This window comes from Notolepis coatsorum (assembly GCF_963971535.1).
Source record: "Notolepis coatsorum genome assembly, chromosome: 6".
Lineage (NCBI taxonomy): Eukaryota > Metazoa > Chordata > Actinopteri > Aulopiformes > Paralepididae > Notolepis > Notolepis coatsorum.
In genome coordinates this window covers 9,017,725-9,089,813 of record NC_140170.1, presented here as the reverse complement: position 1 = coordinate 9,089,813, position 72,089 = coordinate 9,017,725, and positions in this window count along the sequence as shown.

Genomic DNA, 72,089 nt, shown 5'->3' with positions numbered 1-72,089 from the left:
AAGAAAGGCTGTGTTGGAGAATGCGGGCATCGATCCCGCTACCTCTCGCATGCTAAGCGAGCTCTCTACCATTTGAGCTAATTCCCCTGCTCCATTGCCTGCTCTCAAAGACACCTCAAGAGGCTGCACCACCCATGTCTGCCACAGGACAACACATAAATCTCAGAAGCCATACTTAATATTGGCCCAGTGGGTGAAAGCAGCAGCCTGCTGCCGTAGCGAAGCCGAAATAGCTCAGTTGGGAGAGCGTTAGACTGAAGATCTAAAGGTCCCTGGTTCGATCCCTGGTTTCGGCAAATAGCATGTCCTCCCCTCGGCTGATACATGTTCTTTTTGCTGTCAAGTTTGAACTTTCATTAAGGAGAAGCTAAACACATGTTCTCTTTGCTTCCCTAGTGGTTGATATTTTCACATGTTAAGCGAGCGTTGTATAGAAATTCTATCCTTAAAAAATACTGCCCCGTGTGAGGCTCGAACTCACGACCTTCAGATTATGAGACTGACGCGCTGACTACTGCGCCAACGAGGCGCTGCACATATGGCTCAACTGTACATGAGCTGATGCGTATCCTTATTCAAAGCGTACCTGTCATTTTCTAAAGACCATAGACATTTGGCTTTTTCTGAAGCATTCTCCTGAAGCAGATTTAACTGAGTCTTATTGCATTGTGCAGGGAGAATACACTTTGTATCTCCAGAGCAGCCTGCAGTTTCGGTAGTCTAGCTGCTATCACCTTCGCCTCGCACACTGAAGGTCCCGGTTGGAAAGTGGGCAGAAACAATTGCACTTTTGCCTGATTTATTCATCTTTAAACACTTAAAAGACCATAGCAGTCTTTTTGACACGTGGGTTCTAAAAGCAGTTGTGAAGCAATACGTCTTTCTTGGCTGAAGGGCACTATAGAGTAGTTGTCAATTTACCCAGAGAGCTTGGAAGAAAGGCTGTGTTGGATAATGCGGGCATCGATCCGGCTACCTCTCGCATGCTAAGCGAGCGCTCTACCATTTGAGCTAATTCCCCTGCTCCATTGCCTGCTCTCAAAGACACCTCAAGAGGCTGCACCACCCATGTCTGCCACAGGACAACACATAATTCTCAGAAGCCATACTTAATACTGGCCCAGTGGGTGAAAACAGCAGCCTGCTGCCATAGCGATGCCGAAATAGCTCAGTTGGGAGAGCGTTAGACTGAAGATCTAAAGGTCCCTGGTTCGATCCCTGGTTTCGGCAAATAGCATGTCCTCCCCTCGGCTGATGCATGTTCTTTTTGCTGTCAAGTTTGAAGTTTCATTAAGGAGAAGCTAAACACATGTTGTGAAGCAATAAGTCTTTCTTGGCTGAAGGTCACTATAGAGTAGTTGTCAATTTACCCAGAGAGCTTGGAAGAAAGGCTGTGTTGGAGAATGCGGGCATCGATCCCGCTACCTCTCGCATGCTAAGCGAGCTCTCTACCATTTGAGCTAATTCCCCTGCTCCATTGCCTGCTCTCAAAGACACCTCAAGAGGCTGCACCACCCATGTCTGCCACAGGACAACACATAAATCTCAGAAGCCATACTTAATATTGGCCCAGTGGGTGAAAGCAGCAGCCTGCTGCCGTAGCGAAGCCGAAATAGCTCAGTTGGGAGGCGTGTAGCTTTATGCCAAGCAAGCAGTGCAAAAATTTACCGTAGTGGCGTGCAGTAATGCGCCTTTCATTTTCCGCCGCCCAGCGCCCAGGTCGCGCGGAAATAGGCTGTCTATTGCCATTCTCTTTGACAAACTCTAACCTTAACCAGCTCCTTAACAGCGCCTAAACTTAACCGTTCTAACCTTAACCAACTCCGAAACAATGCCTAACCTTAACCTTAACCTTAACCATGCCTAACCTTAACCATAGAAATTATATTGCCATTCTCTTTGACAAACTCTAACCTTAACCAGCTCCTTAACAGCGCCTAAACTTAACCGTTCTAACCTTAACCAACTCCGAAACAATGCCTAACCTTAACCTTAACCTTAACCATGCCTAACCTTAACCATAGAAATTATATTGCCATTCTCTTTGACAAACTCTAACCTTAACCAGCTCCTTAACAGCGCCTAAACTTAACCGTTCTAACCTTAACCAACTCCGAAACAATGCCTAACCTTAACCTTAACCTTAACCATGCCTAACCTTAACCGGCGAAAGAATACACGTTAAAAAAAAATCACGTTAAAAAATATTTTCGATGGGATTCGAACTCGCCAGCAAACGAGCCATAGGATCCACAGCCATGTGGCCTTGCCAATTGAGCTATTTCTAGATACTGAATAAGGGGCGGTGACTTATATATATTGAGCTCCGCTCGTGTCGAACCAAGGCGGGATCTCATGCGCATGCGCGGGCACCTCGCGCGAGCACGCCGGCGCACGCACGCACCTGAGCGAGCACGCCGCCGCCGGTGCACGCACGGTAGCATTTGTCTAAGCGGGGCCTGAAAAGAAGGGCGCTTTACCGCACTGGCGTGCGGTGACGAATGCGGAAGCATTTTTGCACTGCTTGCTTGGCATAAAGGAAAACGCAGTTGGGAGAGCGTTAGACTGAAGATCTAAAGGTCCCTGGTTCGATCCCTGGTTTCGGCAAATAGCATGTCCTCCCCTCGGCTGATACATGTTCTTTTTGCTGTCAAGTTTGAACTTTCATTAAGGAGAAGCTAAACACATGTTCTCTTTGCTTCCCTAGTGGTTGATATTTTCACATGTTAAGCGAGCGTTGTATAGAAATTCTATCCTTAAAAAATACTGCCCCGTGTGAGGCTCGAACTCACGACCTTCAGATTATGAGACTGACGCGCTGCCTACTGCGCCAACGAGGCGCTGCACATATGGCTCAACTGTACATGAGCTGATGCGTATCCTTATTCAAAGCGTACCTGTCATTTTCTAAAGACCATAGACATTTGGCTTTTTCTGAAGCATTCTCCTGAAGCAGATTTAACTGAGTCTTATTGCATTGTGCAAGGAGAATACACTTTGTATCTCCAGAGCAGCCTGCAGTTTCGGTAGTCTAGCTGCTATCACCTTCGCCTCGCACACTGAAGGTCCCGGTTGGAAAGTGGGCAGAAACAATTGCACTTTTGCCTGATTTATTCATCTTTAAACACCTAAAAAACCATAGCAGTCTTTTTGACACGTGGGTTCTAAAAGCAGTTGTGAAGCAATAAGTCTTTCTTGGCTGAAGGTCACTATAGAGTAGTTGTCAATTTACCCAGAGAGCTTGGAAGAAAGGCTGTGTTGGATAATGCGGGCATCGATCCCACTACCTCTTGCATGCTAAGCGAGCGCTCTACCATTTGAGCTAATTCCCCTGCTCCATTGCCTGCTCTCAAAGACACCTCAAGAGGCTGCACCACCCATGTCTGCCACAGGACAACACATAATTCTCAGAAGCCATACTTAATACTGGCCCAGTGGGTGAAAACAGCAGCCTGCTGCCATAGCGATGCCGAAATAGCTCAGTTGGGAGAGCGTTAGACTGAAGATCTAAAGGTCCCTGGTTCGATCCCTGGTTTTGGCAAATAGCATGTCCTCCCCTCGGCTGATGCATGTTCTTTTTGCTGTCAAGTTTGAACTTTCATTAAGGAGAAGCTAAACACATGTTGTGAAGCAATAAGTCTTTCTTGGCTGAAGGTCACTATAGAGTAGTTGTCAATTTACCCAGAGAGCTTGGAAGAAAGGCTGTGTTGGAGAATGCGGGCATCGATCACGCTACCTCTTGCATGCTAAGCGAGCGCTCTACCATTTGAGCTAATTCCCCTGCTCCATTGCCTGCTCTCAAAGACACCTCAAGAGGCTGCACCACCCATGTCTGCCACAGGACAACACATAATTCTCAGAAGCCATACTTAATACTGGCCCAGTGGGTGAAAGCAGCAGCCTGCTGCCGTAGCGAAGCCGAAATAGCTCAGTTGGGAGAGCGTTAGACTGAAGATCTAAAGGTCCCTGGTTCGATCCCTGGTTTCGGCAAATAGCATGTCCTCCCCTCGGCTGATACATGTTCTTTTTGCTGTCAAGTTTGAACTTTCATTAAGGAGAAGCTAAACACATGTTCTCTTTGCTTCCCTAGTGGTTGATATTTTCACATGTTAAGCGAGCGTTGTATAGAAATTCTATCCTTAAAAAATACTGCCCTGTGTGATGCTCGAACTCACGACCTTCAGATTATGAGACTGACGCGCTGCCTACTGCGCCAACGAGGCGCTGGACATATGGCTCAACTGTACATGAGCTGATGCGTATCCTTATTCAAAGCGTACCTGTCATTTTCTAAAGACCATAGACATTTGGATTTTTCTGAAGCATTCTCCTGAAGCAGATTTAACTGAGTCTTATTGCATAGTGCAAGGAGAATACACTTTGTATCTCCAGAGCAGCCTGCAGTTTCGGTAGTCTACTGTAGCTGCTATCACCTTCGCCTCGCACACTGAAGGTCCCGGTTGGAAAGTGGGCAGAAACAATTGCACTTTTGCCTGATTTATTCATCTTTAAACACTTAAAAGACGATAGCAGTCTTTTTGACACGTGGGTTCTAAAAGCAGTTGTGAAGCAATAAGTCTTTCTTGGCTGAAGGTCACTATAGAGTAGTTGTCAATTTACCCAGAGTGCTTGGAAGAAAGGCTGTGTTGGATAATGCGGGCATCGATCCCGCTACCTCTCGCATGCTAAGCGAGCGCTCTACCATTTGAGCTAATTCCCCTGCTCCATTGCCTGCTCTCAAAGACACCTCAAGAGGCTGCACCACCCATGTCTGCCACAGGACAACACATAATGCTCAGAAGCCATACTTAATACTGGCCCAGTGGGTGAAAGCAGCAGCCTGCTGCCATAGCGATGCCGAAATAGCTCAGTTGGGAGAGCGTTAGACTGAAGATCTAAAGGTCCCTGGTTCGATCCCTGGTTTCGGCAAATAGCATGTCCTCCCCTCGGCTGATACATGTTCTTTTTGCTGTCAAGTTTGAACTTTCATTAAGGAGAAGCTAAACACATGTTCTCTTTGCTTCCCTAGTGGTTGATATTTTCACATGTTAAGCGAGCGTTGTATAGAAATTCTATCCTTAAAAAATACTGCCCCGTGTGATGCTCGAACTCATGACCTTCAGATTATGAGACTGACGCGCTGCCTACTGCGCCAACGAGGCGCTGGACATATGGCTCAACTGTACATGAGCTGATGCGTATCCTTATTCAAAGCGTACCTGTCATTTTCTAAAGACCATAGACATTTGGATTTTTCTGAAGCATTCTCCTGAAGCAGATTTAACTGAGTCTTATTGCATAGTGCAAGGAGAATACACTTTGTATCTCCAGAGCAGCCTGCAGTTTCGGTAGTCTAGCTGCTATCACCTTCGCCTCGCACACTGAAGGTCCCGGTTGGAAAGTGGGCAGAAACAATTGCACTTTTGCCTGATTTATTCATCTTTAAACACTTAAAAGACGATAGCAGTCTTTTTGACACGTGGGTTCTAAAAGCAGTTGTGAAGCAATAAGTCTTTCTTGGCTGAAGGTCACTATAGAGTAGTTGTCAATTTACCCAGAGAGCTTGGAAGAAAGGCTGTGTTGGATAATGCGGGCATCGATCCCGCTACCTCTCGCATGCTAAGCAAGCGCTCTACCATTTGAGCTAATTCCCCTGCTCCATTGCCTGCTCTCAAAGACACCTCAAGAGGCTGCACCACCCATGTCTGCCACAGGACAACACATAATTCTCAGAAGCCATACTTAATACTGGCCCAGTGGGTGAAAACAGCAGCCTGCTGCCATAGCGATGCCGAAATAGCTCAGTTGGGAGAGCGTTAGACTGAAGATCTAAAGGTCCCTGGTTCGATCCCTGGTTTCGGCAAATAGCATGTCCTCCCCTCGGCTTATGCATGTTCTTTTTGCTGTCAAGTTTGAACTTTCATTAAGGAGAAGCTAAACACATGTTGTGAAGCAATAAGTCTTTCTTGGCTGAAGGTCACTATAGAGTAGTTGTCAATTTACCCAGAGAGCTTGGAAGAAAGGCTGTGTTGGAGAATGCGGGCATCGATCCCGCTACCTCTCGCATGCTAAGCGGGCGCTCTACCATTTGAGCTAATTCCCCTGCTCCATTGCCTGCTCTCAAAGACACCTCAAGAGGCTGCACCACCCATGTCTGCCACAGGACAACACATAATTCTCAGAAGCCATACTTAATACTGGCCCAGTGGGTGAAAGCAGCAGCCTGCTGCCGTAGCGAAGCCGAAATAGCTCAGTTGGGAGAGCGTTAGACTGAAGATCTAAAGGTCCCTGGTTCGATTCCTGGTTTCGGCAAATAGCATGTCCTCCCCTCGGCTGATACATGTTCTTTTTGCTGTCAAGTTTGAACTTTCATTAAGGAGAAGCTAAACACATGTTCTCTTTGCTTCCCTAGTGGTTGATATTTTCACATTTTAAGCGAGCGTTGTATAGAAATTCTATCCTTAAAAAATACTGCCCCGTGTGAGGCTCGAACTCACAACCTTCAGATTATGAGACTGACGCGCTGCCTACTGCGCCAACGAGGCGCTGGACATATGGCTCAACTGTACATGAGCTGATGCGTATCCTTATTTAAAGCGTACCTGTCATTTTCTAAAGACCATAGACATTTGGATTTTTCTGAAGCATTCTCCTGAAGCAGATTTAACTGAGTCTTATTGCATTGTGCAAGGAGAATACACTTTGTATCTCCAGAGCAGCCTGCAGTTTCGGTAGTCTAGCTGCTATCACCTTCGCCTCGCACACTGAAGGTCCCGGTTGGAAAGTGGGCAGAAACAATTGCACTTTTGCCTGATTTATTCATCTTTAAACACTTAAAAGACCATAGCAGTCTTTTTGACACGTGGGTTCTAAAAGCAGTTGTGAAGCAATAAGTCTTTCTTGGCTGAAGGTCACTATAGAGTAGTTGTCAATTTACCCAGAGTGCTTGGAAGAAAGGCTGTGTTGGATAATGCGGGCATCGATCCCGCTACCTCTCGCATGCTAAGCGAGCGCTCTACCATTTGAGCTAATTCCCCTGCTCCATTGCCTGCTCTCAAAGACACCTCAAGAGGCTGCACCACCCATGTCTGCCACAGGACAACACATAATTCTCAGAAGCCATACTTAATACTGGCCCAGTGGGTGAAAGCAGCAGCCTGCTGCCATAGCGATGCCGAAATAGCTCAGTTGGGAGAGCGTTAGACTGAAGATCTAAAGGTCCCTGGTTCGATCCCTGGTTTTGGCAAATAGCATGTCCTCCCCTCGGCTGATGCATGTTCTTTTTGCTGTCAAGTTTGACCTTTCATTAAGGAGAAGCTAAAGACATGTTGTGAAGCAATAAGTCTTTCTTGGCTGAAGGTCACTAAAGAGTAGTTGTCAATTTACCCAGAGAGCTTGGAAGAAAGGCTGTGTTGGAGAATGCGGGCATCGATCCCGCTACCTCTCGCATGCTAAGCAAGCGCTCTACCATTTGAGCTAATTCCCCTGCTCCATTGCCCCCTCTCAAAGACACCTCAAGAGGCTGCACCACCCATGTCTGCCACAGGACAACACATAATTCTCAGAAGCCATACTTAATACTGGCCCAGTGGGTGAAAGCAGCAGCCTGCTGGCATAGCGAAGCCGAAATAGCTCAGTTGGGAGAGCGTTAGACTGAAGATCTAAAGGTCCCTGGTTCGATCCCTGGTTTCGGCAAATAGCATCTCCTACCCTCGGCTGATGCATGTTCTTTTTGCTGTCAAGTTTGAACTTTCATTAAGGAGAAGCTAAACACATGTTGTGAAGCAATAAGTCTTTCTTGGCTGAAGGTCACTAAAGAGTAGTTGTCAATTTACCCAGAGAGCTTGGAAGAAAGGCTGTGTTTGAGAATGCGGGCATCGATCCCGCTACCTCTCGCATGCTAAGCGAGCGCTCTACCATTTGAGCTAATTCCCCTGCTCCATTGCCTGCTCTCAAAGACACCTCAAGAGGCTGCACCACCCATGTCTGCCACAGGACAACATATAATTCTCAGAAGCCATACTTAATACTGGCCCAGTGGGTGAAAGCAGCAGCCTGCTGCCATAGCGAAGCCGAAATAGCTCAGTTGGGAGAGCGTTAGACTGAAGATCTAAAGGTCCCTGGTTCGATCCCTGGTTTCGGCAAATAGCATGTCCTACCCTCGGCTGATGCATGTTCTTTTTGCTGTCAAGTTTGAACTTTCATTAAGGAGAAGCTAAACACATGTTCTCTTTGCTTCCCTAGTGGTTGATATTTTCACATGTTAAGCGAGCGTTGTATAGAAATTCTATCCTTAAAAAATACTGCCTCATGTGAGGCTCGAACTCACGGCCTTCAGATTATGAGACTGACGCGCTGCCTACTGCGCCAACGAGGCGCTGGACATATGGCTCAACTGTACATGAGCTGATGCATATCCTTATTCAAAGCGTACCTGTCATTTTCTAAAGACCATAGACATTTGGCTTTTTCTGAAGCATTCTCCTGAAGCAGATTTAACTGAGTCTTATTGCATTGTGCAAGGAGAATACACTTTGTATCTCCAGAGCAGCCTGCAGTTTCGGTAGTCTAGCTGCTATCACCTTCGCCTCGCACACTGAAGGTCCCGGTTGGAAAGTGGGCAGAAACAATTGCACTTTTGCCTGATTTATTCATCTTTAAACACTTAAAAGACCATAGCAGTCTTTTTGACACGTGGGTTCTAAAAGCAGTTGTGAAGCAATAAGTCTTTCTTGGCTGAAGGTCACTATAGAGTAGTTGTCAATTTACCCAGAGAGCTTGGAAGAAAGGCTGTGTTGGATAATGCGGGCATCGATCCCGCTACCTCTCGCATGCTAAGCGAGCGCTCTACCATTTGAGCTAATTCCCTTGCTCCATTGCATGCTCTCAAAGACACCTCAAGAGGCTGCACCACCCATGTCTGCCACAGGACAACACATAATTCTCAGAAGCCATACTTAATACTGGCCCAGTGGGTGAAAGCAGCAGCCTGCTGCCATAGCGATGCCGAAATAGCTCAGTTGGGAGAGCGTTAGACTGAAGATCTAAAGGTCCCTGGTTCGATCCCTGGTTTCGGCAAATAGCATGTCCTCCCCTCGGCTGATGCATGTTCTTTTTGCTGTCAAGTTTGAACTTTCATTAAGGAGAAGCTAAACACATGTTGTGAAGCAATAAGTCTTTCTTGGCTGAAGGTCACTAAAGAGTAGATGTCAATTTACCCAGAGAGCTTGGAAGAAAGGCTGTGTTGGAGAATGCGGGCATGGATCCCGCTACCTCTCGCATGCTAAGTGAGCGCTCTACCATTTGAGCTAATTCCCCTGCTCCATTGCCTGCTCTCAAAGACACCTCAAGAGGCTGCACCACCCATGTCTGCCACAGGACAACACATAATTCTCAGAAGCCATACTTAATACTGGCCCAGTGGGTGAAAGCAGCAGCCTGCTGCCATAGCGAAGCCGAAATAGCTCAGTTGGGAGACCGTTAGACTGAAGATCTAAAGGTCCCTAGTTCGATCCCTGGTTTCGGCAAATAGCATGTCCTACCCTCGGCTGATGCATGTTCTTTTTGCTGTCAAGTTTGAACTTTCATTAAGGAGAAGCTAAACACATGTTCTCTTTGCTTCCCTAGTGGTTGATATTTTCACATGTTAAGCGAGCGTTGTATAGAAATTCTATCCTTAAAAAATACTGCCTCGTGTGAGGCTCGAACTCACGACCTTCAGATTATGAGACTGACGCGCTGCCTACTGCGCCAACGAGGCTCTGGACATATGGCTCAACTGTACATGAGCTGATGCGTATCCTTATTCAAAGCGTACCTGTCATTTTCTAAAGACCATAGACATTTGGCTTTTTCTGAAGCATTCTCCTGAAGCAGATTTAACTGAGTCTTATTGCATTGTGCAAGGAGAATACACTTTGTATCTCCAGAGCAGCCTGCAGTTTCGGTAGTCTAGCTGCTATCACCTTCGCCTCGCACACTGAAGGTCCCGGTTGGAAAGTGGGCAGAAACAATTGCACTTTTGCCTGATTTATTCATCTTTAAACACTTAAAAGACCATAGCAGTCTTTTTGACACGTGGGTTCTAAAAGCAGTTGTGAAGCAATAAGGCTTTCTTGGCTGAAGGTCAATATAGAGTAGTTGTCAATTTACCCAGAGAGCTTGGAAGAAAGGCTGTGTTGGAGAATGCGGGCATCGATCACGCTACCTCTCGCATGCTAAGCGAGCGCTCTACCATTTGAGCTAATTCCCCTGCTCCATTGCCTGCTCTCAAAGACACCTCAAGAGGCTGCACCACCCATGTCTGCCACAGGACAACACATAATTCTCAGAAGCCATACTTAATACTGGCCCATTGGGTGAAAACAGCAGCCTGCTGCCATAGCGATGCCGAAATAGCTCAGTTGGGAGAGCGTTAGACTGAAGATCTAAAGGTCCCTGGTTCGATCCCTGGTTTTGGCAAATAGCATGTCCTCCCCTCGGCTGATGCATGTTCTTTTTGCTGTCAAGTTTGAACTTTCATTAAGGAGAAGCTAAACACATGTTGTGAAGCAATAAGTCTTTCTTGGCTGAAGGTCACTAAAGGGTAGTTGTCAATTTACCCAGAGAGCTTGGAAGAAAGGCTGTGTTTGAGAATGCGGGCATCGAACCCGCTACCTCTCGCATGCTAAGCGAGCGCTCTACCATTTGAGCTAATTCCCCTGCTCCATTGCCTGCTCTCAAAGACACCTCAAGAGGCTGCACCACCCATGTCTGCCACAGGACAACACATAATTCTCAGAAGCCATACTTAATACTGGCCCAGTGGGTGAAAGCAGCAGCCTGCTGCCATAGCGAAGCCGAAATAGCTCAGTTGGGAGAGCGTTAGACTGAAGATCTAAAGGTCCCTGGTTCGATCCCTGGTTTCGGCAAATAGCATGTCCTACCCTCGGCTGATGCATGTTCTTTTTGCTGTCAAGTTTGAACTTTCATTAAGGAGAAGCTAAACACATGTTCTCTTTGCTTCCCTAGTGGTTGATATTTTCACATGTTAAGCGAGCGTTGTATAGAAATTCTATCCTTAAAAAATACTGCCTCATGTGAGGCTCAAACTCACGGCCTTCAGATTATGAGACTGACGCGCTGCCTACTGCGCCAACGAGGCGCTGGACATATGGCTCAACTGTACATGAGCTGATGCATATCCTTATTCAAAGCGTACCTGTCATTTTCTAAAGACCATAGACATTTGGCTTTTTCTGAAGCATTCTCCTGAAGCAGATTTAACTGAGTCTTATTGCATTGTGCAAGGAGAATACACTTTGTATCTCCAGAGCAGCCTGCAGTTTCGGTAGTCTAGCTGCTATCACCTTCGCCTCGCACACTGAAGGTCCCGGTTGGAAAGTGGGCAGAAACAATTGCACTTTTGCCTGATTTATTCATCTTTAAACACTTAAAAGACCATAGCAGTCTTTTTGACACGTGGGTTCTAAAAGCAGTTGTGAAGCAATAAGTCTTTCTTGGCTGAAGGTCACTATAGAGTAGTTGTCCATTTACCCAGAGAGCTTGGAAGAAAGGCTGTGTTGGATAATGCAGGCATCGATCCCGCTACCTCTCGCATGCTAAGCGAGCGCTCTACCATTTGAGCTAATTCCCTTGCTCCATTGCATGCTCTCAAAGACACCTCAAGAGGCTGCACCACCCATGTCTGCCACAGGACAACACATAATTCTCAGAAGCCATACTTAATACTGGCCCAGTGGGTGAAAGCAGCACCCTGCTGCCATAGCGAAACCGAAATAGCTCAGTTGGGAGACCGTTAGACTGAAGATCTAAAGGTCCCTGGTTCGATCCCTGGTTTTGGCAAATAGCATGTCCTCCCCTCGGCTGATGCATGTTCTTTTTGCTGTCAAGTTTGAACTTTCATTAAGGAGAAGCTAAACACATGTTGTGAAGCAATAAGTCTTTCTTGGCTGAAGGTCACTATAGAGTAGTTGTCAATTTACCCAGAGAGCTTGGAAGAAAGGCTGTGTTGGAGAATGCGGGCATCGATCCCGCTACCTCTCGCATGCTAAGCGGGCGCTCTACCATTTGAGCTAATTCCCCTGCTCCATTGCCTGCTCTCAAAGACACCTCAAGAGGCTGCACCACCCATGTCTGCCACAGGACAACACATAATTCTCAGAAGCCATACTTAATACTGGCCCAGTGGGTGAAAGCAGCAGCCTGCTGCCGTAGCGAAGCCGAAATAGCTCAGTTGGGAGAGCGTTAGACTGAAGATCTAAAGGTCCCTGGTTTGATCCCTGGTTTCGGCAAATAGCATGTCCTCCCCTCGGCTGATACATGTTCTTTTTGCTGTCAAGTTTGAACTTTCATTAAGGAGAAGCTAAACACATGTTCTCTTTGCTTCCCTAGTGGTTGATATTTTCACATTTTAAGCGAGCGTTGTATAGAAATTCTATCCTTAAAAAATACTGCCCCGTGTGAGGCTCGAACTCACGACCTTCAGATTATGAGACTGACGCGCTGCCTACTGCGCCAACGAGGCGCTGGACATATGGCTCAACTGTACATGAGCTGATGCGTATCCTTATTCAAAGCGTACCTGTCATTTTCTAAAGACCATAGACATTTGGATTTTTCTGAAGCATTCTCCTGAAGCAGATTTAACTGAGTCTTATTGCATTGTGCAAGGAGAATACACTTTGTATCTCCAGAGCAGCCTGCAGTTTCGGTAGTCTAGCTGCTATCACCTTCGCCTCGCACACTGAAGGTCCCGGTTGGAAAGTGGGCAGAAACAATTGCACTTTTGCCTGATTTATTCATCTTTAAACACTTAAAAGACCATAGCAGTCTTTTTGACACGTGGGTTCTAAAAGCAGTTGTGAAGCAATAAGTCTTTCTTGGCTGAAGGTCACTATAGAGTAGTTGTCAATTTACCCAGAGTGCTTGGAAGAAAGGCTGTGTTGGATAATGCGGGCATCGATCCCGCTACCTCTCGCATGCTAAGCGAGCGCTCTACCATTTGAGCTAATTCCCCTGCTCCATTGCCTGCTCTCAAAGACACCTCAAGAGGCTGCACCACCCATGTCTGCCACAGGACAACACATAATTCTCAGAAGCCATACTTAATACTGGCCCAGTGGGTGAAAGCAGCAGCCTGCTGCCATAGCGATGCCGAAATAGCTCAGTTGGGAGAGCGTTAGACTGAAGATCTAAAGGTCCCTGGTTCGATCCCTGGTTTTGGCAAATAGCATGTCCTCCCCTCGGCTGATGCATGTTCTTTTTGCTGTCAAGTTTGACCTTTCATTAAGGAGACGCTAAAGACATGTTGTGAAGCAATAAGTCTTTCTTGGCTGAAGGTCACTAAAGAGTAGTTGTCAATTTACCCAGAGAGCTTGGAAGAAAGGCTGTGTTGGAGAATGCGGGCATCGATCCCGCTACCTCTCGCATGCTAAGCAAGCGCTCTACCATTTGAGCTAATTCCCCTGCTCCATTGCCTCCTCTCAAAGACACCTCAAGAGGCTGCACCACCCATGTCTGCCACAGGACAACACATAATTCTCAGAAGCCATACTTAATACTGGCCCAGTGGGTGAAAGCAGCAGCCTGCTGGCATAGCGAAGCCGAAATAGCTCAGTTGGGAGAGCGTTAGACTGAAGATCTAAAGGTCCCTGGTTCGATCCCTGGTTTCGGCAAATAGCATGTCCTACCCTCGGCTGATGCATGTTCTTTTTGCTGTCAAGTTTGAACTTTCATTAAGGAGAAGCTAAACACATGTTGTGAAGCAATAAGTCTTTCTAGGCTGAAGGTCACTAAAGAGTAGTTGTCAATTTACCCAGAGAGCTTGGGAGAAAGGCTGTGTTTGAGAATGCAGGCATCGATCCCGCTACCTCTCGCATGCTAAGCGAGCGCTCTACCATTTGAGCTAATTCCCCTGCTCCATTGCCTGCTCTCAAAGACACCTCAAGAGGCTGCACCACCCATGTCTGCCACAGGACAACACATAATTCTCAGAAGCCATACTTAATACTGGCCCAGTGGGTGAAAGCAGCAGCCTGCTGCCATAGCGAAGCCGAAATAGCTCAGTTGGGAGAGCGTTAGACTGAAGATCTAAAGGTCCCTAGTTCGATCCCTGGTTTCGGCAAATAGCATGTCCTACCCTCGGCTGATGCATGTTCTTTTTGCTGTCAAGTTTGAACTTTCATTAAGGAGAAGCTAAACACATGTTCTCTTTGCTTCCCTAGTGGTTGATATTTTCACATGTTAAGCGAGCGTTGTATAGAAATTCTATCCTTAAAAAATACTGCCTCATGTGAGGCTCGAACTCACGACCTTCAGATTATGAGACTGACGCGCTGCCTACTGCGCCAACGAGGCTCTGGACATATGGCTCAACTGTACATGAGCTGATGCGTATCCTTATTCAAAGCGTACCTGTCATTTTCTAAAGACCATAGACATTTGGCTTTTTCTGAAGCATTCTCCTGAAGCAGATTTAACTGAGTCTTATTGCATTGTGCAAGGAGAATACACTTTGTATCTCCAGAGCAGCCTGCAGTTTCGGTAGTCTAGCTGCTATCACCTTCGCCTCGCACACTGAAGGTCCCGGTTGGAAAGTGGGCAGAAACAATTGCACTTTTGCCTGATTTATTCATCTTTAAACACTTAAAAGACCATAGCAGTCTTTTTGACACGTGGGTTCTAAAAGCAGTTGTGAAGCAATAAGGCTTTCTTGGCTGAAGGTCAATATAGAGTAGTTGTCAATTTACCCAGAGAGCTTGGAAGAAAGGCTGTGTTGGAGTATGCGGGCATCGATCACGCTACCTCTCGCATGCTAAGCGAGCGCTCTACCATTTGAGCTAATTCCCCTGCTCCATTGCCTGCTCTCAAAGACACCTCAAGAGGCTGCACCACCCATGTCTGCCACAGGACAACACATAATTCTCAGAAGCCATACTTAATACTGGCCCAGTGGGTGAAAGCAGCAGCCTGCTGCCGTAGCGAAGCTGAAATAGCTCAGTTGGGAGAGCGTTAGACTGAAGATCTAAAGGTCCCTGGTTCGATCCCTGGTTTCGGCAAATAGCATGTCCTCCCCTCGGCTGATGCATGTTCTTTTTTCTGTCAAGTTTGAACTTTCATTAAGGAGAAGCTAAACACATGTTCTCTTTGCTTCCCTAGTGGTTGATATTTTCACATGTTAAGCGAGCGTTGTATAGAAATTCTATCCTTAAAAAATACTGCCCTGTGTGAGGCTCGAACTCACGACCTTCAGATTATGAGACTGACGTGCTGCCTACTGCGCCAACGAGGCGCTGGACATATGGCTCAACTGTACATGAGCTGATGCGTATCCTTATTCAAAGCGTACCTGTCATTTTCTAAAAACCATAGACATTTGGCTTTTTCTGAAGCATTCTCCTGAAGCAGATTTAACTGAGTCTTATTGCATTGTGCAAGGAGAATGCACTTTGTATCTCCAGAGCAGCCTGCAGTTTCGGTAGTCTAGCTGCTATCACCTTCGCCTCGCACACTGAAGGTCCCGGTTGGAAAGTGGGCAGAAACAATTGCACTTTTGCCTGATTTATTCATCTTTAAACACTTAAAAGACCATAGCAGTCTTTTTGACACGTGGGTTCTAAAAGCAGTTGTGAAGCAATAAGTCTTTCTTGGCTGAAGGACACTATAGAGTAGTTGTCAATTTACCCAGAGAGCTTGGAAGAAAGGCTGTGTTGGAGAATGCGGGCATAGATCCCGCTACCTCTCGCATGCTAAGCGAGCGTTCTACCATTTGAGCTAATTCCCCTGCTCCATTGCATGCTCTCAAAGACACCTCAAGAGGCTGCACCACCCATGTCTGCCACAGGACAACACATAATTCTCAGAAGCCATACTTAATACTGGCCCAGTGGGTGAAAGCAGCAGCCTGCTGCCGTAGCGAAGCCGAAATAGCTAAGTTGGGAGAGCGTTAGACTGAAGATCTAAAGGTCCCTGGTTCGATCCCTGGTTTCGGCAAATAGCATGTCCTCCCCTCGGCTGATGCATGTTCTTTTTGCTGTCAAGTTTGAACTTTCATTAAGGAGAAGCTAAACACATGTTCTCTTTGCTTCCCTAGTGGTTGATATTTTCACATGTTAAGCGAGCGTTGTATAGAAATTCTATCCTTAAAAAATACTGCCCCGTGTGAGGCTCAAACTCACGACCTTCAGATTATGAGACTGACGCGCTGCCTACTGCGCCAACAAGGCGCTGGACATATGGCTCAACTGTACATGAGCTGATGCGTATCCTTATTCAAAGCGTACCTGTCATTTTCTAAAGACCATAGACATTTGGCTTTTTCTGAAGCATTCTCCTGAAGCAGATTTAACTGAGTCTTATTGCATTGTGCAAGGAGAATACACTTTGTATCTCCAGAGCAGCCTGCAGTTTCGGTAGTCTAGCTGCTATCACCTTCGCCTCGCACACTGAAGGTCCCGGTTGGAAAGTGGGCAGAAACAATTGCACTTTTGCCTGATTTATTCATCTTTAAACACTTAAAAGACCATAGCAGTCTTTTTGACACGTGGGTTCTAAAAGCAGTTGTGAAGCAATAAGGCTTTCTTGGCTGAAGGTCAATATAGAGTAGTTGTCAATTTACCCAGAGAGCTTGGAAGAAAGGCTGTGTTGGAGAATGCGGGCATCGATCACGCTACCTCTCGCATGCTAAGCGAGCGCTCTACCATTTGAGCTAATTCCCCTGCTCCATTGCCTGCTCTCAAAGACACCTCAAGAGGCTGCACCACCCATGTCTGCCACAGGACAACACATAATTCTCAGAAGCCATACTTAATACTGGCCCAGTGGGTGAAAGCAGCAGCCTGCTGCCGTAGCGAAGCTGAAATAGCTCAGTTGGGAGAGCGTTAGACTGAAGATCTAAAGGTCCCTGGTTCGATCCCTGGTTTCGGCAAATAGCATGTCCTCCCCTCGGCTGATGCATGTACTTTTTTCTGTCAAGTTTGAACTTTCATTAGGGAGAAGCTAAACACATGTTCTCTTTGCTTCCCTAGTGGTTGATATTTTCACATGTTAAGCGAGCGTTGTATAGAAATTCTATCCTTAAAAAATACTGCCCCGTGTGAGGCTCGAACTCACGACCTTCAGATTATGAGACTGACGCGCTGCCTACTGCGCCAACGAGGAGCTGGACATATGGCTCAACTGTACATGAGCTGATGCGTATCCTTATTCAAAGCGTACCTGTCATTTTCTAAAAACCATAGACATTTGGCTTTTTCTGAAGCATTCTCCTGAAGCAGATTTAACTGAGTCTTATTGCATTGTGCAAGGAGAATGCACTTTGTATCTCCAGAGCAGCCTGCAGTTTCGGTAGTCTAGCTGCTATCACCTTCGCCTCGCACACTGAAGGTCCCGGTTGGAAAGTGGGCAGAAACAATTGCACTTTTGCCTGATTTATTCATCTTTAAACACTTAAAAGACCATAGCAGTCTTTTTGACACGTGGGTTCTAAAAGCAGTTGTGAAGCAATAAGTCTTTCTTGGCTGAAGGACACTATAGAGTAGTTGTCAATTTACCCAGAGAGCTTGGAAGAAAGGCTGTGTTGGAGAATGCGGGCATAGATCCCGCTACCTCTCGCATGCTAAGCGAGCGTTCTACCATTTGAGCTAATTCCCCTGCTCCATTGCATGCTCTCAAAGACACCTCAAGAGGCTGCACCACCCATGTCTGCCACAGGACAACACATAATTCTCAGAAGCCATACTTAATACTGGCCCAGTGGGTGAAAGCAGCAGCCTGCTGCCGTAGCGAAGCCGAAATAGCTAAGTTGGGAGAGCGTTAGACTGAAGATCTAAAGGTCCCTGGTTCGATCCCTGGTTTCGGCAAATAGCATGTCCTACCCTCGGCTGATGCATGTTCTTTTTGCTGTCAAGTTTGAACTTTCATTAAGGAGAAGCTAAACACATGTTGTGAAGCAATAAGTCTTTCTAGGCTGAAGGTCACTAAAGAGTAGTTGTCAATTTACCCAGAGAGCTTGGGAGAAAGGCTGTGTTTGAGAATGCAGGCATCGATCCCGCTACCTCTCGCATGCTAAGCGAGCGCTCTACCATTTGAGCTAATTCCCCTGCTCCATTGCCTGCTCTCAAAGACACCTCAAGAGGCTGCACCACCCATGTCTGCCACAGGACAACACATAATTCTCAGAAGCCATACTTAATACTGGCCCAGTGGGTGAAAGCAGCAGCCTGCTGCCATAGCGAAGCCGAAATAGCTCAGTTGGGAGAGCGTTAGACTGAAGATCTAAAGGTCCCTGGTTCGATCCCTGGTTTCGGCAAATAGCATGTCCTACCCTCGGCTGATGCATGTTCTTTTTGCTGTCAAGTTTGAACTTTCATTAAGGAGAAGCTAAACACATGTTCTCTTTGCTTCCCTAGTGGTTGATATTTTCACATGTTAAGCGAGCGTTGTATAGAAATTCTATCCTTAAAAAATACTGCCTCATGTGAGGCTCAAACTCACTGCCTTCAGATTATGAGACTGACGCGCTGCCTACTGCGCCAACGAGGCGCTGGACATATGGCTCAACTGTACATGAGCTGATGCATATCCTTATTCAAAGCGTACCTGTCATTTTCTAAAGACCATAGACATTTGGCTTTTTCTGAAGCATTCTCCTGAAGCAGATTTAACTGAGTCTTATTGCATTGTGCAAGGAGAATACACTTTGTATCTCCAGAGCAGCCTGCAGTTTCGGTAGTCTAGCTGCTATCACCTTCGCCTCGCACACTGAAGGTCCCGGTTGGAAAGTGGGCAGAAACAATTGCACTTTTGCCTGATTTATTCATCTTTAAACACTTAAAAGACCATAGCAGTCTTTTTGACACGTGGGTTCTAAAAGCAGTTGTGAAGCAATAAGTCTTTCTTGGCTGAAGGTCACTATAGAGTAGTTGTCAATTTACCCAGAGAGCTTGGAAGAATGGCTGTGATGGATAATGCGGGCATCGATCCCGCTACCTCTCGCATGCTAAGCGAGCGCTCTACCATTTGAGCTAATTCCCCTGCTCCATTGCCTGCTCTCAAAGACACCTCAAGAGGCTGCACCACCCATGTCTGCCACAGGACAACACATCATTCTCAGAAGCCATACTTAATACTGGCCCAGTGGGTGAAAGCAGCAGCCTGCTGCCGTAGCGAAGCCGAAATAGCTAAGTTGGGAGAGCGTTAGACTGAAGATCTAAAGGTCCCTGGTTCGATCCCTGGTTTCGGCAAATAGCATGTCCTCCCCTCGGCTGATGCATGTTCTTTTTGCTGTCAAGTTTGAACTTTCATTAAGGAGAAGCTAAACACATGTTCTCTTTGCTTCCCTAGTGGTTGATATTTTCACATGTTAAGCAAGCGTTGTATAGAAATTCTATCCTTAAAAAATACTGCCCCTTGTGAGGCTCGAACTCACAACCTTCAGATTATGAGACTGACGCGCTGCCTACTGCGCCAACGAGGCGCTGGACATATGGCTCAACTGTACATGAGCTGATGCGTATCCTTATTCAAAGCGTACCTGTCATTTTCTAAAGACCATAGACATTTGGCTTTTTCTGAAGCATTCTCCTGAAGCAGATTTAACTGAGTCTTATTGCATTGTGCAAGGAGAATGCACTTTGTATCTCCAGAGCAGCCTGCAGTTTCGGTAGTCTAGCTGCTATCACCTTCGCCTCGCACACTGAAGGTCCCGGTTGGAAAGTGGGCAGAAACAATTGCACTTTTGCCTGATTTATTCATCTTTAAACACTTAAAAGACCATAGCAGTCTTTTTGACACGTGGGTTCTAAAAGCAGTTGTGAAGCAATAAGTCTTTCTTGGCTGAAGGTCACTATAGAGTAGTTGTCAATTTACCCAGAGAGCTTGGAAGAAAGGCTGTGTTGGAGAATGCGGGCATCGATCCCGCTACCTCTCGCATGCTAAGCGAGCGCTCTACCATTTGAGCTAATTCCCCTGCACCATTGCCTGCTCTCAAAGACACCTCAAGAGGCTGCACCGCCCATGTCTGCCACAGGACAACACATCATTCTCAGAAGCCATACTTAATACTGGCCCAGTGGGTGAAAGCAGCAGCCTGCTACCGTAGCGAAGCCGAAATAGCTCAGTTGGGAGAGCGTTAGACTGAAGATCTAAAGGTCCCTGGTTCGATCCCTGGTTTCGGCAAATAGCATGTCCTACCCTCGGCTGATGCATGTTCTTTTTGCTGTCAAGTTTGAACTTTCATTAAGGAGAAGCTAAACACATGTTGTGAAGCAATAAGTCTTTCTAGGCTGAAGGTCACTAAAGAGTAGTTGTCAATTTACCCAGAGAGCTTGGGAGAAAGGCTGTGTTTGAGAATGCAGGCATCGATCCCGCTACCTCTCGCATGCTAAGCGAGCGCTCTACCATTTGAGCTAATTCCCCTGCTCCATTGCCTGCTCTCAAAGACACCTCAAGAGGCTGCACCACCCATGTCTGCCACAGGACAACACATAATTCTCAGAAGCCATACTTAATACTGGCCCAGTGGGTGAAAGCAGCAGCCTGCTGCCATAGCGAAGCCGAAATAGCTCAGTTGGGAGAGCGTTAGACTGAAGATCTAAAGGTCCCTGGTTCGATCCCTGGTTTCGGCAAATAGCATGTCCTACCCTCGGCTGATGCATGTTCTTTTTGCTGTCAAGTTTGAACTTTCATTAAGGAGAAGCTAAACACATGTTCTCTTTGCTTCCCTAGTGGTTGATATTTTCACATGTTAAGCGAGCGTTGTATAGAAATTCTATCCTTAAAAAATACTGCCTCATGTGAGGCTCAAACTCACTGCCTTCAGATTATGAGACTGACGCGCTGCCTACTGCGCCAACGAGGCGCTGGACATATGGCTCAACTGTACATGAGCTGATGCATATCCTTATTCAAAGCGTACCTGTCATTTTCTAAAGACCATAGACATTTGGCTTTTTCTGAAGCATTCTCCTGAAGCAGATTTAACTGAGTCTTATTGCATTGTGCAAGGAGAATACACTTTGTATCTCCAGAGCAGCCTGCAGTTTCGGTAGTCTAGCTGCTATCACCTTCGCCTCGCACACTGAAGGTCCCGGTTGGAAAGTGGGCAGAAACAATTGCACTTTTGCCTGATTTATTCATCTTTAAACACTTAAAAGACCATAGCAGTCTTTTTGACACGTGGGTTCTAAAAGCAGTTGTGAAGCAATAAGTCTTTCTTGGCTGAAGGTCACTATAGAGTAGTTGTCAATTTACCCAGAGAGCTTGGAAGAATGGCTGTGATGGATAATGCGGGCATCGATCCCGCTACCTCTCGCATGCTAAGCGAGCGCTCTACCATTTGAGCTAATTCCCTTGCTCCATTGCATGCTCTCAAAGACACCTCAAGAGGCTGCACCACCCATGTCTGCCACAGGACAACACATAATTCTCAGAAGCCATACTTAATACTGGCCCAGTGGGTGAAAGCAGCAGCCTGCTGCCATAGCGATGCCGAAATAGCTCAGTTGGGAGAGCGTTAGACTGAAGATCTAAAGGTCCCTGGTTCGATCCCTGGTTTCGGCAAATAGCATGTCCTCCCCTCGGCTGATGCATGTTCTTTTTGCTGTCAAGTTTGAACTTTCATTAAGGAGAAGTTAAACACATGTTGTGAAGCAATAAGTCTTTCTTGGCTGAAGGTCACTAAAGAGTAGTTGTCAATTTACCCAGAGAGCTTGGAAGAAAGGCTGTGTTGGAGAATGCGGGCATGGATCCCGCTACCTCTCGCATGCTAAGTGAGCGCTCTACCATTTGAGCTAATTCCCCTGCTCCATTGCCTGCTCTCAAAGACACCTCAAGAGGCTGCACCACCCATGTCTGCCACAGGACAACACATAATTCTCAGAAGCCATACTTAATACTGGCCCAGTGGGTGAAAGCAGCAGCCTGCTGCCATAGCGAAGCCGAAATAGCTCAGTTGGGAGACCGTTAGACTGAAGATCTAAAGGTCCCTAGTTCGATCCCTGGTTTCGGCAAATAGCATGTCCTACCCTCGGCTGATGCATGTTCTTTTTGCTGTCAAGTTTGAACTTTCATTAAGGAGAAGCTAAACACATGTTCTCTTTGCTTCCCTAGTGGTTGATATTTTCACATGTTAAGCGAGCGTTGTATAGAAATTCTATCCTTAAAAAATACTGCCTCGTGTGAGGCTCGAACTCACGACCTTCAGATTATGAGACTGACGCGCTGCCTACTGCGCCAACGAGGCTCTGGACATATGGCTCAACTGTACATGAGCTGATGCGTATCCTTATTCAAAGCGTACCTGTCATTTTCTAAAGACCATAGACATTTGGCTTTTTCTGAAGCATTCTCCTGAAGCAGATTTAACTGAGTCTTATTGCATTGTGCAAGGAGAATACACTTTGTATCTCCAGAGCAGCCTGCAGTTTCGGTAGTCTAGCTGCTATCACCTTCGCCTCGCACACTGAAGGTCCCGGTTGGAAAGTGGGCAGAAACAATTGCACTTTTGCCTGATTTATTCATCTTTAAACACTTAAAAGACCATAGCAGTCTTTTTGACACGTGGGTTCTAAAAGCAGTTGTGAAGCAATAAGGCTTTCTTGGCTGAAGGTCAATATAGAGTAGTTGTCAATTTACCCAGAGAGCTTGGAAGAAAGGCTGTGTTGGAGTATGCGGGCATCGATCACGCTACCTCTCGCATGCTAAGCGAGCGCTCTACCATTTGAGCTAATTCCCCTGCTCCATTGCCTGCTCTCAAAGACACCTCAAGAGGCTGCACCACCCATGTCTGCCACAGGACAACACATAATTCTCAGAAGCCATACTTAATACTGGCCCAGTGGGTGAAAGCAGCAGCCTGCTGCCGTAGCGAAGCTGAAATAGCTCAGTTGGGAGAGCGTTAGACTGAAGATCTAAAGGTCCCTGGTTCGATCCCTGGTTTCGGCAAATAGCATGTCCTCCCCTCGGCTGATGCATGTTCTTTTTTCTGTCAAGTTTGAACTTTCATTAAGGAGAAGCTAAACACATGTTCTCTTTGCTTCCCTAGTGGTTGATATTTTCACATGTTAAGCGAGCGTTGTATAGAAATTCTATCCTTAAAAAATACTGCCCTGTGTGAGGCTCGAACTCACGACCTTCAGATTATGAGACTGACGTGCTGCCTACTGCGCCAACGAGGCGCTGGACATATGGCTCAACTGTACATGAGCTGATGCGTATCCTTATTCAAAGCGTACCTGTCATTTTCTAAAAACCATAGACATTTGGCTTTTTCTGAAGCATTCTCCTGAAGCAGATTTAACTGAGTCTTATTGCATTGTGCAAGGAGAATGCACTTTGTATCTCCAGAGCAGCCTGCAGTTTCGGTAGTCTAGCTGCTATCACCTTCGCCTCGCACACTGAAGGTCCCGGTTGGAAAGTGGGCAGAAACAATTGCACTTTTGCCTGATTTATTCATCTTTAAACACTTAAAAGACCATAGCAGTCTTTTTGACACGTGGGTTCTAAAAGCAGTTGTGAAGCAATAAGTCTTTCTTGGCTGAAGGACACTATAGAGTAGTTGTCAATTTACCCAGAGAGCTTGGAAGAAAGGCTGTGTTGGAGAATGCGGGCATAGATCCCGCTACCTCTCGCATGCTAAGCGAGCGTTCTACCATTTGAGCTAATTCCCCTGCTCCATTGCATGCTCTCAAAGACACCTCAAGAGGCTGCACCACCCATGTCTGCCACAGGACAACACATAATTCTCAGAAGCCATACTTAATACTGGCCCAGTGGGTGAAAGCAGCAGCCTGCTGCCGTAGCGAAGCCGAAATAGCTAAGTTGGGAGAGCGTTAGACTGAAGATCTAAAGGTCCCTGGTTCGATCCCTGGTTTCGGCAAATAGCATGTCCTCCCCTCGGCTGATGCATGTTCTTTTTGCTGTCAAGTTTGAACTTTCATTAAGGAGAAGCTAAACACATGTTCTCTTTGCTTCCCTAGTGGTTGATATTTTCACATGTTAAGCGAGCGTTGTATAGAAATTCTATCCTTAAAAAATACTGCCCCGTGTGAGGCTCAAACTCACGACCTTCAGATTATGAGACTGACGCGCTGCCTACTGCGCCAACAAGGCGCTGGACATATGGCTCAACTGTACATGAGCTGATGCGTATCCTTATTCAAAGCGTACCTGTCATTTTCTAAAGACCATAGACATTTGGCTTTTTCTGAAGCATTCTCCTGAAGCAGATTTAACTGAGTCTTATTGCATTGTGCAAGGAGAATACACTTTGTATCTCCAGAGCAGCCTGCAGTTTCGGTAGTCTAGCTGCTATCACCTTCGCCTCGCACACTGAAGGTCCCGGTTGGAAAGTGGGCAGAAACAATTGCACTTTTGCCTGATTTATTCATCTTTAAACACTTAAAAGACCATAGCAGTCTTTTTGACACGTGGGTTCTAAAAGCAGTTGTGAAGCAATAAGGCTTTCTTGGCTGAAGGTCAATATAGAGTAGTTGTCAATTTACCCAGAGAGCTTGGAAGAAAGGCTGTGTTGGAGAATGCGGGCATCGATCACGCTACCTCTCGCATGCTAAGCGAGCGCTCTACCATTTGAGCTAATTCCCCTGCTCCATTGCCTGCTCTCAAAGACACCTCAAGAGGCTGCACCACCCATGTCTGCCACAGGACAACACATAATTCTCAGAAGCCATACTTAATACTGGCCCAGTGGGTGAAAGCAGCAGCCTGCTGCCGTAGCGAAGCTGAAATAGCTCAGTTGGGAGAGCGTTAGACTGAAGATCTAAAGGTCCCTGGTTCGATCCCTGGTTTCGGCAAATAGCATGTCCTCCCCTCGGCTGATGCATGTACTTTTTTCTGTCAAGTTTGAACTTTCATTAGGGAGAAGCTAAACACATGTTCTCTTTGCTTCCCTAGTGGTTGATATTTTCACATGTTAAGCGAGCGTTGTATAGAAATTCTATCCTTAAAAAATACTGCCCCGTGTGAGGCTCAAACTCACGACCTTCAGATTATGAGACTGACGCGCTGCCTACTGCGCCAACGAGGAGCTGGACATATGGCTCAACTGTACATGAGCTGATGCGTATCCTTATTCAAAGCGTACCTGTCATTTTCTAAAAACCATAGACATTTGGCTTTTTCTGAAGCATTCTCCTGAAGCAGATTTAACTGAGTCTTATTGCATTGTGCAAGGAGAATGCACTTTGTATCTCCAGAGCAGCCTGCAGTTTCGGTAGTCTAGCTGCTATCACCTTCGCCTCGCACACTGAAGGTCCCGGTTGGAAAGTGGGCAGAAACAATTGCACTTTTGCCTGATTTATTCATCTTTAAACACTTAAAAGACCATAGCAGTCTTTTTGACACGTGGGTTCTAAAAGCAGTTGTGAAGCAATAAGTCTTTCTTGGCTGAAGGACACTATAGAGTAGTTGTCAATTTACCCAGAGAGCTTGGAAGAAAGGCTGTGTTGGAGAATGCGGGCATAGATCCCGCTACCTCTCGCATGCTAAGCGAGCGTTCTACCATTTGAGCTAATTCCCCTGCTCCATTGCATGCTCTCAAAGACACCTCAAGAGGCTGCACCACCCATGTCTGCCACAGGACAACACATAATTCTCAGAAGCCATACTTAATACTGGCCCAGTGGGTGAAAGCAGCAGCCTGCTGCCGTAGCGAAGCCGAAATAGCTAAGTTGGGAGAGCGTTAGACTGAAGATCTAAAGGTCTCTGGTTCGATCCCTGGTTTCGGCAAATAGCATGTCCTCCCCTCGGCTGATGCATGTTCTTTTTGCTGTCAAGTTTGAACTTTCATTAAGGAGAAGCTAAACACATGTTCTCTTTGCTTCCCTAGTGGTTGATATTTTCACATGTTAAGCGAGCGTTGTATAGAAATTCTATCCTTAAAAAATACTGCCCCGTGTGAGGCTCGAACTCACGAGCTTCAGATTATGAGACTGACGCGCTGCCTACTGCGCCAACGAGGCGCTGGACATATGGCTCAACTGTACATGAGCTGATGCGTATCCTTATTCAAAGCGTACCTGTCATTTTCTAAAGACCATAGACATTTGGCTTTTTCTGAAGCATTCTCCTGAAGCAGATTTAACTGAGTCTTATTGCATTGTGCAAGGAGAATGCACTTTGTATCTCCAGAGCAGCCTGCAGTTTCGGTAGTCTAGCTGCTATCACCTTCGCCTCGCACACTGAAGGTCCCGGTTGGAAAGTGGGCAGAAACAATTGCACTTTTGCCTGATTTATTCATCTTTAAACACTTAAAAGACCATAGCAGTCTTTTTGACACGTGGGTTCTAAAAGCAGTTGTGAAGCAATAAGTCTTTCTTGGCTGAAGGTCACTATAGAGTAGTTGTCAATTTACCCAGAGAGCTTGGAAGAAAGGCTGTGTTGGAGAATGCGGGCATCTATCCCGCTACCTCTCGCATGCTAAGCGAGCGCTCTACCATTTGAGCTAATTCCCCTGCTCCATTGCCTGCTCTCAAAGACACCTCAAGAGGCTGCACCACCCATGTCTGCCACAGGACAACACATCATTCTCAGAAGCCATACTTAATACTGGCCCAGTGGGTGAAAGCAGCAGCCTGCTGCCGTAGCGAAGCCGAAATAGCTAAGTTGGGAGAGCGTTAGACTGAAGATCTAAAGGTCCCTGGTTCGATCCCTGGTTTCGGCAAATAGCATGTCCTCCCCTCGGCTGATGCATGTTCTTTTTGCTGTCAAGTTTGAACTTTCATTAAGGAGAAGCTAAACACATGTTCTCTTTGCTTCCCTAGTGGTTGATATTTTCACATGTTAAGCAAGCGTTGTATAGAAATTCTATCCTTAAAAAATACTGCCCCTTGTGAGGCTCGAACTCACAACCTTCAGATTATGAGACTGACGCGCTGCCTACTGCGCCAACGAGGCGCTGGACATATGGCTCAACTGTACATGAGCTGATGCGTATCCTTATTCAAAGCGTACCTGTCATTTTCTAAAGACCATAGACATTTGGCTTTTTCTGAAGCATTCTCCTGAAGCAGATTTAACTGAGTCTTATTGCATTGTGCAAGGAGAATGCACTTTGTATCTCCAGAGCAGCCTGCAGTTTCGGTAGTCTAGCTGCTATCACCTTCGCCTCGCACACTGAAGGTCCCGGTTGGAAAGTGGGCAGAAACAATTGCACTTTTGCCTGATTTATTCATCTTTAAACACTTAAAAGACCATAGCAGTCTTTTTGACACGTGGGTTCTAAAAGCAGTTGTGAAGCAATAAGTCTTTCTTGGCTGAAGGTCACTATAGAGTAGTTGTCAATTTACCCAGAGAGCTTGGAAGAAAGGCTGTGTTGGAGAATGCGGGCATCGATCCCGCTACCTCTCGCATGCTAAGCGAGCGCTCTACCATTTGAGCTAATTCCCCTGCACCATTGCCTGCTCTCAAAGACACCTCAAGAGGCTGCACCGCCCATGTCTGCCACAGGACAACACATCATTCTCAGAAGCCATACTTAATACTGGCCCAGTGGGTGAAAGCAGCAGCCTGCTACCGTAGCGAAGCCGAAATAGCTCAGTTGGGAGAGCGTTAGACTGAAGATCTAAAGGTCCCTGGTTCGATCCCTGGTTTCGGCAAATAGCATGTCCTCCCCTCGGCTGATACATGTTCTTTTTGCTGTCAAGTTTGAACTTTCATTAAGGAGAAGCTAAACACATGTTCTCTTTGCTTCCCTAGTGGTTGATATTTTCACATGTTAAGCGAGCGTTGTATAGAAATTCTATCCTTAAAAAATACTGCCCCGTGTGAGGCTCGAACTCACGACCTTCAGATTATGAGACTGACGCGCTGCCTACTGCGCCAACGAGGCGCTGGACATATGGCTCAACTGTACATGAGCTGATGCGTATCCTTATTCAAAGCGTACCCGTCATTTTCTAAAGACCATAGACATTTGGCTTTTTCTGAAGCATTCTCCTGAAGCAGATTTAACTGAGTCTTATTGCATTGTGCAAGGAGAATACACTTTGTATCTCCAGAGCAGCCTGCAGTTTCGGTAGTCTAGCTGCTATCACCTTCGCCTCGCACACTGAGAGTCCCGGTTGGAAAGTGGGCAGAAACAATTGCACTTTTGCCTGATTTATTCATCTTTAAACACTTAAAAGACCATAGCAGTCTTTTTGACATGTGGGTTCTAAAAGCAGTTGTGAAGCAATAAGTCTTTCTTGGCTGAAGGTCACTATAAAGTAGTTGTCAATTTACCCAGAGAGCTTGGAAGAAAGGCTGTGTTGGAGAATGCGGGCATCGATCCCGCTACCTCTCGCATGCTAAGCGAGCGCTCTACCATTTGAGCTAATTCCCCTGCTCCATTGCCTGCTCTCAAAGACACCTCAAGAGGCTGCACCACCCATGTCTGCCACAGGACAACACATCATTCTCAGAAGCCATACTTATTACTGGCCCAGTGGGTGAAAGCAGCAGCCTGCTGCCGTAGCGAAGCCGAAATAGCTAAGTTGGGAGAGCGTTAGACTGAAGATCTAAAGGTCCCTGGTTCGATCCGTGGTTTCGGCAAATAGCATGTCCTCCCCTCGGCTGATGCATGTTCTTTTTGCTGTCAAGTTTGAACTTTCATTAAGGAGAAGCTAAACACATGTTCTCTTTGCTTCCCTAGTGGTTGATATTTTCACATGTTAAGCAAGCGTTGTATAGAAATTCTATCCTTAAAAAATACTGCCCCTTGTGAGACTCGAACTCACAACCTTCAGATTATGAGACTGACGCGCTGCCTACTGCGCCAACGAGGCGCTGGACATATGGCTCAACTGTACATGAGCTGATGCGTATCCTTATTCAAAGCGTACCTGTCATTTTCTAAAGACCATAGACATTTGGCTTTTTCTGAAGCATTCTCCTGAAGCAGATTTAACTGAGTCTTATTGCATTGTGCAAGGAGAATGCACTTTGTATCTCCAGAGCAGCCTGCAGTTTCGGTAGTCTAGCTGCTATCACCTTCGCCTCGCACACTGAAGGTCCCGGTTGGAAAGTGGGCAGAAACAATTGCACTTTTGCCTGATTTATTCATCTTTAAACACTTAAAAGACCATAGCAGTCTTTTTGACACGTGGGTTCTAAAAGCAGTTGTGAAGCAATAAGTCTTTCTTGGCTGAAGGTCACTATAGAGTAGTTGTCAATTTACCCAGAGAGCTTGGAAGAAAGGCTGTGTTGGAAAATGCGGGCATCGATCCCGCTACCTCTCGCATGCTAAGCGAGCGCTCTACCATTTGAGCTAATTCCCCTGCACCATTGCCTGCTCTCAAAGACACCTCAAGAGGCTGCACCGCCCATGTCTGCCACAGGACAACACATCATTCTCAGAAGCCATACTTAATACTGGCCCAGTGGGTGAAAGCAGCAGCCTGCTGCCGTAGCGAAGCCGAAATAGCTCAGTTGGGAGAGCGTTAGACTGAAGATCTAAAGGTCCCTGGTTCGATCCCTGGTTTCGGCAAATAGCATGTCCTCCCCTCGGCTGATACATGTTCTTTTTGCTGTCAAGTTTGAACTTTCATTAAGGAGAAGCTAAACACATGTTCTCTTTGCTTCCCTAGTGGTTGATATTTTCACATGTTAAGCGAGCGTTGTATAGAAATTCTATCCTTAAAAAATACTGCCCCGTGTGAGGCTCGAACTCACGACCTTCAGATTATGAGACTGACGCGCTGCCTACTGCGCCAACAAGGCGCTGGACATATGGCTCAACTGTACATGAGCTGATGCGTATCCTTATTCAAAGCGTACCCGTCATTTTCTAAAGACCATAGACATTTGGCTTTTTCTGAAGCATTCTCCTGAAGCAGATTTAACTGAGTCTTATTGCATTGTGCAAGGAGAATGCACTTTGTATCTCCAGAGCAGCCTGCAGTTTCGGTAGTCTAGCTGCTATCACCTTCGCCTCGCACACTGAAGGTCCCGGTTGGAAAGTGGGCAGAAACAATTGCACTTTTGCCTGATTTATTCTTCTTTAAACACTTAAAAGACCATAGCAGTCTTTTTGACACGTGGGTTCTAAAAGCAGTTGTGAAGCAATAAGTCTTTCTTGGCTGAAGGTCACTATAGAGTAGTTGTCAATTTACCCAGAGAGCTTGGAAGAAAGGCTGTGTTGGAGAATGCGGGCATCGATCCCGCTACCTCTCGCATGCTAAGCGAGCGCTCTACCATTTGAGCTAATTCCCCTGCACCATTGCCTGCTCTCAAAGACACCTCAAGAGGCTGCACCACCCATGTCTGCCACAGGACAACACATAATTCGCAGAAGCCATACTGGACCAGTGGGTGAAAGCAGCAGCCTGCTGCCGTAGCGAAGCCGAAATAGCTCAGTTGGGAGAGCGTTAGACTGAAGATCTAAAGGTCCCTGGTTCGATCCCTGGTTTCGGCAAATAGCATGTCCTCCCCTCGGCTGATACATGTTCTTTTTGCTGTCAAGTTTGAACTTTCATTAAGGAGAAGCTAAACACATGTTCTCTTTGCTTCCCTAGTGGTTGATATTTTCACATGTTAAGCGAGCGTTGTATAGAAATTCTATCCTTAAAAAATACTGCCCCGTGTGAGGCTCGAACTCACGACCTTCAGATTATGAGACTGACGCGCTGCCTACTGCGCCAACGAGGCGCTGGACATATGGCTCAACTGTACATGAGCTGATGCGTATCCTTATTCAAAGCGTACCTGTCATTTTCTAAAGACCATAGACATTTGGCTTTTTCTGAAGCATTCTCCTGAAGCAGATTTAACTGAGTCTTATTGCATTGTGCAAGGAGAATACACTTTGTATCTCCAGAGCAGCCTGCAGTTTCGGTAGTCTAGCTGCTATCACCTTCGCCTCGCACACTGAAGGTCCCGGTTGGAAAGTGGGCAGAAACAATTGCACTTTTGCCTGATTTATTCATCTTTAAACACTTAAAAGACCATAGCAGTCTTTTTGACACGTGGGTTCTAAAAGCAGTTGTGAAGCAATAAGTCTTTCTTGGCTGAAGGTCACTATAGAGTAGTTGTCAATTTACCCAGAGAGCTTGGAAGAAAGGTTGTGTTGGAGAATGCGGGCATCGATCCCGCTACCTCTCGCATGCTAAGCGAGCGCTCTACCATTTGAGCTAATTCCCCTGCTCCATTGCCTGCTCTCAAAGACACCTCAAGAGGCTGCACCACCCATGTCTGCCACAGGACAACACATAATTCTCAGAAGCCATACTTAATACTGGCCCAGTGGGTGAAAGCAGCAGCCTGCTGCCGTAGCGAAGCTGAAATAGCTCAGTTGGGAGAGCGTTAGACTGAAGATCTAAAGGTCCCTGGTTCGATCCCTGGTTTCGGCAAATAGCATGTCCTCCCCTCGGCTGATGCATGTTCTTTTTTCTGTCAAGTTTGAACTTTCATTAAGGAGAAGCTAAACACATGTTCTCTTTGCTTCCCTAGTGGTTGATATTTTCACATGTTAAGCGAGCGTTGTATAGAAATTCTATCCTTAAAAAATACTGCCTTGTGTGAGGCTCGAACTCACGACCTTCAGATTATGAGACTGACGCGCTGCCTACTGCGCCAACGAGGCGCTGGACATATGGCTCAACTGTACATGAGCTGATGCGTATCCTTATTCAAAGCGTACCTGTAATTTTCTAAAGACCATAGACATTTGGCTTTTTCTGAAGCATTCTCCTGAAGCAGATTTAACTGAGTCTTATTGCATTGTGCAAGGAGAATGCACTTTGTATCTCCAGAGCAGCCTGCAGTTTCGGTAGTCTAGCTGCTATCACCTTCGCCTCGCACACTGAAGGTCCCGGTTGGAAAGTGGGCAGAAACAATTGCACTTTTGCCTGATTTATTCATCTTTAAACACTTAAAAGACCATAGCAGTCTTTTTGACACGTGGGTTCTAAAAGCAGTTGTGAAGCAATAAGTCTTTCTTGGCTGAAGGTCACTATAGAGTAGTTGTCAATTTACCCAGAGAGCTTGGAAGAAAGGCTGTGTTGGAGAATGCGGGCATCGATCCCGCTACCTCTCGCATGCTAAGCGAGCGCTCTACCATTTGAGCTAATTCCCCTGCTCCATTGCCTGCTCTCAAAGACACCTCAAGAGGCTGCACCACCCATGTCTGCCACAGGACAACACATAATTCTCAGAAGCCATACTTAATACTGGCCCAGTGGGTGAAAGCAGCAGCCTGCTGCCGTAGCGAAGCCGAAATAGCTCAGTTGGGAGAGCGTTAGACTGAAGATCTAAAGGTCCCTGGTTCGATCCCTGGTTTCGGCAAATAGCATGTCCTCCCCTCGGCTGATACATGTTCTTTTTGCTGTCAAGTTTGAACTTTCATTAAGGAGAAGCTAAACACATGTTCTCTTTGCTTCCCTAGTGGTTGATATTTTCACATGTTAAGCGAGCGTTGTATAGAAATTCTATCCTTAAAAAATAATGCCCCGTGTGAGGCTAGAACTCACGACCTTCAGGTTATGAGACTGACGCGCTGCCTACTGCGCCAACGAGGCGCTGCACATATGGCTCAACTGTACATGAGCTGATGCGTATCCTTATTCAAAGCGTACCTGTCATTTTCTAAAGACCATAGACATTTGGCTTTTTCTGAAGCATTCTCCTGAAGCAGATTTAACTGAGTCTTATTGCATTGTGCAAGGAGAATACACTTTGTATCTCCAGAGCAGCCTGCAGTTTCGGTAGTCTAGCTGCTATCACCTTCGCCTCGCACACTGAAGGTCCCGGTTGGAAAGTGGGCAGAAACAATTGCACTTTTGCCTGATTTATTCATCTTTAAACACTTAAAAGACCATAGCAGTCTTTTTGACACGTGGGTTCTAAAAGCAGTTGTGAAGCAATAAGTCTTTCTTGGCTGAAGGTCACTATAGAGTAGTTGTCAATTTACCCAGAGAGCTTGGAAGAAAGGCTGTGTTGGATAATGCGGGCATCGATCCCGCTACCTCTCGCATGCTAAGCGAGCGCTCTACCATTTGAGCTAATTCCCCTGCTCCATTGCCTGCTCTCAAAGACACCTCAAGAGGCTGCACCACCCATGTCTGCCACAGGACAACACATAATTCTCAGAAGACATACTTAATACTGGCCCAGTGGGTGAAAGCAGCAGCCTGCTGCCGTAGCGAAGCCGAAATAGCACAGTTGGGAGAGCGTTAGACTGAAGATCTAAAGGTCCCTGGTTCGATCCCTGGATTCGGCAAATAGCATGTCCTCCCCTCGGCTGATACATGTTCTTTTTGCTGTCAAGTTTGAACTTTCATTAAGGAGAAGCTAAACACATGTTCTCTTTGCTTCCCTAGTGGTTGATATTTTCACATGTTAAGCGAGCGTTGTATAGAAATTCTATCCTTAAAAAATACTGCCCCGTGTGAGGCTCGAACTCACGAACTTCAGATTATGAGACTGACGCGCTGCCTACTGCGCCAATGAGGCGCTGGACATATGGCTCAACTGTACATGAGCTGATGCGTATCCTTATTCAAAGCGTACCTGTCATTTTCTAAAGACCATAGACATTTGGCTTTTTCTGAAGCATTCTCCTGAAGCAGATTTAACAGAGTCTTATTGCATTGTGCAAGGAGAATACACTTTGTGTTGTGAAGGGCCAGATTAAACCGAATATATATATTTATTTATATATATATATATTTAATTGTATTTGTATATTCTCTAATATTCCCTGATATCCCTTGTATATTCCTTGTACAATATGCATTGAATATCCATTCTAGCCTACTGAACATCCCATAATAGTCTCCATTCTACTATTGGTCGAGACCTTGGTGCCAGGCTGCCATACCCCTCAGACCCAGTTCAAACGTACCGCTCAACATGTACGAACAAGTCCTAGTTCCGCGTAGGAATCTGGCTACCGCACCACTAATGGGACTATTTGTTCATAGTGCGTATATATACTGCGCTACTAAAGTAGGACTTCCTTTTCAGTCCAGTTTCTTACCCTCCAATAGAGTCACGGACGTAAAGCCTCCCCGCGACGCCACGTGTGGGAGTAAGGCCAAGTTCGCCTACCATCGGTATTGAGACATCGTGTATATTAATATTTGAATAGTCATATTTGGCACTATATCGTCGAGTTGGACGTAGTCTATTAAGCTAATAATAGTCTGTTAATATATAGTGCTTCGTGCGGTGAGAATACTACCGTAGTCAGTACCCCATCGTTTCGGGCAGAGAACTGGCTGCTTATCCAGGGTGGTTGACCCCACGTGAAGCTGCACCCGAGGAGCCCCAGAGCCGACGAGCGAGTGGACCTGTATACCGGATTATTCTACCGACGACAGCCCGCCTTCCCAGGCACGGATTATGCTTTGTATACGTTGATTATTCCATGGATAAAGACCCCCGACACTGCCGTGTGTTGGAACCCCCCCCCCTGGAGAGGACGCAAGGTGAGGAGACGCTCTGCAAGACGAGGTCGCTTCACGTCTCTCCTCCGTGGACCGGAGGACGCCGGCCCACAAAGAGTCCACCTGCTTTCATCTGCGGTCCAAGGATCGGCGGCGCATTGAACGGCACTACAGTGGGTTCACCTGGGATACCCTTGGCCGGATGAGGCAGCCGGATTCTACCCCCCCCCCCTTCCTACTCCTGTCGGCTTACAAGCGACCGGATTAACCCCCCCTAGTGTATCCAGTCTATAATCATTAAAGTATCATTGCTGTTATTCCTTAAACTATTCCAGGTCGTATATGTACCACCTGCGCCTTCAGAGATTGGACATTCTCTATTGATATACCGACGAATACTCTTGCCATAAAAGTGCATACTAATTCCCATTCATAAATGTGATTGATTTGATTAAGTGCTTGCTCTACACACCATCGCTGTGTAGAAATAAAGACCTATTTCTAATTCGTACATTTGTGTTGGATCCGTTTCATCTACGTGACAGTGTTCATCATAATATATTTATGCCGAGTACTGGGTGGCCGAATATTAAGTACAAAGGTAGTGGTAGTAAGTATCATATCTAGTAATACAGTCAGGGAATTGTACACCTCAGTTACAATTGGTCCTTCGAGCCGGAGGGTAATTAGTGTAATATTAATATAGTGTTATTAATATTGAAATGGCCTATGATGAACACTCCACGAAACGATCCTCCTAACCAACGCCCGCAGCGCGAACGACGGCTCCCTCAGTACTTAGAGGCTTACGCTGTCAGTCAACAACCTAGTCTTCTACTAACAGTAAACGCGGTAAAACTAGAAAGTAAAAGTATGTCTAACCCCAACGCCCAGACTACCCCGACCATAGAGGCCCCTACGGGTTCTAATGTAACTGACCAAGTTCACGGTGGGGACCAGTGGGAACCAGACATGACTTCACACCCCGCCAGTACTGAAGAAGTAGTCCCCGATGAGTCCCGGGAGGAATACAACGCTACCGAGAGAGAACTCGCTGGAAGAAGACGGGGAGAGCACCGTGGAGATAGAGCTCCAAGGCTCCGCAAGGAGTACCCCGAGGGAAGGCTCCCCTATACAACCGCCTTCTCCCAGCGAGGCAGAGAGGACCCTACAGCAGGCCTTCCTCATCAGCCTGAACGCCGCTGCTGAACGCGACCGACTGCAGATCCAGCAGCGGAGCGAAGAAGAGCATATACGTCTAGAAATAAGACGCATTCAGAGGGAAGAGAATGTGGCCCGAGACCGAGCAGACAGCCAGCGAGAAGCTGCTGGTGCTCTACGGGACGCAGAGCGCGACAGACAGCAAGCGCAACTAATAGAACAGCTGATCAGACGGACAACACCCTCTCCCTCCGCCAGAGGCTCCAGGAACTCGTCTAGACACACCTCCAGGGCGGCATCCCCTAGCCGAGTAAACAACCCTGAACTTGACCAACAGACGAGGTCTATACCCCCCACAGACCACCTCCCCCCACCGGTCCAAGCGAGACCTAGCAACCGGGAAGGAGCAGCATATCCTGTGGAGAGGCTAAACCAGAGACTACAAGCACTGGATGACCTAACTGAAGACGAAGAGGAAGAGGAGGAGAACCACGCCCGACGACAGCACAGTACTCTACCGGACCAGGAGGTCCGGTACAGCCCAGGCTATACTCCCGCGGAGCTGCGCTACAGACCCCCGACTCTATACACGGGTGAGCACGCCGCACGACCCGCACCGAGGAACAGCACCTGGACAAGCGGGCCATGGTACACTGCCGGTACCAGCCCATACCAAGGAGCGGGAGGAGACTCGCCTAGGAGGCCTCTCCCCCAACGCTTGCCGATGTATCCACAGTCAGCGTCATACATTGGCACGCCTATGGTACCCGACTTCACCCAAGAGAACCGGGCCCAGTATACAGAACTCCGCATGTGTCTGGAGACCATGTTGGTGGATGTATTGGATGAACGCCACAAATACGCCATCCTACTGAAGCACTTAAAGGTACCCCGCGCACATAATATAGCGCTCGCCTACGCGACCTCCACCACCCCATACACAGCAGCGCTGGTAGCATTGGACCAGAGGTATGGGCGCATATGGGATTACGTGATCCAGGAGATCCGACACATCGACCGCTTACCCCCAGCAATAGACAATCGAGCACTGGACGACCTGTCCATCAGAGTGCAGTCCCTGGTAGGGATGTTGGGAGCGCAGAGAGAGAAGGGGAGGCATGAACTTTACGCCAACTCAAATGTGGAAAGGATCTTGGAGAAGCTGCCGCCCGCTCGACAGGAGCGTTTTAGGCGGCAGAGAGACCACCGAGACCCGAATGGCCCCGAACCGAACCTCCTCGATCTAGCAGACTTCCTGGCGAGAGAAGTCAGCAGCCTACGGCTAGATACATTCGGACGGAGCACCCCTGGCTCCAGAGAAGGAACCAGACGACTAAATGATGGAAGAAGATCGGTGACTGTGATGCACCAATCGGAGTCAGTACCGAGCAGCAGGAGCCACAGTACCCCCTCCAGAACGGAGAAGTGGAAGATAGTGTGCCCCTACTGTGAGAAAGGACACTGGCTAGCGCAATGTGACTCCTTCCCCAAGCTGAACGCGGAGGAAGCAAGTCAATGGATAAAGTCCAACAAGCGCTGTTTTCGCTGTGCGCGCTCACACATGGCAGCCGAATGCCGCTTAAAGAAAAGGTGCACCAAGTGCGATGGAGCCCATCTGGACATACTTCACGACAGTAACAGACGGCGCCCTTCACCCGCACCATCCAGCAGCAAAGCGAGCGTCATGTACATCGATCCCGCCAACAGCAGTGGAGCCCGAGTACTCCTAAAAGTAGTGCGTGTGACACTAAGCTACCAGAATAAAGTCCTGGACACTTACGCCGTCCTCGATGACGGGTCCGAGAAGACCCTTCTGCTCGCCTCCGCTGCGGCCCAGCTAGGGCTGCGGGGAAGCGAAACCCAAATGACAATTCGGACAATAAGACGAGATTTGAAGACGATAAAGGGCGAGAATGTCTCATTCTCTATCGCAGCAAGCGGCCAGCCTGAGCGACGGTACCAGATTACAGACGCTTTCACCAGCCAAGAAATAGGGCTGTCGCGGTACACATACCCCGTCGCCAAGCTGATGGAGAAATATGCACATCTGCGCAAGTTACCGATCCCGCTCATAGACAATGCTATGCCGACCCTGTTGATAGGCTCCGACCATGCAGACCTCATTGTCCCGATAGACCGGGTTCATACCGGACCCCGAGGCTGTCCTGCAGCAGTCGAGACCCGTTTGGGATGGACTCTCCAAGGCCCGCTCGCCAAATCTCTCAACCGAAGTACAGCCACTAGATGTCTCCACTCCCGAGTCAAAGAGGGAGAAACCGCACTCCTGCAACACGTAGAGCGGCTATGGACCTTGGAACAAATGCCCTTTAAGAACGGAAAGAAAGACATTCGCTCTAAAGATGACATTTACGCCATTCACCTCCTCGAGACAGGGACCAAGAGAGTCCCGGTCAACGGCGTGTTGAGATACGCCACGCCACTCCTGCGGCGAGAAGGAATGCCTACTTTCCACGCCAAGACAGACGCCACAGAACGGTACCTGCTGAACACGGAGCGGCGCTTAGCCAAGAACCCCGCCCAAGAGAGTGTATACCGCGCTGAGATTGAGAAGCTCATCACAGCGGGACACGTCACAAAGATGGACATTAAAGAGGCTGACCAGACCACTGAATCGTGGTACGTGCCTCACCACAAGGTCCATCACAACGGTAAAGACCGCATAGTATTTAACTGCAGCTACCAGATCGGATCCCAAAATCTGAATAAAGAGTTACTGCCCGGTCCCACACTCGGCCCCTCCCTACTCGGCGTTCTACTCCGCTTCTGCCAGGAAAAGGTGGCCATCAGCGGGGACATTAAAGGAATGTTCCTGCAGGTGAGATTAGTAGAGGAGGACAAGCCCCTGTTACGGTTCCTATGGAGAGAGAAGCCAGGAGATGAGCACCCAGCCATCTACCAATGGGAAGTCCTCCCCTTCGGAACGACGTGCAGCCCCTGCTGTGCTACATTTGCACTACAGAAACATGTAGCAGAGGACCCAGCAGCGGACGAAGAGGTCCGACACAGCGTAAAGAACAGCTTCTACGTAGACAACTGTCTACAAAGCCTTTCAACCCAGGAAGAAGCCGAGGCTCTCCTGATTAAACTCCGCGCCTCATTGATCAAAGGCGGCTTTGATCTCAGGCAGTGGGCCAGCAGCGATCCGCAAGTACTGCGCAGCCTCTCCTCCGAGGACAAGGCAGCCAGCAGCGAGACCTGGATGGCTACAATCCCGGGAGAAGCCCAGGAGATGACCCTGGGATTGGTGTGGCGATTCAAAACAGATTCGCTTCACTACAGACACAAGCCCCTGACTACGGAGCAGGGAAGGCCGGCGGCGGCGCCGACCACCAGACGGAGTGTGTACACAACACTCGCCCGACAATATGACCCGCTAGGATGTATTCTACCGTACACCACCAGGGCAAAAATGATTGTACGAGCATTGTGGGACAAGGACCAGGGCTGGGACGACCCCATTCCCGCACACCTTGCATCCACCTGGAGAGAGTGGGAGATGGAGCTCCACTCACTCCCAGGCGTTAATATGCGCCGAAGCTACTTCCCACCCACGGTGAGGCCAGAGACATGTAAAATGGACTTACACGTCTTCAGTGACGCCTCAGAGGTCGCATACGGATCAGTAGCCTACTTGCGGGCCCAAGAAAGGGGGGGAGAGATCTACACAGCATTTGTCCTCGCCCGCTCGAGAATAGCCCCACGCAAGCAACAATCTATCCCACGTCTAGAGCTCTGCGCAGCCCTAGCCGGAGCGCACCTAGCCACGCTCATCCAACGTGAGCTCACCATACCGGTGTCTAGAACAATCCTGTGGTCAGATTCCACGACAGTACTCGCCTGGATCCAATCGGACTCATGCAAGTACAAAGTCTTCGTGGGAGTCAGAGTCACCGAGATTCAAGACTTAACCGAAGAGTTAACCGGAGAAACAGAGTGGCGCTACGTTGATACAAAACAGAACCCAGCTGACGTCATCACCCGGGGGATGCCCCTGGATGACCTCACCCGTCGCAATGTCTACAGTGACGGCCCCGCATTCCTAAGACTCCCGGAAGGACAGTGGCCCAGGCCTATCCCGAGGGAAGCCAGTCAGGAGGAGGCTGAGAATAAGAAGCCTGTGTTCTGTGGATTGAGCACTGTTATCTCCGCAGACCCCAACACACTCCTGATGGGGCGGCTAGATCCTGCATTACCCCAGACAATGTACCGGCCTGAAGAAGCGAACGGCCGACGAATGTGGAGGTACAGCCAAGTATTAGCCGACAAGTTTTGGAACAGTTTCCTACTGCACAACCTACCGTCTCTACAGACCCGCCAGAAGTGGGTAAAGGAGAGAGACAATTTGACAGAAGGAACAGTCGTCATGATTATTGATCAATCACTGCCCAGAGCTATGTGGCCGGCCGGCCGCGTAAGCAAAGTGATCACCGGTGCCGACGGCAAGGTCCGAGCAGCTGAAGTGCTCGTCCAGGGTCGCACTTACACCCGTCCCGTGGCGAGGCTCATAGAACTGCCCCGACTCCCAGACACAATCGATGATGACCATGACCCTATAACCCTATGACTTTGTGAAGTTGACTGACCCCTACAGCAAACCCTTATGTGTAAATAGACAACGCGATTAATCTGTCTCTGTTTAACTGATTAGGTCTGGGACCAATCAGGGGGTGGCTGTTGTGAAGGGCCAGATTAAACCGAATATATATATTTATTTATATATATATATTTAATTGTATTTGTATATTCTCTAATATTCCCTGATATCCCTTGTATATTCCTTGTACAATATGCATTGAATATCCATTCTAGCCTACTGAACATCCCATAATAGTCTCCATTCTACTATTGGTCGAGACCTTGGTGCCAGGCTGCCATACCCCTCAGACCCAGTTCAAACGTACCGCTCAACATGTACGAACAAGTCCTAGTTCCGCGTAGGAATCTGGCTACCGCACCACTAATGGGACTATTTGTTCATAGTGCGTATATATACTGCGCTACTAAAGTAGGACTTCCTTTTCAGTCCAGTTTCTTACCCTCCAATAGAGTCACGGACGTAAAGCCTCCCCGCGACGCCACGTGTGGGAGTAAGGCCAAGTTCGCCTACCATCGGTATTGAGACATCGTGTATATTAATATTTGAATAGTCATATTTGGCACTATATCGTCGAGTTGGACGTAGTCTATTAAGCTAATAATAGTCTGTTAATATATAGTGCTTCGTGCGGTGAGAATACTACCGTAGTCAGTACCCCATCGTTTCGGGCAGAGAACTGGCTGCTTATCCAGGGTGGTTGACCCCACGTGAAGCTGCACCCGAGGAGCCCCAGAGCCGACGAGCGAGTGGACCTGTATACCGGATTATTCTACCGACGACAGCCCGCCTTCCCAGGCACGGATTATGCTTTGTATACGTTGATTATTCCATGGATAAAGACCCCCGACACTGCCGTGTGTTGGAACCCCCCCCCCTGGAGAGGACGCAAGGTGAGGAGACGCTCTGCAAGACGAGGTCGCTTCACGTCTCTCCTCCGTGGACCGGACGAATAATACTCTTGCCATAAAAGTGCATACTAATTCCCATTCATAAATGTGATTGATTTGATTAAGTGCTTGCTCTACACACCATCGCTGTGTAGAAATAAAGACCTATTTCTAATTCGTACATTTGTGTTGGATCCGTTTCATCTACGTGACAGTGTTCATCATAATATATTTATGCCGAGTACTGGGTGGCCGAATATTAAGTACAAAGGTAGTGGTAGTAAGTATCATATCTAGTAATACAGTCAGGGAATTGTACCCCTCAGTTACACTTTGTATCTCCAGAGCAGCCTGCAGTTTCGGTAGTCTAGCTGCTATCACCTTCGCCTCGCACACTGAAGGTCCCGGTTGGAAAGTGGGCAGAAACAATTGCACTTTTGCCTGATTTATTCATCTTTAAACACTTAAAAGACCAAAGCAGTCTTTTTGACACGTGGGTTCTAAAAGCAGTTGTGAAGCAATAAGTCTTTCTTGGCTGAAGGTCACTATAGAGTAGTTGTCAAATTACCCAGAGAGCTTGGAAGAAAGGCTGTGTTGGATAATGCGGGCATCGATCCCGCTACCTCTCGCATGCTAAGCGAGCGCTCTACCATTTGAGCTAATTCCCCTGCTCCATTGCCTGCTCTCAAAGACACCTCAAGAGGCTGCACCACCCATGTCTGCCACAGGACAACACATACTTCTCAGAAGCCATACTTAATACTGGTCCAGTGGGTGAAAGCAGCAGCCTGCTGCCATAGCGATGCCGAAATAGCTCAGTTGGGAGAGCGTTAGACTGAAGATCTAAGGGTCCCTGGTTCGATCCCTGGTTTCGGCAAATAGCATGTCCTCCCCTCGGCTGATGCATGTTATTTTTGCTGTCAAGTTTGAACTTTCATTAAGGAGAAGCTAAACACATGTTGTGAAGCAATAAGTCTTTCTTGGCTGAAGGTCACTATAGAGTAGTTGTCAATTCACCCAGAGAGCTTGGAAGAAAGGCTGTGTTGGAGAATGCGGGCATCGATCCCGCTACCTCTCGCATGCTAAGCGAGCGCTCTACCATTTGAGCTAATTCCCCTGCTCCATTGCCTGCTCTCAAAGACACCTCAAGAGGCTGCACCACCCATGTCTGCCACAGGACAACACATAATTCTCAGAAGCCATACTTAATACTGGCCCAGTGGGTGAAAGCAGCAGCCTGCTGCCGTAGCGAAGCCGAAATAGCACAGTTGGGAGAGCGTTATACTGAAGATCTAAAGGTCCCTGGTTCGATCCCTGGTTTCGGCAAATAGCATGTCCTCCCCTCGGCTGATACATGTTCTTTTTGCTGTCAAGTTTGAACTTTCATTAAGGAGAAGCTAAACACATGTTCTCTTTGCTTCCCTAGTGGTTGATATTTTCACATGTTAAGCGAGCATTGTATAGAAATTCTATCCTTAAAAAATACTGCCCTGTGTGAGGCTTGAACTCACGAACTTCAGATTATGAGACTGACGCGCTGCCTACTGCGCCAACGAGGCGCTGGACATATGGCTCAACTGTACATGAGCTGATGCGTATCCTTATTCAAAGCGTACCTGTCATTTTCTAAAGACCATAGACATTTGGCTTTTTCTGAAGCATTCTCCTGAAGCAGATTTAACTGAGTCTTATTGCATTGTGCAAGGAGAATACACTTTGTATCTCCAGAGCAGCCTGCAGTTTCGGTAGTCTAGCTGCTATCACCTTCGCCTCGCACACTGAAGCTCCCGGTTGGAAAGTGGGCAGAAACAATTGCACTTTTGCCTGATTTATTCATCTTTAAACACTTAAAAGACCATAGCAGTCTTTTTGACACGTGGGTTCTAAAAGCAGTTGTGAAGCAATAAGTCTTTCTTGGCTGAAGGTCACTATAGAGTAGTTGTCAATTTACCCAGAGAGCTTGGAAGAAAGGCTGTGTTGGAGAATGCGGGCATCGATCCCGCTACCTCTCGCATGCTAAGCGAGCGCTCTACCATTTGAGCTAATTCCCCTGCACCATTGCCTGCTCGCAAAGACACCTCAAGAGGCTGCACCACCCATGTCTGCCACAGGACAACACATCATTCTCAGAAGCCATACTTAATACTGGCCCAGTGGGTGAAAGCAGCAGCCTGCTGCCGTAGCGAAGCCGAAATAGCTCAGTTGGGAGAGCGTTAGAGTGAAGATCTAAAGGTCCCTGGTTCGATCCCTGGTTTCGGCAAATAGCATGTCCTCCCCTCGGCTGATACATGTTCTTTTTGCTGTCAAGTTTGAACTTTCATTAAGGAGAAGCTAAACACATGTTCTCTTTGCTTCCCTAGTGGTTGATATTTTCACATGTTAAGCGAGCGTTGTATAGAAATTCTATCCTTAAAAAATACTGCCCCGTGTGAGGCACGAACTCACAACCTTCAGATTATGAGACTGACGCGCTGCCTACTGCGCCAACGAGGCGCTGGACATATGGCTCAACTGTACATGAGCTGATGCGTATCCTTATTCAAAGCGTACCTGTCATTTTCTAAAGACCATAGACATTTGGCTTTTTCTGAAGCATTCTCCTGAAGCCGATTTAACTGAGTCTTATTGCATTGTGCAAGGAGAATACACTTTGTATCTCCAGAGCAGCCTGCAGTTTCGGTAGTCTAGCTGCTATCACCTTCGCCTCGCACACTGAAGGTCCCGGTTGGAAAGTGGGCAGAAACAATTGCACTTTTGCCTGATTTATTCATCTTTAAACACTTAAAAGACCATAGCAGTCTTTTTGACACGTGGGTTCTAAAAGCAGTTGTGAAGCAATAAGTCTTTCTTGGCTGAAGGTCACTATAGAGTAGTTGTCAATTTACCCAGAGAGCTTGGAAGAAAGGCTGTGTTGGATAATGCGGGCATCGATCCCGCTACCTCTCGCATGCTAAGCGAGCGCTCTACCATTTGAGCTAATTCCCCTGCTCCATTGCCTGCTCTCAAAGACACCTCAAGAGACTGCACCACCCATGTCTGCCACAGGACAACACATAATTCTCAGAAGCCATACTTAATACTGGCCCAGTGGGTGAAAGCAGCAGCCTGCTGCCATAGCGATGCCGAAATAGCTCAGTTGGGAGAGCGTTAGACTGAAGATCTAAAGGTCCCTGGTTCGATCCCTGGTTTTGGCAAATAGCATGTCCTCCCCTCGGCTGATGCATGTTCTTTTTGCTGTCAAGTTTGACCTTTCATTAAGGAGAAGCTAAACACATGTTCTCTTTGCTTCCCTAGTGGTTGATATTTTCACATGTTAAGCGAGCGTTGTATAGAAATTCTATCCTTAAAAAATAATGCCCCGTGTGAGGCTAGAACTCACGACCTTCAGGTTATGAGACTGACGCGCTGCCTACTGCGCCAACGAGGCGCTGCACATATGGCTCAACTGTACATGAGCTGATGCGTATCCTTATTCAAAGCGTACCTGTCATTTTCTAAAGACCATAGACATTTGGCTTTTTCTGAAGCATTCTCCTGAAGCAGATTTAACTGAGTCTTATTGCATTGTGCAAGGAGAATACACTTTGTATCTCCAGAGCAGCCTGCAGTTTCGGTAGTCTAGCTGCTATCACCTTCGCCTCGCACACTGAAGGTCCCGGTTGGAAAGTGGGCAGAAACAATTGCACTTTTGCCTGATTTATTCATCTTTAAACACTTAAAAGACCATAGCAGTCTTTTTGACACGTGGGTTCTAAAAGCAGTTGTGAAGCAATAAGTCTTTCTTGGCTGAAGGTCACTATAGAGTAGTTGTCAATTTACCCAGAGAGCTTGGAAGAAAGGCTGTGTTGGATAATGCGGGCATCGATCCCGCTACCTCTCGCATGCTAAGCGAGCGCTCTACCATTTGAGCTAATTCCCCTGCTCCATTGCCTGCTCTCAAAGACACCTCAAGAGGCTGCACCACCCATGTCTGCCACAGGACAACACATAATTCTCAGAAGACATACTTAATACTGGCCCAGTGGGTGAAAGCAGCAGCCTGCTGCCGTAGCGAAGCCGAAATAGCACAGTTGGGAGAGCGTTAGACTGAAGATCTAAAGGTCCCTGGTTCGATCCCTGGATTCGGCAAATAGCATGTCCTCCCCTCGGCTGATACATGTTCTTTTTGCTGTCAAGTTTGAACTTTCATTAAGGAGAAGCTAAACACATGTTCTCTTTGCTTCCCTAGTGGTTGATATTTTCACATGTTAAGCGAGCGTTGTATAGAAATTCTATCCTTAAAAAATACTGCCCCGTGTGAGGCTCGAACTCACGAACTTCAGATTATGAGACTGACGCGCTGCCTACTGCGCCAATGAGGCGCTGGACATATGGCTCAACTGTACATGAGCTGATGCGTATCCTTATTCAAAGCGTACCTGTCATTTTCTAAAGACCATAGACATTTGGCTTTTTCTGAAGCATTCTCCTGAAGCAGATTTAACAGAGTCTTATTGCATTGTGCAAGGAGAATACACTTTGTGTTGTGAAGGGCCAGATTAAACCGAATATATATATTTATTTATATATATATATATTTAATTGTATTTGTATATTCTCTAATATTCCCTGATATCCCTTGTATATTCCTTGTACAATATGCATTGAATATCCATTCTAGCCTACTGAACATCCCATAATAGTCTCCATTCTACTATTGGTCGAGACCTTGGTGCCAGGCTGCCATACCCCTCAGACCCAGTTCAAACGTACCGCTCAACATGTACGAACAAGTCCTAGTTCCGCGTAGGAATCTGGCTACCGCACCACTAATGGGACTATTTGTTCATAGTGCGTATATATACTGCGCTACTAAAGTAGGACTTCCTTTTCAGTCCAGTTTCTTACCCTCCAATAGAGTCACGGACGTAAAGCCTCCCCGCGACGCCACGTGTGGGAGTAAGGCCAAGTTCGCCTACCATCGGTATTGAGACATCGTGTATATTAATATTTGAATAGTCATATTTGGCACTATATCGTCGAGTTGGACGTAGTCTATTAAGCTAATAATAGTCTGTTAATATATAGTGCTTCGTGCGGTGAGAATACTACCGTAGTCAGTACCCCATCGTTTCGGGCAGAGAACTGGCTGCTTATCCAGGGTGGTTGACCCCACGTGAAGCTGCACCCGAGGAGCCCCAGAGCCGACGAGCGAGTGGACCTGTATACCGGATTATTCTACCGACGACAGCCCGCCTTCCCAGGCACGGATTATGCTTTGTATACGTTGATTATTCCATGGATAAAGACCCCCGACACTGCCGTGTGTTGGAACCCCCCCCCCTGGAGAGGACGCAAGGTGAGGAGACGCTCTGCAAGACGAGGTCGCTTCACGTCTCTCCTCCGTGGACCGGAGGACGCCGGCCCACAAAGAGTCCACCTGCTTTCATCTGCGGTCCAAGGATCGCCGGCGCATTGAACGGCACTACAGTGGGTTCACCTGGGATACCCTTGGCCGGATGAGGCAGCCGGATTCTACCCCCCCCCCCCTTCCTACTCCTGTCGGCTTACAAGCGACCGGATTAACCCCCCCTAGTGTATCCAGTCTATAATCATTAAAGTATCATTGCTGTTATTCCTTAAACTATTCCAGGTCGTATATGTACCACCTGCGCCTTCAGAGATTGGACATTCTCTATTGATATACCGACGAATACTCTTGCCATAAAAGTGCATACTAATTCCCATTCATAAATGTGATTGATTTGATTAAGTGCTTGCTCTACACACCATCGCTGTGTAGAAATAAAGACCTATTTCTAATTCGTACATTTGTGTTGGATCCGTTTCATCTACGTGACAGTGTTCATCATAATATATTTATGCCGAGTACTGGGTGGCCGAATATTAAGTACAAAGGTAGTGGTAGTAAGTATCATATCTAGTAATACAGTCAGGGAATTGTACACCTCAGTTACAATTGGTCCTTCGAGCCGGAGGGTAATTAGTGTAATATTAATATAGTGTTATTAATATTGAAATGGCCTATGATGAACACTCCACGAAACGATCCTCCTAACCAACGCCCGCAGCGCGAACGACGGCTCCCTCAGTACTTAGAGGCTTACGCTGTCAGTCAACAACCTAGTCTTCTACTAACAGTAAACGCGGTAAAACTAGAAAGTAAAAGTATGTCTAACCCCAACGCCCAGACTACCCCGACCATAGAGGCCCCTACGGGTTCTAATGTAACTGACCAAGTTCACGGTGGGGACCAGTGGGAACCAGACATGACTTCACACCCCGCCAGTACTGAAGAAGTAGTCCCCGATGAGTCCCGGGAGGAATACAACGCTACCGAGAGAGAACTCGGCACGGAAGAAGACGGGGAGAGCACCGTGGAGATAGAGCTCCAAGGCTCCGCAAGGAGTACCCCGAGGGAAGGCTCCCCTATACAACCGCCTTCTCCCAGCGAGGCAGAGAGGACCCTACAGCAGGCCTTCCTCATCAGCCTGAACGCCGCTGCTGAACGCGACCGACTGCAGATCCAGCAGCGGAGCGAAGAAGAGCATATACGTCTAGAAATAAGACGCATTCAGAGGGAAGAGAATGTGGCCCGAGACCGAGCAGACAGCCAGCGAGAAGCTGCTGGTGCTCTACGGGACGCAGAGCGCGACAGACAGCAAGCGCAACTAATAGAACAGCTGATCAGACGGACAACACCCTCTCCCTCCGCCAGAGGCTCCAGGAACTCGTCTAGACACACCTCCAGGGCGGCATCCCCTAGCCGAGTAAACAACCCTGAACTTGACCAACAGACGAGGTCTATACCCCCCACAGACCACCTCCCCCCACCGGTCCAAGCGAGACCTAGCAACCGGGAAGGAGCAGCATATCCTGTGGAGAGGCTAAACCAGAGACTACAAGCACTGGATGACCTAACTGAAGACGAAGAGGAAGAGGAGGAGAACCACGCCCGACGACAGCACAGTACTCTACCGGACCAGGAGGTCCGGTACAGCCCAGGCTATACTCCCGCGGAGCTGCGCTACAGACCCCCGACTCTATACACGGGTGAGCACGCCGCACGACCCGCACCGAGGAACAGCACCTGGACAAGCGGGCCATGGTACACTGCCGGTACCAGCCCATACCAAGGAGCGGGAGGAGACTCGCCTAGGAGGCCTCTCCCCCAACGCTTGCCGATGTATCCACAGTCAGCGTCATACATTGGCACGCCTATGGTACCCGACTTCACCCAAGAGAACCGAGCCCAGTATACAGAACTCCGCATGTGTCTGGAGACCATGTTGGTGGATGTATTGGATGAACGCCACAAATACGCCATCCTACTGAAGCACTTAAAGGTACCCCGCGCACATAATATAGCGCTCGCCTACGCGACCTCCACCACCCCATACACAGCAGCGCTGGTAGCATTGGACCAGAGGTATGGGCGCATATGGGATTACGTGATCCAGGAGATCCGACACATCGACCGCTTACCCCCAGCAATAGACAATCGAGCACTGGACGACCTGTCCATCAGAGTGCAGTCCCTGGTAGGGATGTTGGGAGCGCAGAGAGAGAAGGGGAGGCATGAACTTTACGCCAACTCAAATGTGGAAAGGATCTTGGAGAAGCTGCCGCCCGCTCGACAGGAGCGTTTTAGGCGGCAGAGAGACCACCGAGACCCGAATGGCCCCGAACCGAACCTCCTCGATCTAGCAGACTTCCTGGTGAGAGAAGTCAGCAGCCTACGGCTAGATACATTCGGACGGAGCACCCCTGGCTCCAGAGAAGGAACCAGACGACTAAATGATGGAAGAAGATCGGTGACTGTGATGCACCAATCGGAGTCAGTACCGAGCAGCAGGAGCCACAGTACCCCCTCCAGAACGGAGAAGTGGAAGATAGTGTGCCCCTACTGTGAGAAAGGACACTGGCTAGCGCAATGTGACTCCTTCCCCAAGCTGAACGCGGAGGAAGCAAGTCAATGGATAAAGTCCAACAAGCGCTGTTTTCGCTGTGCGCGCTCACACATGGCAGCCGAATGCCGCTTAAAGAAAAGGTGCACCAAGTGCGATGGAGCCCATCTGGACATACTTCACGACAGTAACAGACGGCGCCCTTCACCCGCACCATCCAGCAGCAAAGCGAGCGTCATGTACATCGATCCCGCCAACAGCAGTGGAGCCCGAGTACTCCTAAAAGTAGTGCGTGTGACACTAAGCTACCAGAATAAAGTCCTGGACACTTACGCCGTCCTCGATGACGGGTCCGAGAAGACCCTTCTGCTCGCCTCCGCTGCGGCCCAGCTAGGGCTGCGGGGAAGCGAAACCCAAATGACAATTCGGACAATAAGACGAGATTTGAAGACGATAAAGGGCGAGAATGTCTCATTCTCTATCGCAGCAAGCGGCCAGCCTGAGCGACGGTACCAGATTACAGACGCTTTCACCAGCCAAGAAATAGGGCTGTCGCGGTACACATACCCCGTCGCCAAGCTGATGGAGAAATATGCACATCTGCGCAAGTTACCGATCCCGCTCATAGACAATGCTATGCCGACCCTGTTGATAGGCTCCGACCATGCAGACCTCATTGTCCCGATAGACCGGGTTCATACCGGACCCCGAGGCTGTCCTGCAGCAGTCGAGACCCGTTTGGGATGGACTCTCCAAGGCCCGCTCGCCAAATCTCTCAACCGAAGTACAGCCACTAGATGTCTCCACTCCCGAGTCAAAGAGGGAGAAACCGCACTCCTGCAACACGTAGAGCGGCTATGGACCTTGGAACAAATGCCCTTTAAGAACGGAAAGAAAGACATTCGCTCTAAAGATGACATTTACGCCATTCACCTCCTCGAGACAGGGACCAAGAGAGTCCCGGTCAACGGCGTGTTGAGATACGCCACGCCACTCCTGCGGCGAGAAGGAATGCCTACTTTCCACGCCAAGACAGACGCCACAGAACGGTACCTGCTGAACACGGAGCGGCGCTTAGCCAAGAACCCCGCCCAAGAGAGTGTATACCGCGCTGAGATTGAGAAGCTCATCACAGCGGGACACGTCACAAAGATGGACATTAAAGAGGCTGACCAGACCACTGAATCGTGGTACGTGCCTCACCACAAGGTCCATCACAACGGTAAAGACCGCATAGTATTTAACTGCAGCTACCAGATCGGATCCCAAAATCTGAATAAAGAGTTACTGCCCGGTCCCACACTCGGCCCCTCCCTACTCGGCGTTCTACTCCGCTTCTGCCAGGAAAAGGTGGCCATCAGCGGGGACATTAAAGGAATGTTCCTGCAGGTGAGATTAGTAGAGGAGGACAAGCCCCTGTTACGGTTCCTATGGAGAGAGAAGCCAGGAGATGAGCACCCAGCCATCTACCAATGGGAAGTCCTCCCCTTCGGAACGACGTGCAGCCCCTGCTGTGCTACATTTGCACTACAGAAACATGTAGCAGAGGACCCAGCAGCGGACGAAGAGGTCCGACACAGCGTAAAGAACAGCTTCTACGTAGACAACTGTCTACAAAGCCTTTCAACCCAGGAAGAAGCCGAGGCTCTCCTGATTAAACTCCGCGCCTCATTGATCAAAGGCGGCTTTGATCTCAGGCAGTGGGCCAGCAGCGATCCGCAAGTACTGCGCAGCCTCTCCTCCGAGGACAAGGCAGCCAGCAGCGAGACCTGGATGGCTACAATCCCGGGAGAAGCCCAGGAGATGACCCTGGGATTGGTGTGGCGATTCAAAACAGATTCGCTTCACTACAGACACAAGCCCCTGACTACGGAGCAGGGAAGGCCGGCGGCGGCGCCGACCACCAGACGGAGTGTGTACACAACACTCGCCCGACAATATGACCCGCTAGGATGTATTCTACCGTACACCACCAGGGCAAAATGATTGTACGAGCATTGTGGGACAAGGACCAGGGCTGGGACGACCCCATTCCCGCACACCTTGCATCCACCTGGAGAGAGTGGGAGATGGAGCTCCACTCACTCCCAGGCGTTAATATGCGCCGAAGCTACTTCCCACCCACGGTGAGGCCAGAGACATGTAAAATGGACTTACACGTCTTCAGTGACGCCTCAGAGGTCGCATACGGATCAGTAGCCTACTTGCGGGCCCAAGAAAGGGGGGGAGAGATCTACACAGCATTTGTCCTCGCCTGCTCGAGAATAGCCCCACGCAAGCAACAATCTATCCCACGTCTAGAGCTCTGCGCAGCCCTAGCCGGAGCGCACCTAGCCACGCTCATCCAACGTGAGCTCACCATACCGGTGTCTAGAACAATCCTGTGGTCAGATTCCACGACAGTACTCGCCTGGATCCAATCGGACTCATGCAAGTACAAAGTCTTCGTGGGAGTCAGAGTCACCGAGATGCAAGACTTAACCGAAGAGTTAACCGGAGAAACAGAGTGGCGCTACGTTGATACAAAACAGAACCCAGCTGACGTCATCACCCGGGGGATGCCCCTGGATGACCTCACCCGTCGCAATGTCTACAGTGACGGCCCCGCATTCCTAAGACTCCCGGAAGGACAGTGGCCCAGGCCTATCCCGAGGGAAGCCAGTCAGGAGGAGGCTGAGAATAAGAAGCCTGTGTTCTGTGGATTGAGCACTGTTATCTCCGCAGACCCCAACACACTCCTGATGGGGCGGCTAGATCCTGCATTACCCCAGACAATGTACCGGCCTGAAGAAGCGAACGGCCGACGAATGTGGAGGTACAGCCAAGTATTAGCCGACAAGTTTTGGAACAGTTTCCTACTGCACAACCTACCGTCTCTACAGACCCGCCAGAAGTGGGTAAAGGAGAGAGACAATTTGACAGAAGGAACAGTCGTCATGATTATTGATCAATCACTGCCCAGAGCTATGTGGCCGGCCGGCCGCGTAAGCAAAGTGATCACCGGTGCCGACGGCAAGGTCCGAGCAGCTGAAGTGCTCGTCCAGGGTCGCACTTACACCCGTCCCGTGGCGAGGCTCATAGAACTGCCCCGACTCCCAGACACAATCGATGATGACCATGACCCTATAACCCTATGACTTTGTGAAGTTGACTGACCCCTACAGCAAACCCTTATGTGTAAATAGACAACGCGATTAATCTGTCTCTGTTTAACTGATTAGGTCTGGGACCAATCAGGGGGTGGCTGTTGTGAAGGGCCAGATTAAACCGAATATATATATTTATTTATATATATATATTTAATTGTATTTGTATATTCTCTAATATTCCCTGATATCCCTTGTATATTCCTTGTACAATATGCATTGAATATCCATTCTAGCCTACTGAACATCCCATAATAGTCTCCATTCTACTATTGGTCGAGACCTTGGTGCCAGGCTGCCATACCCCTCAGACGCAGTTCAAACGTACCGCTCAACATGTACGAACAAGTCCTAGTTCCGAGTAGGAATCTGGCTACCGCACCACTAATGGGACTATTTGTTCATAGTGCGTATATATACTGCGCTACTAAAGTAGGACTTCCTTTTCAGTCCAGTTTCTTACCCTCCAATAGAGTCACGGACGTAAAGCCTCCCCGCGACGCCACGTGTGGGAGTAAGGCCAAGTTCGCCTACCATCGGTATTGAGACATCGTGTATATTAATATTTGAATAGTCATATTTGGCACTATATCGTCGAGTTGGACGTAGTCTATTAAGCTAATAATAGTCTGTTAATATATAGTGCTTCGTGCGGTGAGAATACTACCGTAGTCAGTACCCCATCGTTTCGGGCAGAGAACTGGCTGCTTATCCAGGGTGGTTGACCCCACGTGAAGCTGCACCCGAGGAGCCCCAGAGCCGACGAGCGAGTGGACCTGTATACCGGATTATTCTACCGACGACAGCCCGCCTTCCCAGGCACGGATTATGCTTTGTATACGTTGATTATTCCATGGATAAAGACCCCCGACACTGCCGTGTGTTGGAACCCCCCCCCCTGGAGAGGACGCAAGGTGAGGAGACGCTCTGCAAGACGAGGTCGCTTCACGTCTCTCCTCCGTGGACCGGACGAATAATACTCTTGCCATAAAAGTGCATACTAATTCCCATTCATAAATGTGATTGATTTGATTAAGTGCTTGCTCTACACACCATCGCTGTGTAGAAATAAAGACCTATTTCTAATTCGTACATTTGTGTTGGATCCGTTTCATCTACGTGACAGTGTTCATCATAATATATTTATGCCGAGTACTGGGTGGCCGAATATTAAGTACAAAGGTAGTGGTAGTAAGTATCATATCTAGTAATACAGTCAGGGAATTGTACCCCTCAGTTACACTTTGTATCTCCAGAGCAGCCTGCAGTTTCGGTAGTCTAGCTGCTATCACCTTCGCCTCGCACACTGAAGGTCCCGGTTGGAAAGTGGGCAGAAACAATTGCACTTTTGCCTGATTTATTCATCTTTTTTTTTGTATTTTATTTTTTTATTCTTTTTTAAAACAAACATATAAACAAACATGACAACACACGATAAGATATACAAGCATTAATTGTCAGGGCACATCCAATGAGATCACATTTTGGTTAGTTGTTTTATATAAGATATACCCATAATACCTGTTATCTAAAAAAAAAACCCTACATACGTATGCTCAGCTCGAAACCCCCCCTCCCGGACCCCACCTTGAGAAGTACCTCCACTATCCCTCGCACCTAACCAGACACTACCATTATAAGCTAGCTTTTATTCTCTCCACCACTTCTAACCACATTGACATTTTGGATTCATTGAGACCCAGAATTCTTGCTGTAGATATTTCATGGTAAATTACATCGAGATATGTAAGAAACCAAACTTTACGGCACATTTTTTCCGGTTGAAACCAGCGTGATGCGATCAGCTTTTTGGCTACTGTGATACCCGATAAAACCAATCTCTTTAGCTGTGGATTCACTGCAAACTCAAAAACATCATTCAACAGCAATACCGAGGGGTGTACAGGTATATTCCAAGATACGAGTTTTGATATTTGTTGGGTCACATCTTTCCAGAATGCCTTAACTGGTGAGCAGTCCCAATACATGTGCATAAATGTCCCTTCGTCCCCATTTGTACATTGGGTGCATTTGGAATCTTGTTTGAGCCCCATTCGGCACAGTCTTATAGGAGTCAAGTATGTCCTGTGAATATAGTTAAGATTGATTTGTTGATGATCCGGGTTCCTTGATGTAAGTCGGACATTTGCCCAGGCTCCTTGCCAATCAAAGTCATTTTCCAGGTCTGGTATATCCCTCCTCCAGACAGAGTCAAGTTGGAGGGTTTCATACGAGGACGTTAGTAATTGATGATAAAATTCTGAAACAAAACCTCTCGATGTCTCTCTTGAGTAGAAGAATTTGTGGTATCTGTGGTGTTCAATTGGTCTGTCTAATGGAACACCGTGAGACTTCAAACATAGCTCTAACTGTTTGTGAAAAAGCCATGTGGACTTGGTGAGATTAAATTTTTTGCGTATTTCTTTATCACTACAAAAACCCTGTTTGTTAAAAATATCCCCTAATGAGTGTATGCCTTGCTTTTCCCATATAGGGAATCTTATAGGTCGTTTTCCAATTAAGAGAGCATTGTTATTGAATAAGGGAGTATGGTTGTGCCATTCTTGTGGGTTAGGATTTTTTTTTTGTGATTCACGCCATATCCGGATCGCATGAGTAATTATGGGGCCAAATTTTCGTTCACAGTGCTTGATTGGTAGTTTAGTGTGTGCTATGTCCTTCAGTCTATGTGGGGCTACTATGTTTTCTTCTATTTTCCTCCACGATGCTAATGCTTGGGAGTCAAACCATGTTGTCAATGGACTTAATGAGTACGCCTTAAAATATAGGAAAAAATCTGGAAATGCCATGCCACCATCTGCTTTATTTCTCTGTGCGGTGGATCTTTTTATACGTGGTGGTTTGTTATTCCAAATAAATTTGTATGTGGAGGAGTGTAATCTTTTCCAGTAACCCTCTGGAGGGGGTAACGGTAGCATTGAACAGAAGAAGTTGATTTTAGGTAGTACATCCATCTTAACTATTGATATCCGTGCTTGTACTGTGTTCTTAAGTTTTGCCCATCTATCAAGGTCGTCTTTGATTTTGTTTTGGATTTTTGTGTAGTTGTGCTTCACCGTTTGTCTTATGGTAGGGAATATTTCCACTCCCAAGCATCTGAAATGTTTTACCATCGGTATCTGTCCTGGGAGGGTTGTATCTTTTTTTGCAGGGGTGTTAAGTGGAAGGAAAGCCGACTTCGGCCAATTTATCTTAAATCCCGATAAATCACCAAAGTCCTCAATCAACTTGAGCAGATGAGGCAATGTGGTGTTGGGGTTTTTCATGAACAATATTACATCGTCCGCATATAAACAAATTTTTTGTTGTGTGCCCTTGATTACGATAGGTTCTATGGATTGGGATTGTCTTATATATTGTGCTAACGGCTCTAATGATAGATTGAACAGACCGGGACTAAGAGGGCAACCTTGTCTGGCTGAGCGCGATACCGGAAAGATATCGGAGATGATTGTGCCTGTTATAATCATGGCCGATGGGTCTTTGTATAATACTTTAATCATATCGATGAATCCTTTTCCTAACCCCATCCTTTCTAGCACTGCCCACAGATACGACCATTCCAGCCTGTCAAAGGCCTTCATAGCATCCAGGGACAGTATCGCCTTAGGTATGGTATCCTCTTTGTCGGCATCAAGTACGTGCAGTATACGTCTTATGTTCTCAGTGATCAGGCGGCCTCCTATGAAGCCAGTTTGGTCCGGGTGAACTAAAGACGTCATATGCTTTTGTAATCTGATGGCTAATACCTTAGAGTACAGTTTGATATCTGTTCCGAGGAGGCTTACAGGTCTATAACTACCGCACTCGTTGGGGTCTTTGTCTTTTTTAAGGAGGACTGTTATGAGTGCAATATTGTCGGTTTTATGGAAGTTCCCCTCTTTGACTGAGTATAAGATCATATTTAGTAATAATGGGCCAATTATGTCCCAACAAGAAAGGTACATTTCTGATGGGAAACCGTCTCTTCCTGGAGCCTTACCACTTTTCATTGCGGTTATGGCCATCTTGAGTTCCTCTAGTGTGATCGGTATTTCTAACTGTTTAGCGTCATCCTCTGAAAGTTTAGGGAGAATAATTTGATTAAGAAATGTGTCCATTTTGTTTTGATCGAAGGTCATTTCTGATTTATATAAATCGGAGTAGAATACTTTGAATGTATCGTTTATTTTTACCGGATCTGTTACAAGTACTTGTTGTGCTCTAATGGTAGTTATATCTGCAAATGTTGCATTAATTCTTAATCGCATGGCTAATAGGTGGCTGGGTTTGGAACCATGAGAGTACTGCTGTTGTCTTGTGCTGCGTATTTGTATTTCCGATTGTTGTCTGTATATGTCATTGATCTCTATTTTTAGTACGTTAACTTGATTTTCTAGTCGAGTTGAGTTGTTGTATTTCAGAGAATTAAATAACGTTGAGTAAAGCGTTTCCAGCTCATCCAGTTTTGTGTTTTGATTCTTGCGCATTTTGGAGGAAAAGCTATCCGTGAAGTCTTTGATCATTCCCTTTACCGACATCCATATTATTCTGGGGTCTTGCACCGAGTTTACATTCTCCCGTTGGAATACTATAAGAGCTTCTTTGAGTTGTGTAATGAATTCCTTGTTGTTAAGCAGCAACGAGTTAAATCGCCATCTTGGGGCTCGGGAGGATAGTATACCAAATGTACCTTTAAGGAGTAAATAACAGTGATCTGATAGTGCGTTGGGTATCATTTCCACTTCATAATTATCAAATAGTTTCTGTGATGCAAAGACATAATCTATTCTGGATAGTGTCTTATGTCTCGCAGATCGACAAGAGTACTTTCGGGTCGTGGGGTTAAGTAACCGCCATAAGTCCTTTACACCTGTAATCTTTGACCAATCCTTTAATGCCTTCGATGAATTCTTTTGTTCGCTGGAAAAGGCGAGGTAAGATTTGTCTATCCTTGGGTTCCAGATGGCATTAAAATCCGCTCCTATTATAAATGAGTAATCGGGAATGTCTAACATTGCATTGGTTAGTGTAGTGAAGAAATCTTCTTCGTACAAATTTGGGGCGTATACCGCTATCAACGCTATTTTCCTGTTCTTATGTTCAATCTTAGCTATAGTTATCCGACCTTCTACATCAGACCATACTCCCTTTAGTACAATATTCAACTTACGTTTAACGACTATTGCTACACCCCGAGTTCTCGTACCAATAGAGGAGTGACTGATATTATGGTATATGTTGTCCGCTAATTTACCTATGTCTTTCCCTAGAATGTGTGTTTCGCTTAGCAGAGCAATGTCCACATGTTCTTTTTTCATCAGTGTGAGCACGCTTTTGCGTTTAAGTTGGTTATTTATTCCCCCGGTGTTCCATATCATTATATTCAAACTAGCCATAGTCTATACATGTTGCATTGTAATTTTTGGTAATGCTTCTAGAGTGCGAGGCAATACTAGATATACATCCCACTAGTGAGGTCCCGTTGAGAGCCGAGCTTAAAAACATACATATATACAAATAAAAATCCCCTACCCTTCCCTCCCACCGAGAGTCGTACAGGATTGTGTTCCATGAACACAACCTTTGCGTATGACTCTCTCCCTTGCACCACCGGATATCCCAGAATGATCCAATTATCCTTAACATTCCTATGTATACCATAGGATCTAACACTCTAAATTCTACCATAAGTAGAATGTCGACTGTGGCTTGGCCACTTACCCGTAAAAAATAAATAAATAAAAATTTAAATGAGATAAACTAAAAATAAAGACCAAAAATAAGCTTCAATTGTCATGCCTTAATCACTTACATTTTATATGAACTTGTAATTTATAGTAATTTATAGTAACCCATGAATAATATGAAGGTATTGAACTGAAGAGAGAGCCTCAATAAATCAGAGAGAGCGGATGAAAAAGAAAGAAAAAAAAAACAAGTAAAAGGAAGAGAACATTAACTTAGATCTTAAAAGAGCATTGCTATGCTTAAACATCTAAAGTATTAATTGGAGAAGTAGTGAAATTATTTCCCATTAATAAAAAAACAATTTTTAAATACGTATATGCAGCATTTCCCCCGACCGGGGTGGGCGATGATCGTTGTGTAGAGTGATCTTTCAGCCGGCCGGCTATGATGGCTCTGTGGTTTGCCTCTAGATAGCTGTTGATTATTCCCCCGAGGGGCTTCTGGTAGAATGAATGACCACGTATTGCTGATATTCCAGAATGTTCCATATATCAAAGAATGCTTCGATGTTCTAGATTATTCCAATATGTCATTTTTACATTGTCTGAATGTTCCAGTATGTTCTGGAGTGTTCCAATCTTAAATCCAATATGTCCGCAATAATATACACGTCGGGGAAAGTATTCAAAAACTCTGAGCACGTAGGTCTCTCTGTCCCAAATCCTTGATTATTAAAGGTTGTACTATATGGTGACCTTGCATAACTGAGATTTAAAAGGCCATTTATACATTAATCTGCTCCTGTTCAGACAGGAATTTGGCTGCCTCTTCAGGCGATTTGAGGAGAAATTTTGCTCCTTGTTTGTCGACGGCGCGAAGTATTGCAGGGTATATTAGTAGGGGTCTGTATTTCCCCAGGTATAGTTGAGACATCACCGTCTTGAACTTGGCACGCAGTTCCACTACCTCACGACAATGATCTTCAAAGCAGTGTATTGGTACCTCCATGTGTTTCAGATTGCCTTTCATCCTGCGAATTCCACGCATAATCATTTCTTTTATTCTGACTTGGCGCAGTACAACTAATATCACTCTGGGCTTAGCGTTGCTGTCACTGGAGCGGGGTCCCAATCTGAAGCTCTCATCCACCTCCGGTATTTTAGGAAGGATTCCTGTTCCCAAGATTTTCTGTAATTCTGTGGCAAACTCTTCAGGGTTTTCACATTTCACTGATTCGTCCAGACCGACAATGCGAATATTCAGCCTGCGTTTTTGATATTCCATCTCGAATATTTTGGCTTTCTGTTCTTTATTGATTCGCGTGAGCTCCTCCGTTATTCCGCTGAGCTCCGTCTTGATTTCATTGTAGTTCCCCTTCATCTCGGCAGTTAGGTTAACTGTGTTAGCGTCTACTTCTTTGTAGATGTGAGTGAATTTGATTTCGTGGGCTTCCACTACTTTCTCCAGAGCCTCGGTGCGTTTATTCTGTGCTTCGGCGTCCGCTCTCAGCGCATCGATTTTGCCTTCAATAGATTCTTTAATAGCATCTACTTTTTGGGTTATTATCTTCTGTGATTCTGTGATCATTTCCTCCATTCTCTTCTCCATTGTCTTCCCCATTTCTTCCATTTTCCGGATGATATGTTCGGTGTCTGCGGAGGTCTTTGATGGGGTTGAACTTGAAGCGGCCTCTGTCGAGTCAATACTTTCTGCTGCCCGCTGTACGTATCCTGGGTTACGTAGCGGGATCTCTTCGACTAGTTTTTGGTCTTTCCCTAGGTTTTTCCTTGATGGCATCTCGATTCTTTTGGTCAATATAGTTAGTTGATAGTCTCAGTTGATATATGCGTCAAGTTTTAAACGCATTAATGGTATATAATTATGATTTTAAAACGAAAAAAAAAATAACGGGTGAGCAGCTGTGTCACATGCGACCTACTCCATTCCACAGCTAAACCGGAAGTCTTTTGCCTGATTTATTCATCTTTAAACACTTAAAAGACCATAGCAGTCTTTTTGACACGTGGGTTCTAAAAGCAGTTGTGAAGCAATAAGTCTTTCTTGGCTGAAGGTCACTATAGAGTAGTTGTCAAATTACCCAGAGAGCTTGGAAGAAAGGCTGTGTTGGATAATGCGGGCATCGATCCCGCTACCTCTCGCATGCTAAGCGAGCGCTCTACCATTTGAGCTAATTCCCCTGCTCCATTGCCTGCTCTCAAAGACACCTCAAGAGGCTGCACCACCCATGTCTGCCACAGGACAACACATACTTCTCAGAAGCCATACTTAATACTGGTCCAGTGGGTGAAAGCAGCAGCCTGCTGCCATAGCGATGCCGAAATAGCTCAGTTGGGAGAGCGTTAGACTGAAGATCTAAGGGTCCCTGGTTCGATCCCTGGTTTCGGCAAATAGCATGTCCTCCCCTCGGCTGATGCATGTTATTTTTGCTGTCAAGTTTGAACTTTCATTAAGGAGAAGCTAAACACATGTTGTGAAGCAATAAGTCTTTCTTGGCTGAAGGTCACTATAGAGTAGTTGTCAATTCACCCAGAGAGCTTGGAAGAAAGGCTGTGTTGGAGAATGCGGGCATCGATCCCGCTACCTCTCGCATGCTAAGCGAGCGCTCTACCATTTGAGCTAATTCCCCTGCTCCATTGCCTGCTCTCAAAGACACCTCAAGAGGCTGCACCACCCATGTCTGCCACAGGACAACACATAATTCTCAGAAGCCATACTTAATACTGGCCCAGTGGGTGAAAGCAGCAGCCTGCTGCCGTAGCGAAGCCGAAATAGCACAGTTGGGAGAGCGTTATACTGAAGATCTAAAGGTCCCTGGTTCGATCCCTGGTTTCGGCAAATAGCATGTCCTCCCCTCGGCTGATACATGTTCTTTTTGCTGTCAAGTTTGAACTTTCATTAAGGAGAAGCTAAACACATGTTCTCTTTGCTTCCCTAGTGGTTGATATTTTCACATGTTAAGCGAGCATTGTATAGAAATTCTATCCTTAAAAAATACTGCCCTGTGTGAGGCTCGAACTCACGAACTTCAGATTATGAGACTGACGCGCTGCCTACTGCGCCAACGAGGCGCTGGACATATGGCTCAACTGTACATGAGCTGATGCGTATCCTTATTCAAAGCGTACCTGTCATTTTCTAAAGACCATAGACATTTGGCTTTTTCTGAAGCATTCTCCTGAAGCAGATTTAACTGAGTCTTATTGCATTGTGCAAGGAGAATACACTTTGTATCTCCAGAGCAGCCTGCAGTTTCGGTAGTCTAGCTGCTATCACCTTCGCCTCGCACACTGAAGGTCCCGGTTGGAAAGTGGGCAGAAACAATTGCACTTTTGCCTGATTTATTCATCTTTAAACACTTAAAAGACCATAGCAGTCTTTTTGACACGTGGGTTCTAAAAGCAGTTGTGAAGCAATAAGTCTTTCTTGGCTGAAGGTCACTATAGAGTAGTTGTCAATTTACCCAGAGAGCTTGGAAGAAAGGCTGTGTTGGAGAATGCGGGCATCGATCCCGCTACCTCTCGCATGCTAAGCGAGCGCTCTACCATTTGAGCTAATTCCCCTGCACCATTGCCTGCTCGCAAAGACACCTCAAGAGGCTGCACCACCCATGTCTGCCACAGGACAACACATCATTCTCAGAAGCCATACTTAATACTGGCCCAGTGGGTGAAAGCAGCAGCCTGCTGCCGTAGCGAAGCCGAAATAGCTCAGTTGGGAGAGCGTTAGAGTGAAGATCTAAAGGTCCCTGGTTCGATCCCTGGTTTCGGCAAATAGCATGTCCTCCCCTCGGCTGATACATGTTCTTTTTGCTGTCAAGTTTGAACTTTCATTAAGGAGAAGCTAAACACATGTTCTCTTTGCTTCCCTAGTGGTTGATATTTTCACATGTTAAGCGAGCGTTGTATAGAAATTCTATCCTTAAAAAATACTGCCCCGTGTGAGGCACGAACTCACAACCTTCAGATTATGAGACTGACGCGCTGCCTACTGCGCCAACGAGGCGCTGGACATATGGCTCAACTGTACATGAGCTGATGCGTATCCTTATTCAAAGCGTACCTGTCATTTTCTAAAGACCATAGACATTTGGCTTTTTCTGAAGCATTCTCCTGAAGCCGATTTAACTGAGTCTTATTGCATTGTGCAAGGAGAATACACTTTGTATCTCCAGAGCAGCCTGCAGTTTCGGTAGTCTAGCTGCTATCACCTTCGCCTCGCACACTGAAGGTCCCGGTTGGAAAGTGGGCAGAAACAATTGCACTTTTGCCTGATTTATTCATCTTTAAACACTTAAAAGACCATAGCAGTCTTTTTGACACGTGGGTTCTAAAAGCAGTTGTGAAGCAATAAGTCTTTCTTGGCTGAAGGTCACTATAGAGTAGTTGTCAATTTACCCAGAGAGCTTGGAAGAAAGGCTGTGTTGGATAATGCGGGCATCGATCGCGCTACCTCTCGCATGCTAAGCGAGCGCTCTACCATTTGAGCTAATTCCCCTGCTCCATTGCCTGCTCTCAAAGACACCTCAAGAGACTGCACCACCCATGTCTGCCACAGGACAACACATAATTCTCAGAAGCCATACTTAATACTGGCCCAGTGGGTGAAAGCAGCAGCCTGCTGCCATAGCGATGCCGAAATAGCTCAGTTGGGAGAGCGTTAGACTGAAGATCTAAAGGTCCCTGGTTCGATCCCTGGTTTTGGCAAATAGCATGTCCTCCCCTCGGCTGATGCATGTTCTTTTTGCTGTCAAGTTTGACCTTTCATTAAGGAGAAGCTAAACACATGTTGTGAAGCAATAAGTCTTTCTTGGCTGAAGGTCACTAAAGAGTAGTTGTCAATTTACCCAGAGAGCTTGGAAGAAAGGCTGTGTTGGAGAATGCGGGCATCGATCCCGCTACCTCTCGCATGCTAAGCGAGCGCTCTACCATTTGAGCTAATTCCCCTGCTCCATTGCCTGCTCTCAAAGACACCTCAAGAGGCTGCACCACCCATGTCTGCCACAGGACAACACATAATTCTCAGAAGCCATACTTAATACTGGCCCAGTGGGTAAAAGCAGCAGCCTGCTGCCATAGCGAAGCCGAAATAGCTCAGTTGGGAGAGCGTTAGACTGAAGATCTAAAGGTCCCTGGTTCGATCCCTGGTTTCGGCAAATAGCATGTCCTACCCTCGGCTGATGCATGTTCTTTTTGCTGTCAAGTTTGAACTTTCATTAAGGAGAAGCTAAACACATGTTCTCTTTGCTTCCCTAGTGGTTGATATTTTCACATGTTAAGCGAGCGTTGTATAGAAATTCTATCCTTAAAAAATACTGCCCCGTGTGAGGCTCGAACTCACGACCTTCAGATTATGAGACTGACGCGCTGCCTACTGCACCAACGAGGCACTGGACATATGGCTCAACTGTACATGAGCTGATGCGTATCCTTATTCAAAGCGTACCTGTCATTTTCTAAAGACCATAGACATTTGGCTTTTTCTGAAGTATTCTCCTGAAGCAGATTTAACTGAGTCTTATTGCATTGTGCAAGGAGAATACACTTTGTATCTCCAGAGCAGCCTGCAGTTTTGGTAGTCTAGCTGCTATCACCTTCGCCTCGCACACTGAAGGTCTCGGTTGGAAAGTGGGCAGAAACAATTGCACTTTTGCCTGATTTATTCATCTTTAAACACTTAAAAGACCATAGCAGTCTTTTTGACACGTGGGTTCTAAAAGCAGTTGTGAAGCAATAAGTCTTTCTTGGCTGAAGGTCAATATAGAGTAGTTGTCAATTTAACCAGAGAGCTTGGAAGAAAGGCTGTGTTGGAGAATGCGGGCATCGATCCCGCTACCTCTCGCATGCTAAGCGAGCGCTCTACCATTTGAGCTAATTCCCCTGCTCCATTGCCTGCTCTCAAAGACACCTCAAGAGGCTGCACCACCCATATCTGCCACAGGACAACACATAATTCTCAGAAGCCATACTTAATACTGGCCCAGTGGGTGAAAGCAGCAGCCTGCTGCCGTAGCGAAGCCGAAATAGCTAAGTTGGGAGAGCGTTAGACTGAAGATCTAAAGGTCCCTGGTTCGATCCCTGGTTTCGGCAAATAGCATGTCCTCCCCTCGGCTGATGCATGTTCTTTTTGCTGTCAAGTTTGAACTTTCATTAAGGAGAAGCTAAACACATGTTCTCTTTGCTTCCCTAGTGGTTGATATTTTCACATGTTAAGCGAGCGTTGTATAGAAATTCTATCCTTAAAAAATACTGCCCCGTGTGAGGCTTGAACTCACGACCTTCAGATTATGAGACTGACGCGCTGCCTACTGCGCCAACGAGGCGCTGGTCATATGGCTCAACTGTACATGAGCTGATGCGTATCCTTATTCAAAGCGTACCTGTCATTTTCTAAAGACCATAGACATTTGGCTTTTTCTGAAGCATTCTCCTGAAGCAGATTTAACTGAGTCTTATTGCATTGTGCAAGGAGAATGCACTTTGTATCTCCAGAGCAGCCTGCAGTTTCGGTAGTCTAGCTGCTATCACCTTCGCCTCGCACACTGAAGGTCCCGGTTGGAAAGTGGGCAGAAACAATTGCACTTTTGCCTGATTTATTCATCTTTAAACACTTAAAAGACCATAGCAGTCTTTTTGACACGTGGGTTCTAAAAGCAGTTGTGAAGCAATAAGTCTTTCTTGGCTGAAGGTCACTATAGAGTAGTTGTCAATTTACCCAGAGAGCTTGGAAGAAAGGCTGTGTTGGAGAATGCGGGCATCGATCCCGCTACCTCTCGCATGCTAAGCGAGCGCTCTACCATTTGAGCTAATTCCCCTGCTCCATTACCTGCTCTCAAAGACACCTCAAGAGGCTGCACCACCCATGTCTGCCACAGGACAACACATAATTCTCAGAAGCCATACTTAATACTGGCCCAGTGGGTGAAAGCAGCAGCCTGCTGCCGTAGCGAAGCCGAAATAGCTCAGTTGGGAGAGCGTTAGACTGAAGATCTAAAGGTCCCTGGTTCGATCCCTGTTTTTGGCAAATAGCATGTCCTCCCCTCGGCTGATACATGTTCTTTTTGCTGTCAAGTTTGAACTTTCATTAAGGAGAAGCTAAACACATGTTCTCTTTGCTTCCCTAGTGGTTGATATTTTCACATGTTAAGCGAGCGTTGTATAGAAATTCTATCCTTAAAAAATAATGCGCCGTGTGAGGCTCGAACTCACGACCTTCAGATTATGAGACTGACGCGCTGCCTACTGCACCAACGAGGCGCTGCACATATGGCTCAACTGTACATGAGCTGATGCGTATCCTTATTCAAAGCGTACCTGTCATTTTCTAAAGACCATAGACATTTGGCTTTTTCTGAAGCATTCTCCTGAAGCAGATTTAACTGAGTCTTATTGCATTGTGCAAGGAGAATACACTTTGTATCTCCAGAGCAGCCTGCAGTTTCGGTAGTCTAGCTGCTATCACCTTCGCCTCGCACACTGAAGGTCCCGGTTGGAAAGTGGGCAGAAACAATTGCACTTTTGCCTGATTTATTCATCTTTAAACACTTAAAAGACCATAGCAGTCTTTTTGACACGTGGGTTCTAAAAGCAGTTGTGAAGCAATAAGTCTTTCTTGGCTGAAGGTCACTATAGAGTAGTTGTCAATTTACCCAGAGAGCTTGGAAGAAAGGCTGTGTTGGAGAAAGCGGGCATCGATCCCGCTACCTCTCGCATGCTAAGCGAGCGCTCTACCATTTGAGCTAATTCCCCTGCTCCATTGCCTGCTCTCAAAGACACCTCAATAGGCTGCACCACCCATGTCTGCCACAGGACAACACATAATTCTCAGAAGCCATACTTAATACTGGCCGAGTGGGTGAAAGCAGCAGCCTGCTGCCGTAGCGAAGCCGAAATAGCACAGTTGGGAGAGCGTTAGACTGAAGATCTAAAGGTCCCTGGTTTGATCCCTGGTTTCGGCAAATAGCATGTCCTCCCCACGGCTGATACATGTTCTTTTTGCTGTCAAGTTTGAACTTTCATTAAGGAGAAGCTAAACACATGTTCTCTTTGCTTCCCTAGTGGTTGATATTTTCACATGTTAAGCGAGCGTTGTATAGAAATTCTATCCTTAAAAAATACTGCCCCGTGTGAGGCTTGAACTCACGACCTTCAGATTATGAGACTGACGCGCTGCCTACTGCGCCAACGAGGCGCTGGTCATATGGCTCAACTGTACATGAGCTGATGCGTATCCTTATTCAAAGCGTACCTGTCATTTTCTAAAGACCATAGACATTTGGCTTTTTCTGAAGCATTCTCCTGAAGCAGATTTAACTGAGTCTTATTGCATTGTGCAAGGAGAATGCACTTTGTATCTCCAGAGCAGCCTGCAGTTTCGGTAGTCTAGCTGCTATCACCTTCGCCTCGCACACTGAAGGTCCCGGTTGGAAAGTGGGCAGAAACAATTGCACTTTTGCCTGATTTATTCATCTTTAAACACTTAAAAGACCATAGCAGTCTTTTTGACACGTGGGTTCTAAAAGCAGTTGTGAAGCAATAAGTCTTTCTTGGCTGAAGGTCACTATAGAGTAGTTGTCAATTTACCCAGAGAGCTTGGAAGAAAGGCTGTGTTGGAGAATGCGGGCATCGATCCCGCTACCTCTCGCATGCTAAGCGAGCGCTCTACCATTTGAGCTAATTCCCCTGCTCCATTACCTGCTCTCAAAGACACCTCAAGAGGCTGCACCACCCATGTCTGCCACAGGACAACACATAATTCTCAGAAGCCATACTTAATACTGGCCCAGTGGGTGAAAGCAGCAGCCTGCTGCCGTAGCGAAGCCGAAATAGCTCAGTTGGGAGAGCGTTAGACTGAAGATCTAAAGGTCCCTGGTTCGATCCCTGTTTTCGGCAAATAGCATGTCCTCCCCTCGGCTGATACATGTTCTTTTTGCTGTCAAGTTTGAACTTTCATTAAGGAGAAGCTAAACACATGTTCTCTTTGCTTCCCTAGTGGTTGATATTTTCACATGTTAAGCGAGCGTTGTATAGAAATTCTATCCTTAAAAAATAATGCGCCGTGTGAGGCTCGAACTCACGACCTTCAGATTATGAGACTGACGCGCTGCCTACTGCGCCAACGAGGCGCTGCACATATGGCTCAACTGTACATGAGCTGATGCGTATCCTTATTCAAAGCGTACCTGTCATTTTCTAAAGACCATAGACATTTGGCTTTTTCTGAAGCATTCTCCTGAAGCAGATTTAACTGAGTCTTATTGCATTGTGCAAGGAGAATACACTTTGTATCTCCAGAGCAGCCTGCAGTTTCGGTAGTCTAGCTGCTATCACCTTCGCCTCGCACACTGAAGGTCCCGGTTGGAAAGTGGGCAGAAACAATTGCACTTTTGCCTGATTTATTCATCTTTAAACACTTAAAAGACCATAGCAGTCTTTTTGACACGTGGGTTCTAAAAGCAGTTGTGAAGCAATAAGTCTTTCTTGGCTGAAGGTCACTATAGAGTAGTTGTCAATTTACCCAGAGAGCTTGGAAGAAAGGCTGTGTTGGAGAATGCGGGCATCGATCCCGCTACCTCTCGCATGCTAAGCGAGCGCTCTACCATTTGAGCTAATTCCCCTGCTCCATTGCCTGCTCTCAAAGACACCTCAAGAGGCTGCACCACCCATGTCTGCCACAGGACAACACATAATTCTCAGAAGCCATACTTAATACTGGCCCAGTGGGTGAAAGCAGCAGCCTGCTGCCGTAGCGAAGCCGAAATAGCACAGTTGGGAGAGCGTTAGACTGAAGATCTAAAGGTCCCTGGTTTGATCCCTGGTTTCGGCAAATAGCATGTCCTCCCCACGGCTGATACATGTTCTTTTTGCTGTCAAGTTTGAACTTTCATTAAGGAGAAGCTAAACACATGTTCTCTTTGCTTCCCTAGTGGTTGATATTTTCACATGTTAAGCGAGCGTTGTATAGAAATTCTATCCTTAAAAAATACTGCCCTGTGTGAGGCTCGAACTCACGACCTTCAGATTATGAGACTGACGCGCTGCCTACTGCGCCAACGAGGCGCTGGACATATGGCTCAACTGTACATGAGCTGATGCGTATCCTTATTCAAAGCATACCTGTCATTTTCTAAAGACCATAGACATTTGGCTTTTTCTGAAGCATTCTCCTGAAGCAGATTTAACTGAGTCTTATTGCATTGTGCAAGGAGAATACACTTTGTATCTCCAGAGCAGCCTGCAGTTTCGGTAGTCTAGCTGCTATCACCTTCGCCTCGCACACTGAAGGTCCCGGTTGGAAAGTGGGCAGAAACAATTGCACTTTTGCCTGATTTATTCATCTTTAAACACTTAAAAGACCATAGCAGTCTTTTTGACACGTGGGTTCTAAAAGCAGTTGTGAAGCAATAAGTCTTTCTTGGCTGAAGGTCACTATAGAGTAGTTGTCAATTTACCCAGAGAGCTTGGAAGAAAGGCTGTGTTGGATAATGCGGGCATCGATCCCGCTACCTCTCGCATGCTAAGCAAGCGCTCTACCATTTGAGCTAATTCCCCTGCTCCATTGCCTGCTCTCAAAGACACCTCAAGAGACTGCACCACCCATGTCTGCCACAGGACAACACATAATTCTCAGAAGCCATACTTAATACTGGCCCAGTGGGTGAAAGCAGCAGCCTGCTGCCATAGCGATGCCGAAATAGCTCAGTTGGGAGAGCGTTAGACTGAAGATCTAAAGGTCCCTGGTTCGATCCCTGGTTTTGGCAAATAGCATGTCCTCCCCTCGGCTGATGCATGTTCTTTTTGCTGTCAAGTTTGACCTTTCATTAAGGAGAAGCTAAACACATGTTGTGAAGCAATAAGTCTTTCTTGGCTGAAGGTCACTAAAGAGTAGTTGTCAATTTACCCAGAGAGCTTGGAAGAAAGGCTGTGTTGGAGAATGCGGGCATCGATCCCGCTAGCTCTCGCATGCTAAGCGAGCGCTCTACCATTTGAGCTAATTCCCCTGCTCCATTGCCTGCTCTCAAAGACACCTCAAGAGGCTGCACCACCCACGTCTGCCACAGGACAACACATAATTCTCAGAAGCCATACTTAATACTGGCCCAGTGGGTGAAAGCAGCAGCCTGCTGCCATAGCGAAGCCGAAATAGCTCAGTTGGGAGAGCGTTAGACTGAAGATCTAAAGGTCCCTGGTTCGATCCCTGGTTTCGGCAAATAGCATGTCCTACCCTCGGCTGATGCATGTTCTTTTTGCTGTCAAGTTTGAACTTTCATTAAGGAGAAGCTAAACACATGTTCTCTTTGCTTCCCTAGTGGTTGATATTTTCACATGTTAAGCGAGCGTTGTATAGAAATTCTATCCTTAAAAAATACTGCCCCGTGTGAGGCTCGAACTCACGACCTTCAGATTATGAGACTGACGCGCTGCCTACTGCGCCAACGAGGCGCTGGACATATGGCTCAACTGTACATGAGCTGATGCGTATCCTTATTCAAAGCGTACCTGTCATTTTCTAAAGACCATAGACATTTGGCTTTTTCTGAAGTATTCTCCTGAAGCAGATTTAACTGAGTCTTATTGCATTGTGCAAGGAGAATACACTTTGTATCTCCAGAGCAGCCTGCAGTTTCGGTAGTCTAGCTGCTATCACCTTCGCCTCGCACACTGAAGGTCCCGGTTGGAAAGTGGGCAGAAACAATTGCACTTTTGCCTGATTTATTCATCTTTAAACACTTAAAAGACCATAGCAGTCTTTTTGACACGTGGGTTCTAAAAGCAGTTGTGAAGCAATAAGTCTTTCTTGGCTGAAGGTCAATATAGAGTAGTTGTCAATTTAACCAGAGAGCTTGGAAGAAAGGCTGTGTTGGAGAATGCGGGCATCGATCCCGCTACCTCTCGCATGCTAAGCGAGCGCTCTACCATTTGAGCTAATTCCCCTGCTCCATTGCCTGCTCTCAAAGACACCTCAAGAGGCTGCACCACCCATATCTGCCACAGGACAACACATAATTCTCAGAAGCCATACTTAATACTGGCCCAGTGGGTGAAAGCAGCAGCCTGCTGCCATAGCGATGCCAAAATAGCTCAGTTGGGAGAGCGTTAGACTGAAGATCTAAAGGTCCCTGGTTCGATCCCTGGTTTTGGCAAATAGCATGTCCTCCCCTCGGCTGATGCATGTTCTTTTTGCTGTCAAGTTTGACCTTTCATTAAGGAGAAGCTAAACACATGTTGTGAAGCAATAAGTCTTTCTTGGCTGAAGGTCACTAAAGAGTAGTTGTCAATTTACCCAGAGAGCTTGGAAGAAAGGCTGTGTTGGAGAATGCGGGCATCGATCCCGCTACCTCTCGCATGCTAAGCGAGCGCTCTACCATTTGAGCTAATTCCCCTGCTCCATTGCCTGCTCTCAAAGACACCTCAAGAGGCTGCACCACCCATGTCTGCCACAGGACAACACATAATTCTCAGAAGCCATACTTAATACTGGCCCAGTGGGTGAAAGCAGCAGCCTGCTGCCATAGCGAAGCCAAAATAGCTCAGTTGGGACAGCGTTAGACTGAAGATCTAAAGGTCCCTGGGTCGATCCCTGGTTTCGGCAAATAGCATGTCCTACCCTCGGCTGATGCATGTTCTTTTTGCTGTCAAGTTTGAACTTTCATTAAGGAGAAGCTAAACACATGTTCTCTTTGCTTCCCTAGTGGTTGATATTTTCACATGTTAAGCGAGCGTTGTATAGAAATTCTATCCTTAAAAAATACTGCCCCGTGTGAGGCTCGAACTCACGACCTTCAGATTATGAGACTGGCGCGCTGCCTACTGCGCCTGGACATATGGCTCAACTGTACATGAGCTGATGCGTATCCTTATTCAAAGCGTACCTGTCATTTTCTAAAGACCATAGACATTTGGCTTTTTCTGAAGTATTCTCCTGAAGCAGATTTAACTGAGTCTTATTGCATTGTGCAAGGAGAATACACTTTGTATCTCCAGAGCAGCCTGCAGTTTCGGTAGTCTAGCTGCTATCACCTTCGCCTCGCACACTGAAGGTCCCGGTTGGAAAGTGGGCAGAAACAATTGCACTTTTGCCTGATTTATTCATCTTTAAACACTTAAAAGACCATAGCAGTCTTTTTGACACGTGGGTTCTAAAAGCAGTTGTGAAGCAATAAGTCTTTCTTGGCTGAAGGTCAATATAGAGTAGTTGTCAATTTAACCAGAGAGCTTGGAAGAAAGGCTGTGTTGGAGAATGCGGGCATCGATCCCGCTACCTCTCTCATGCTAAGCGAGCGCTCTACCATTTGAGCTAATTCCCCTGCTCCATTGCCTGCTCTCAAAGACACCTCAAGAGGCTGCACCACCCATATCTGCCACAGGACAACACATAATTCTCAGAAGCCATACTTAATACTGGCCCAGTGGGTGAAAGCAGCAGCCTGCTGCCGTAGCGAAGCCGAAATAGCTAAGTTGGGAGAGCGTTAGACTGAAGATCTAAAGGTCCCTGGTTCGATCCCTGGTTTCGGCAAATAGCATGTCCTCCCCTCGGCTGATGCATGTTCTTTTTGCTGTCAAGTTTGAACTTTCATTAAGGAGAAGCTAAACACATGTTCTCTTTGCTTCCCTAGTGGTTGATATTTTCACATGTTAAGCGAGCGTTGTATAGAAATTCTATCCTTAAAAAATACTGCCCCGTGTGAGGCTTGAACTCACGACCATCAGATTATGAGACTGACGCGCTGCCTACTGCGCCAACGAGGCGCTGGTCATATGGCTCAACTGTACATGAGCTGATGCGTATCCTTATTCAAAGCGTACCTGTCATTTTCTAAAGACCATAGACATTTGGCTTTTTCTGAAGCATTCTCCTGAAGCAGATTTAACTGAGTCTTATTGCATTGTGCAAGGAGAATGCACTTTGTATCTCCAGAGCAGCCTGCAGTTTCGGTAGTCTAGCTGCTATCACCTTCGCCTCGCACACTGAAGGTCCCGGTTGGAAAGTGGGCAGAAACAATTGCACTTTTGCCTGATTTATTCATCTTTAAACACTTAAAAGACCATAGCAGTCTTTTTGACATGTGGGTTCTAAAAGCAGTTGTGAAGCAATAAGTCTTTCTTGGCTGAAGGTCACTATAGAGTAGTTGTCAATTTACCCAGAGAGCTTGGAAGAAAGGCTGTGTTGGATAATGCGGGCATCGATCCCGCTACCTCTCGCATGCTAAGCGAGCGCTCTACCATTTGAGCTAATTCCCCTGCTCCATTGCCTGCTCTCAAAGACACCTCAAGAGACTGCAC